Raw genomic sequence first — 72,089 nt, 5'->3', positions numbered from 1 at the left:
TGTGAAAGTAATGCATTTAAATAGGTCATATATTTCATATATATATGAAATATAAATTAAATTAATAAATTAAAAATTTTGTATTGTTCGATACATATGTGTACCGAACCGAAAGCACTGTATCGAACGGTTCAATATCGATACGAGTATCGTTGCACCCCTAATATATACAGTGCTTTCGGTTCGGTACGCATATGTATCGAACAATACAAAATGTTTTATTTATTTTATCAACTTTTCTTCTGACGATGCTGTCTGTGTTGAGCGCTCAGTGGATCTGTGTTTGACTACTCCGCCTAGGCTGCACTGTCGAGCGCAGATCCACTGAGCGCAGCGCAAGCTAGCAAGACAGAAGCTAAGCTCGTTGTGACATGGCAACTGCCTCAACGCTACCCGAAATTGAACCTCCCCCACCCTCATGCAAGATCTGGCGTTTGGAACTATTTTGGTTTTCATGTGAAGTATGACCCTGATGGTAAGCGCGTCATGGACTAAAGTAAAACAGTATGTCGGATGTTCCACGCAATGCTCAATTGGTGGGAACTAGTGCGTTAGCGCTGTTACCTTGTTAACGTGTTGACGCTGTCCAGCCCCACGCACCGAGCGATCCGCGGTAACTCATTAATGGAGATTTGCCGCGTTATGGCATTAATGTCATTTTAACGAGTGACAGCACTAGTGGGAACAAAATGAATATGACTGCACATTTACGCCGACATCATCCTAGTGCAAAGACAAGTGGAAGCAGACAAAAACAACAAGCATGCTTGATACAAACTTTACCTGAGTCATTTAGACAGCCGTTAGCACCTGATTCTCCTTATGGGGACCTGATATGTTTAATATGCTGCTGAGAAAATAGTCCAGAAGAAGCGTATAGTATAGCTTTTATTTTGGAAAGAGCCATTTTTTCTGTAATAAACTGAGCATTGCGTGGGTCATACGTCACATGAAAACCAAAATAGTTCCAAACGGCAGATCTGAATGAGGGTGAGGGAGGTTCAATTTGCCATGTTGCAAGGAGAGCTTAACTTCTGTCTCGCTAGCTTGCCCTGCGCTCAGTGAATCTGCGTTCGACTACTCCGCCTAGGCTGCACTGTTGAGCGCAGATCCACTGAGCGCTCAACACAGACAGCATCGTCAGAAGGAAAGTTGATAAAATAAATTAAAAATTTTGTATTGTTCGATACATATACGTACCGAACAGAAAGCACTGTATCGAACGGTTCAGTTTAAACACCAAACCAGGTTAGCTCACTGCCCATTTTCTCTGCATATATATATATATATATATATATATATATATATATATATATATATACATATATACATACATATATATGCAGAGAAAATGGGCAGTGAGCTAACCTGGTTTGGTGTTTAAACTTCAAACAAATGATGTGCAAAAAACTGAGACATGCATGAGTTTAGCTCTGTGGCATGAGGCGACTCGCTCCTCCGCCTCCTCTCCACTGATAAAAAGTCATGTTCAGGGGCAAAATAATAACAAAGTAAAGATTTGTGTTCAGCAACAGGAATCAGTGGATTAAAAGTCATGACTCATGATTCTCTGAGCTTGTTCCTATAAATTCTCCATCACAACTTTCCTTCCTCATGATGTTTTACATCCAGGTGCGGGAAATGCTTTTTTTGGAAAACCAAAACCAAAATCTTTACAACCAAGATCTTAAATCTATAAGAGACTGCACATAAGCCATAATCAGCGTCATTCTGTTTTATTCAGGTGCATTTGCCAATCAATAAATTAATAATAAATAATCAACAATCAACAACTTAAATACAAAATAAATAAAGAAAACTACAATATGTCAGTAAAAATAAAAACAAAACATCCTGAAGGTTTTAGTACTTCAACTACAAAGAAATTTAATACTACTTTAATACTACAGTACTGAACCTGACTGTTCAGAGGATTAGTAGTACACTGAAGTACTTTGTACTGTAAACATCATCACCATCAGCTCTCATTGGCACTGCAGTGGAGAAGCTAGGTCAGGGTTCCCATTGAGACAAAAAAAATCAACTTATAGAATACAATTATGTGAAAACTTCGTTAAATTTGTCACATAAACGGGATTTCACACATTTACTTTGCATAAATGTAATTCCTCAACAAAATGTGATAAATCTGGAAAACTACCTATCAGTAATTATCAGTGGAACCGCCCATTTCTCCACCACAGTCCAATCTCAGTGCAACAAGAGGGAGTTTCACTCAGAAAGAATTCAGGGTTTTTTAACTTAAAACAAAATACAAGAAAGAAATAACCTAAATTTACAAAATATTCAGTAAAAAATAAACTTTAACCACAATTAAACATATCTTTGTTTTGTGGGTTTTTAATAATATGAAGTTTTTAAAGCCGAGAAAAAACAACAACATTAAATCAAGTATTTCCACTGGGTGAAACTCCATGTTGAAAACAATTAGGTATAATCTCTGGATCCTTCAGTGAAAATATTCCACAGGATCAAACTTTTATGCTGGTTTCAAGTATCACACACCAAACATTATATAAAAATATTTTTCCGAGACTACGATCTTATAAGGCTTAGGCTGCTGGTTCACTGTTAATTTAAATATAAATATAGATGAAAATAGAATACAAAATTCTAACAACTAGACACACTGGTTTCAGTCTGAGAATCTTTTGGTTTTGTATAATTTAAACATCCTGCATCCTTGTTTTACTGTTATTTCTCTTTATGCCCTTTAGGTCGCCTTTTAGGCTCTGGTGCGATCTTTAGCCTTTGTTTGCCTCCGCCGTCTGCGTCTCCTCTGGATCTTGATTTCGGGGAGCGAGCTCGCCTCTTCGTACAGCTGTGGCAGCTGCCAAAGTGCTTTGCTCTGGATGATGCGGTCGTTCATCTACAGGAGAGAGAGAGACAAAGGCAAGTTTGACATTAATGATGACGATCACACGGTTACAGAGAGGACCTTTGTTAAGATTCAGCACAATGACATCAACATTTAAAACCCTTAAATAATGTAAGACCTTTGTGAGCTTTTAGAATAACTAAGGCACATCGTCCCCTGGTGTAAGCATCACAAATTTAAGACCTGCAAAAAACACATTATTTTAAGCCCTAAATAAAACCTTATTTCTAGTCTCACCTAGGCCCCAAACTTTCTCTCTGCCTTTTCTTTTCCTAGTTTCTATTTAAATCCTTTGTGGATGCGTTATTAAACCTCGTAATATCCTGCAGGTCACTGATGACTAATCTAAGGTTAGGGCATGAGTTCTCTCTTTTTGTCTGTTTTAAACCAAATGCAAAAGTCTTTAACACAAAAACTGTATTGCCAAAATGAATGAGACATGATCTGAAATCCTCAAAATCTGCCTGTTTTTCACTAAAACAAAATCCCAGATGGGCAGCCAGGGACTTGCTCTGGATGTTCAGAGGGTAAGCTGAACATCCATTTGTAGGACCAAAGCATTTGTCCTTAAGTATGAATTTAGGACTTATATAAGCCCTCAATAAGGTTGGTCAAATCTTTTCAAGTCTAACTTTTCAGGCTTTACATAAGCCATTCATATGGGCTGCTCAACCCATCCTGAGGCTTATTGTGAGCTCCTCTTAATCACTGTACAATCCTCAACATAGACTTCACAAAAACCTCACTGTTGGGTTTACGTAAGTCCTAAGTCAAGTTAAGGCTTTCACAGCCAAGAAGCAATCAGAATGCTCTCTACCTTGATATCTCTGAGGGTCTGCAATCCCTGCAGAAGCTTCTCCTGTTCATGGTAGCGGCGTTTCTTTAGCTCCTGGACCTTCTTCAGGATGTAATTCAGCTCTGATCTGACATCTCTGCCTGCTACCAAGCCTGCGTTGTTGGGGCTGCTGGACGCAGGGGTGATGGCCGAGCCAGGTTGCGCGTTGCTCACGGCGATCTGGGGACTCGGAGTGGGCAGTTGTTTCAACATGTGGCCAAGCAACTTTTCGTACGACTCCAAAACACCACCCATGAAGATCAACTTGGTCTGAGAACGAGAAACAGAGAGGTAATGACATGAAAGTACAAATGGCTTATATTTGTTTAATATGAATATATCTGGTTGTGCAAATATGGCTTTGAAAATGCCCAAAATGCTGAATTTCGCAGCATTCCTCAGCATTTTGGACTCGGGTACCAAAAGCCAAAAAACTGAAACAACGCAGAATACATTTGTAGTAAATAAACCTGAAGAAAAACTGAGATGTGAGGAAAAGGTTGCTTCACAAACATTGCAACCTTAGGTGCTAAAAACTTTTCGCACAATGGAAAAAACTCTGTGGTTTCCCACACAACAGTTAAGCTAACATAGAAGGCCTTAAAGGGGAATACCACTCACTGACTGCTGTTAAACCTGAATGTCATATCCATACACTGCTAACAGGACCGAAACTACTAGTTTGGATGTAAGAAATGAGAGTTTGTGGCTCAATGTTTGACCCAGTGTTTGTTTTCAATTTGGTCGATTCACTTACACTTGTTGAATAATCTGTGGTAATTTCTGGTGACAACCAAAAACCTTTCATGTCAGAAGCAACAAAAGCTGTGGGATCCCTGACAAAACACTTTCAGTGGCACCATCAAGAGTGTTTTTAAAGAGCTTTAAAACCTGACAGAGGCAACAGCACGATGAACTGACCGGACAGAAGCAGGCTAAAAGATGTAAGATGTTTCCTTCGAATGAGAGGGGGCAAATGGTGTTAAAGCTCAGATGAGTCATTAGATATCTCTAAAATATATGAAATGCAGCACTGGGGTAGGTGTGGTGGTAAAGAAACCTCTAAATAGGAAAACCTGGTGGGTTGCAATAAAGTTCATGCAAAATACCACCCTCCATACAACAGCCTTCCCCCTGCATACCACCATGTGTTAAGCTATAATAGAAACTCATCTTGACTTTAAATTTCCAACTGTTATGACTAACCTGTCAAAATGTTTCTGAGTGCTGGAAGATATTGCTGGCTATAGGAGGTGGTGACCACAGAAAATCTACTTGAACATTCAGTTTTAGAAAGGCGCTGATACTTTTCTTCTTTTACTAGCAATATCTTTAACTGTTCCTCAAGAGGCAGTGCAACAAAATTTCCATTGTTTTGCTTCAAATTTTCTCCATTTTTTCCTTTTTCTTGTTGCTGTTGACTGCTTTAATTACAGTTTTAGTACAGTTACTTTACAATAATATCAGTTAGACTTTTAATAATTAGTTAGAAGATATACATCCTCAAAAAATGTTCCTTTTTATTCCAAATTTGCAGAAGCTTTAACCTGAACCTCATAGCCATCTAACCACACAGAACTTCAAACAGAGTGACATAAAAAACTGCCGACCAGAGCTCCTCAGTCTGTGCTCTCTTGGCTTGATGTCAGTACTTGAAACCAACCATGAAACGGCCTTGTAAGTGATGTTGGTGAAAAGTGAAAGTTTGATCGGGAGACTGAGAATAGCTGCAGAAAGGTGGCATCCTGCAGAGCCAGCAAAGTGAAGGAAAACCCCACAAAAACCTCAACTCAATGTAAAAGACAAAACCTGGAAATACCAGCTGGCTGCTGACTCAGGCAGTGCCTGTTAGCCAAAGATGGAGGAGCTCAACAGGAGGTTTGCCTCCATCGAGTATCCTGACTCTTTCCAGAGTTCAGAAATATACCTGCTAACAACTTTAAAGATGCCTGATTACTAATCAGTGTCTTCACTCTTTCATAAACATGCAAAAGTCAAAGTGGTGGTTTTATTATCTTTACACCATCTGGAAATCCACTTTAGTGACGATGATGCTGAAGACACTGGGTGGATGGATAGAAATAGTTCCTCATTTCTTTGTGTAGGGATGGAATACAGCATGGTTTCCAGTATTAATACTGAGCTTTAGGCTAAGCTACCTTGATGCTTACCACGTGGACCTTAAGCCACAAGTGTGTTTCCTAAATTCTGCCTGTCCATTTGAGGCTATAGTAAGGCCATAGTTAGAGCAAAACTCTCATTTGCCACAAGAAACCTTTTCTTTGGATTGCATGGACATTTTACATTTTGTGGACAAACTACGCGCTCCCATTAATCACATGAATCTTACCTCAATTTTTTTGTTCTGGTCACTAGGAAATACGGGTTTCCCATCATATTTTTCCCGGCTTGAAATTTTCTGCAAAAGACAAAAAAAAAAGAAGATATTTTCAGATCATGTTTGACATTAATAATGAATAATCGGTATCGGTATTGGGTTTTATCCCAGCTCACAAACATTGTCAAACATGATTTGAACTGGAGCAGAAAATAAGGTGCAAGGAATCACTAACTTATAAAAGGTTTTCAGTTTTAGTTTTTTAAAGAAACCAATGATTCAGCCGAGCTGTTGTTAAAAAAAAAAAAACCCCGATTGGCTGACTGGAGAGGGCAACTGCTCATTTACTTTGCTTCATATATAAATAAACAGCATTTTAAAACAGATTCTGAATTTCACTGGAAGCCACTGAAGGGAAGCCTGCTAGCCGGTTGCTAGCAGGTTAGCTGCTCTATTCAGGACCGACTAAAGACCAATAAGAGAAGTGTAGGAAAAGGTGAAATATAATAATTGTTGGACTAAAAGATCCAGGATTAAATTGGAATTTGATCTGAAACTGATAACTGAAGATTAAAATTTTAGAAAGTGGTACGAATGGTGCGTTTAAAGCCTGTTGGCCACACTGTGTCTGATATCAAATATGGAGACTGTAAAGAAATTGAGAAATTTGTCCGAAAAAGACAAAAACAGTTTAAAAGTGTTTTTTTTTTCTTACAGCGATAAACATGAGAAGGCCAATAATCCAACAGCAGTTATAAAAGACAGCGTGAGTTCAGCTGTTTCTGTGTTTAGAGCTTTCTATCATTACTGGTGCCTTCAAGGACTGTCTGTCATGAAGTTTAAAGGATGGTTAAGAACGTCTGCCAACTAGCAATGAAAAACCAAACAAATTACAAAAACAAGCTGCTAATAGGGGAAATGATAATTGGGGGGGGGGGGGGGGGGTGTCAATGAGCACGTACTTTGCAGAAAAATTTGATGGTGCATTCAAGGACACTCCCACATCTGTGATGTGACTCTGTCTCATCCTTGAATCCACCATTCCAGGAAGTGTCCCTGCTCGCCTCTGCATCACCACATGAAACATGATATCATTCACATAAAGTTTCGTATGTGAGATGCTCCAGGCCGGGTGTGTAGTATTTAGCGTCTCGTGGGTTAAAATGGTCCTTTAACCACACACTTAAGTGGAAATTTAAAAAGACATCTTTGCGCATGTGTGTATGTGTTTGTGGTAAGAGCATCACTGTGACAAACAGGAGGAAACAGAAAGTCTGTAGAGCTGCACAGTCTAGTATTACTCAAGTACTAAGTAGCAGTTGAAGTGCAGTGAATACTTACATAGTGCTGCAAGAGGCTCTGGATGGTCCTGTTCATCTCTGCTGGGATGTGGGATCCTCTGACCTGACAGGCAAAAAGCCAGAGGCACAGACAGACTGCTGCCCTCACTGTGGTAGCCATCCTGTCTCTGTTTGTATTACCCCTGAGTGTAGTTGAGTCTTCGGTTTGATTCCCAATCCGGGCCGAGTGTTTTCAATTTGAGAACGGATTCTGGCTGAGCAGTGTCCTCCCTGACTGAGTGACTGATGATCTGACTGACAGTGTCTCTCTTACCCTGAAGTTGGTGTGAACTGTTTGACTTGTCATGAAAGCTTTTATTTATAACTCTGCGAGAGAGAGAGAGGCAAAGTGGCAGAGTGACATAGACATGCACTCAGACAGAGAGAGAGAGAGTGATGCGATGATCTAGGTGTGAAATTGTGGTTTTGAGTTTCCTTTAAATCAACAACTTCATAGAAGAGGGTGAGGGGTCGGCTTCCCACTCATGCATATCATACCCAAATCATCTGCTCACTGCAGAATTTTGCGTCTCCCAGCTGTTTTATTAAAATTTGTGCTTTTGCTGGTCAGACTTGAAGTTGCAAAGGGGTCTAATAGTTTGCATGAGACCTCTCATAATTGCATTAATCTCTCAAAGCGTGCACTGAGGTTCGAGGAGCAATGACTGGAAAGCACGCTGCGTGAAAGAGTGAGGTGGCACCCTGCGTCAGAAACCATTAGATCCAGCGATTCCGTCACGGAAATCATTACACCTCCATTGAATCCACTGCATCTGGGATTTCACAGCCACCTCTGACGGTTTCTGATCGTGGGCCATACATGTGCCACGTCGTGCTGATAAACCTATCTATCGATCTATTAGTGTTGGGTACAGATTCATAGTTTGATCTAATAAAAGCACTGTGAGGTCATCACATTTGAGGAGTCAGACTTTTTTTTAAAACTTTTCTTCAAATCTTGGCAGTCAGGGCCCAAAGAAAGTAATCGTTCTAAGTGGTTTATATTTAGGACAAGGGTTGTTCTTCCGTAATATTCATCTGACCTGATAAACTGTTTGGAGCTAACACTCTTAACTTATTTTGTATATGCTCACTAGCCCAGTTAAATGTAAGGTCAAAAGCTGAATGAGTCCTGATCTGCAAGGAAACATATGCTGGGATGCTCAGAGTGTGGCTGAGATAATACCGACCCCTCATCCTCCATGGTAGGGTTGGGTTAGGCAGCTGGTGACTGGGTAGATTTTACAAGATTAAAATATCTCCACACAAAAAAAAATCAGACAGGAGGAAATAGCATGCTTGCTGTGGATTTCATTTGCACATTGCCCCATTTGGAGTTCCACTGAACATTCCTTGTTTTAATAATCACTTCAAATGGCTTCCAGCCCCATGAGGTCCACGTCATCATTGGTTACAAATTCCTCCCAAATCGGAGTGTTTTCTTTTACTTGATTTTTCTTTTTTAAATTACTTTTTTTTTTTTAACTCATAACAGTCAGAGTTAATTTATTTTCTCACTTTGTACTAAGTTCCCAGATTATTAACCCTCTCCAGGCAGGCGTTGCAGATTTGCAACAGTTAAAAACTAACAACCTGATTACCCCACATACATATTTTATGAGGGTTTTTTTTACTCAGAAGTACCACTGCAGGACTTGGTTGTGCATTAGCAACAAAAAGTTTACTTTGAGCCTGAGAGGGTTAGAGCAGGGGAAGCTCCAACTACTGGGTGGATGATTTCAGTGTTTCAAAGTTAAGACACTGGCTAGCTCGTGTCATCATGCAGTTATCTTCTCTTAGCCTTTATTTTATTCTGTTTTATGGTCTCTTTTTATTTTAACATGTTTAATCAAATTTTAGGGTCTATTATACTTCTAATTTATTCTCCTCCATCTAAAGTTCTGGGTTAAAGTTACTAATGAAAGTGAGAGGATAGACTGTGGGATCAGAGTCAGGGTTAGGGTCGTCATCAGTGATGGCACTGACAGAAACAACAGTCCTGGTAATGCATGTGTTGGGATTCACAACAGTTGAAAGTTGATCCATTGCGTGCATGGCCTTTGTATTATGGTGGAATATATGTGCCTGTTGTTGCTGACTGGGTAACACCTCTGTGACACATCTGCCGAACACGCACCTCAAAGCCCGTTTCCCGTTTTTGCACATCGTTTCAATGAAACTGGTTCTTCAGGACAGAAACCAAAGCGACGCATTGCACAGATTGAAGTTGCTTCTGGATTGGTTGTATCTCGGGTTTTATTGGAAACTCTAAAACTTTTGAGGGTGTGTATTGCTACGGAGGCCTGCTGAGGCACAAATAAAGCCTGCATGAACTCAAATATCATCATCCTGCAATAAGTTGTAAAAACTTGGATCCCTCTATCATTTAAACAGCACTCATTGTTTTTCATAGCAAATATTTTCTATTTAGTTTCTTTTTAACTTTTAATTGTGGATGTGCATGACATTTACTGTGGTGCTACTGAAAGATGTCCAAGCATACATGGAAATACAGAACATAAGGCAAAAAATGAGTGGAATTCTAATGTGATTCAAAGTCAGTATTTAGTATTAAACCTTTATTCTTCACCCTGAACTATTCCACTGACTTTCAGTCCACTGCTTAGTCTAATTTGCCATTCCTAGGCCTTTTTCCCTGTTTCCTTTCTTTACAAATGGCTTCTTGACAGCGCCCCTTTCGCCAAGACCATTATGATGAGATTTCAGTGAACATTAAATGAATTAACTAAAGGGTCAGTCTTAAGGACATGACTTGCAGATAGTGTTCACCTGCTGTAGCTAGCTTAGTAAGCCTACGACCACTTCCTTTGTCTGTTCCTTTGTCCCGTTCAACATGTAAATGAATCAAAACGATAGCAATATTGAAATGTATTGACTTGTGTAGTATTTTTTTCTCTCTTATTTTCTAAATGTGCCTGCATATTGTTTACATGTTTGAAATAAATAAATTAACAAAATAACAAATTTCTGTTACAGTAGCAGAAATTACACCAAATTCAATACTTTTTCTCCACATTTGCACCTGAGACCTTGTAACACTAACAAGTCAGATGACACCAGAATGGAAAATGGCTAATTGGGCACAATTTAGACATTATCAATTTGTACTCACTTTTGTTGCCTGCAGTTTAGGCTTTAATGGCTGAGTGTTGAGTTATTTTGAGGTGACAGCAAATTTACACTGTTATTCAAGCTGTACACTGACTACTTTACATTGTATCAAAGCGTCATATCTTCATTGTTGTCCCATGAAAAGATATATTAAAATATTTACAAAAATTTGAGGGGTGTACTCACTTTTCTGAGATATACTGCATGTTAAGACACAATACTGGTTCTTTCAGAGTTAGGAATCTTTTTTAGGCTCGAATGATTCATGGGTCAGTGTGAAGTGGCTTAACAAACAAGAAATTTCCTCTGACAAAAGTCAGCTATAAGGACAGCCAATATCAAAGACAAATGTTAAAAGATCTTCTTGACAGTTCTCAAACTATTGCTCAAGACCAAAACTACAATAAAGCTGGCCTCTTTGAAGCTAAATGTAAAGACGTAATGAGTGGCTTAAGCCTTTTGCACAGTACTTTAAGAGTGTATTTTTTCTGGAAATTAAGTTAAAAAGTGCTGGGATTTTTATTTATTTTTTTGATGGGATAGGAAATGTTCAGAATATCAGGAAATCTTTTCAATCTATGAACTGAAAATGAAAATTGCAGGATTCAGGGAGGATTCAGGGTCACCTGATCCAGCCCTAACTATATGCTTTAGCAAAAAGGAAAGTTTTAAGCCTAATCTTAAAAGTAGAGATAGTTTCTGTCTCCTGAATCCAAACTGGAAGTTGGTTCCACAGAAGAGGGGCCTGAAAACTGAAGACTTTGGGTCCCATTCTACTTTTAAATACTCTAGGAACAACAAGTAGGCCTGCAGTGCGAGAGCAAAGTGCTCTAATAGGGTGATATTGTGCTACAAGGTCATTAAGATAAGCTGGGGCCTGATTATTTAAGACCTTGTATTTGAGGAGCACGATTTTGAATTCAATTCTGGATTTAACAGGAAGCCAATGAAGTGAAGCCAAAACAGAAGAAATATACTGTCTCTTTCTAGTCCCTGTCAGCACTCTTGCTGCAGCATTTTGGATTAACTGAAGGCTTTTGGGGGAGTTTTAGGACATCCTGATAACAATGAATTACAGTAGTTTGGCCTAGAAGTAATAAATACATGAACTAGTTTTTCAATGTCACTCTAAGTCAGGATATTTCTAATTTTAGAAATATCCTGAAAATGGAAAAAAGCAGTCCTATTTGTTTAATATGTGCATTGAAGGACATAACCTGGTCAAAAATTACTCCAAGGTTCCTCACAGTGTTACTGGAGGCCAAATTAGATCTTAGATGTCCTTACTGCAGAAGCGAGGATATCTGTCAAACAACCATTATAGTTTCATTAATGATATTTGATCTATTTTCTGGGTGATGTTGTATTCAGACTAATATGCTAGTTTATTTATGGTTAAGGACCATATAACATGAATATTCTGTATAAGGGGGGCTTTTAATTTTTTTAATTATTTTTTGTAGCTTTATTTGAGAAACTATTTATAGATGTTACTTACTTATTTTTGTTCCTTTTATTGGATTTGTTGACAAAAACAAGTGTAAAGTGTAGAAGTAGACTTATATGCCATTTGATGCACACAGAGGTGTTTATGAGGGGTATAGAGCTAGTTATGTACCCATTTGTTGGTTACATGTTTTGATATTTACATGTTTAAACATCTGAATGTTTACACATGCACTTTCAAAGCAGTAATAAGTATGCATTGAATCTGCCTAGTTGGATTCCCTACATTTTTATAGGATTAGTATAGGATTTCCTGTGGCCAGTGAACTATCATAAGGTGAGAGATTCCAAACCACAAAGCAAACCCTCATGTACACAAGATATAAAATATCACCTGACTTGTATTTTGAAACATCTGCATGCTGTTAAGACCCAGAGTAGCCTACGTTCTGTCAGATGCAGCAGTTTATACCAGTTAAAATTACACGATAAGGAAGATAATTAACCACTCAATAGCATTGCACATGTGAATAGTAGACTAAATGAAAATACACAGCTACCTGAGTCACATGACACTATGTATTGCAGCTCTGAGTGTGTGAAAATCAGTTGGCAAGCAAACGAAATAGAAATATTAGCTAAACATAATGGGTAAACAGTAACAGTAAATAAAGAGTAGAAGAAAAAGAACTTGGCAACTGGGACACTCAAGCAACTAAGAGAGACTGTTAAATCACACTGCAAATTTTAATTTCACTTAATTTTTCCCAAATATACAAAACTGCAATTCAAAGTAAAAACTATCCTGGGCAAGCCCCCAATTACACTGCAACCCAGCTCATAGACGACAAAGAGATTACAGACATGATAATTTATGGTATAACTGCAGTTTAAGTCATTCTCCATGATGACCACAACCCTAATGTGGATGAGAATATGTAAGGTTACAAAAATAGTTCTTACAGAAATGCATCAAAAACTCTCTGTGTTTTTCCAATAAAGTTGTTTTGGGCTACACAGCTCTGATAATGACTCAGTCTTCACAGGGTTAAAGGTTTTACTCAAAAATTATAGACAGACAATTATGATTAATAGGATTTCAAATATAAGTGAAATGCAATAGAATTGGCAACCATGTGAGCATGCTGATCTCCCAAAAGCAAAAGATTGTTCACTACTCAAACCTCCATTTTTAATTTTAAGACAATGAAGCCTTGGAATTTCCTAAAGACTTCCAAGAATTCACCGTTTGTTTGCAAAGAAAAAGCAGATAAAGACTTAGAAAGCTGAAAATAATGTAAGTATTAAAATCTCAATTTGAAATAAATAAATTCATTATTCCAAGCTGGACCCTTCCTGGTTACATCCGAAAGGAGAATTAGCTCGTAGATATCATGAAAGCTGTGGGATTTTTTTTAAAAAATTTTTAGGAATAATCAGGAATAATCACCTCTGTTAAGATAAGTTTGAGTCTGAAGATTCATTGAAAAACTTAGAAAGGCTACTATTGTTGAAAATGTCTGTACAAGCTAATGTGATGCTATGTTTTCATATTGCAGCTGCATATCAGGCCTTGATTGCTTATAAACTCAAAAATCTGTAAAAAGCTGAAGCATTGTATTTTATTATACAGAGCAATGGACAGTAAAGAGAATGTCAGGTAAGATGATGACAGGAAACTATGCCATTCTAGGTGTGAAGGCCTCGATTGAGTAATCAGAATAGCGAGCAGTTCCCCATTCAGTTTAAAGGAAACAGACGTGATGTAAGGGTTTTCTTGTTAGCTCCACGCCCGTTCATGCAAATATATTTATTCTTTGGTAGTAGCAACACTGAAAATATTAGTGCAGCATGCAGTGTGTGGAAAAAACCCTGTTGAAATTTATATCAAGTGAAACCAACAAAAATAACGTGTGACCACAGAAGGGTCTGACCTTTAGGGAAAAAGATTTACTGTAAGTGAGGAAAGAGGTCTTCGTAGAAAAAATGCATTCTGCTGTTCCATTAGTTAAAAAAGACTGCTCAGTTTGCAAAATTATGTTTATTCTTGTTATTATGATGATCTCTCTATAGCTCAGCATCTAAAATTCCTTAATGTCTGTATTGCACCAACTAGTATAACACTCATGCAAAGACAAAAACAACAAAAAATAGAGTTTTATTGTACTCCCCAGTGTTGCTATGACAGCAAACCCTTTTCCGATGTTTCTTTAGCCCAGTTTAACCTGCAGGACTTTCCCTAGGCACCTGTAATGTGTTTGGCTGCCATGGAAGAAAAATGCAACCTAAAGCAGAGGTTTCAGCAGAAATGGCCACAGATGATGAGTTAGAAAAAAAAAAGATGATATGGAAATGATTTCAAAGATGATTATTCTGCATTCTTACCTGTGATAAGACAGATACACAGAGGTGGGTTTTACTCATAGCCTGGATTTAAAATCACTCACTGGTTTCTGAAGCTGTCATTTGAAGCCTTACAATCAATGTTGGGAAGGTTACTTTTAAAATGTATTCCACTACAGATTACAGAATACATGCCCCAAAATGTATTTTGTAACGTATTCCGTTACATTACTCAATGAGAGTAGCGTATTCTGAATACTCTGGATTACTTAATATATTATCATGCTTTTTTACAACTACATGAATGTACTATTGCTGTGTGATTTATTACTAGTATTACTTGGATTCAGGAGACAGACACTATTTCTACTTTCAAGATTAGGCTTAAAACTTTCCTTTTTGCTAAAGCATATAGTTAGGGCTGGACCAGGTGACCCTGAATCCTCCCTTAGTTATGCTGCAATAGACATAGGCTGCCGGGGGATTCCCATGATGCATTGATTTTTCCTTTCCAGTCACCTTTCTCGCTCACTATGTATTAACAGACCTCTCTGCATTGAATCATATCTGTTATTAACCTCTGTCTCTCTTCCACAGCATGTCTTTTATCCTGTCTTCCTTCTCTCACCCCAACCGGTCGCAGCAGATGGCCGCCCCTCCCTGAGCCTGGATCTGCCGGAGGTTTCCTCCTGTTAAAAGGGAGTTTTTCCTTCCCACTGTTGCCAAAGTGCTTGCTCATAGGGGGTCATATGATTGTTGGGTTTTTCTCTGTATCTATGAAGCGCCTTGAGGCGACTTATGTTGTGATTTGGCGCTATATAAATAAAATTGAATTGAATTGAATTGAATTGAATTGAATTGAATTGAACTAGTACTGAAGGATACTCGCCATACCAAGAGCAACTAGATTTTTAAACGTTAATATAAAATGAGTAACAGTAGGGTGGACATTGGGTAAGGCTGCACTTTTTGCAGCGATCTCATATAGAAAACTATTCCGTGCGTATATAAAACAGGGTCGCGGCTCCGAACCGTAGTAAAGGGACCTCTGGCTAATACGTCGGGTTCATGTTGGGCTCGTAGCTGAAAACTTGCTTTACTTGTTGTCTGGGTCAACTTTGCTAGTGAGAGACAGAGAGAGGCGTTGACAGGCTGCTCCAACGGAGCTTATTGTTTCAGAGGAAAACACGAACACAGTTTAGTCGAGTCTTAACGGTTTACTTACAACTGGGCTCGTCAGGCACTCTTTTTGACTGCAGTGGTTATTATTATATTTACATGCTTCCAGCTCCCGCTTCTGGTCGGTGACAACTCGTACTTTTCCACTACCCTTTTTCTCCCTCCTCTCCCTCACAGACACATAACGGGTATAGCAGTCCACTCTCCCTGCAGCACGGACTACACTGCCTATGAGGCTACATTCTTTAGGTCTATGCCTGTAACACTCTACCTATTCCCTTCATATTAAATCATTTTAAAAAATATTTCTTCACTTTATTATGAGACGCGAGATTTAGACACAGGCATTACAGCCTCTTAATGTGTGTTTTGTTTGGGTTTCCAAAAATAGAGAGGGCATAGCCTAACATATGAATCAGGAAAAGACCGCCGTGTAATCCCTTTATTTCAACAAAGTAACTGTATTCTGAATACCACCTTTTATCATCTATTCTACTTATAGGAAAAAAATACAACTTACAACAAGACCTTTTTTGCAATCCAGTTTAATGTAATCTCAGAGCAGTTTTCCCAACAGGAAATTCTGTGTAAATTATACAGCACAGAATTTATAGCTAAACATGGTGCATGAAATACAACCAATGCAAGTGGTGAAGGTCCTGAAAGTCTGCAAATTTCTGCAACTTCTGCCACCTTTGTTAACACAGGAAGAGCTAAAGCGAGTAAGAAGCAACCTTTGTCCTGATCTAAAGCGACTGCCATAAGTGAGGCTGAGTTCAGATGAGGCCCCGAGGTCTGCAGGAGGGAGACAAAGAAATGCAGGAAACAGGAAAGACAAACAGGAAAGCAGACAGGTACGCTTTAGTGATTGCATTCAGGTGTGATATGATGTGGGTATCCCCTAGCCTCGTGCGTAGACAAGAACAAGGTCTGGGGTTTCACAGTTAGAAGTTTGTCTCAGTTTTAAAGAAGTCATGACAGATTCTTATCAAGCATCAGTCTGCATTTAAATGATTGTCAATGGTGAATTTCTATTGAAATTCAACTGAATTTTCCAGGAAATGTCTTACATTTTGAAAGCTTTGGGCTTTAAAGTTAAAACTTATTGTAAAGTTTTAGGTTTTTCTGATCCAGTAAAACATTTTCAATAAAAAGCCATAAAACTTGTGTTATTGACCCCAATATTGTAATTATTTATCATAAAACTTGAAAATGTCACATCCAGCTTTGTATAGTTAATATTTTAAATAAATATAAAATCTGTGCATATAGTCCTTAGTACTCCCAGTGGTTTAGTAGCTTGCAAAATAATTTTTAGCAGCAATACACCAAAGTGATGATTTCCTGTGTGATTTAATCAGTTTCTTACATTGATGTGTTGGCCCACTCTTCTTTACAGCATAGATTCAGTTCACTGGGTTTTGTGGTTATTTGTTTGGAGTTTTCTTCCTATTAAAATGGAGTTTTTCCTTCCTCATATGGGGTAATATGAGTGTTGGGGTTTTCTCTGTTTTCTTTGTGTTACTATAGGGTCTTACTTTATAACAGGGGCGATTTTAGCCCATTTTTGGGGGTGCTGAAGCACCCCCAAAATGAATCAAAGCACCCCCAAAGATTTCTTACTCATTTTTGACAATATATGTTGTTTGTGTGACACACTACTAAAAATATAAAAAGCATACAGTACTTGGTTGAGACGTAACATTTTGACAACAAAAGTATACATTTTCTTCTCAATATTTTGTACATTTGTACATTTCAAGTACTCTATTTTTGGAGTCTATTTTCATATATCTGTATCGTATTATACATACACATTAAAAGTGAATCCCTGTCCAAAAAATGCACTCAGTTTACTTCTTACTCACTATGATCATCATTCATCATTTCCCCCCAGTAAAGTAGTTAAAGTTAGGATATGTTTTTTGATGAATTTAAGAATCTTATGATTTAATAAAGAAATTTGCAGACTTGCATAGAGATGGTAAAATTATGATGACATAACGGAGATGAAGACAACAGACGATGAGGACAGGGAGGAACAGGGGTTTAAATGCACCAAGGAGACAGTCAGAGAGAACTTGGGACAACTGGAGACATTTAAGGATGCAGGGACTGACAGAGCCAGGGAAGAAGTCTCGTCGTGACGAGTAAAGTTTATCTTGCCTGGCTGAGCAGCTCTCTGGGTGCTCAGCACCCCCAAAGCTCTGATCCTAGAATCTCCCCTGCTTTATAATATAAAGCGCCTTGAGCCTATTGAAACTTTACAAAAACAAAGCCTTCCAAACTGCTGATGTAATTTGGCGCTATATAAATAGAGTTGAATTGAAAGTTCAATTCCATTTTAACATGGAAATCTGTGGAAATAGAGTCACTTTTGTAGCCAGTCTTAAGTGGACATTAAAGGAACTGCAGTGTCATTGACCCCCATGTCAAAATAACCAACTTAAGCACTCAAACTATAAGACATATTTTTGATCTCTAAATCTAATAATTGTTTTATTAAAAGTTATGCAAGGAGATATTTATTTTAAAACTCAGCATTTACAAAATGTATGACGCCTTTTGTATGGCCTGCTTTAACAACGTGCTAACCTTATTTACAATCAATATTGTATGGATGTAATAATGGTGCTAAAGATACAGAGGGCTGTTAAAAAATAAAAAGAAAGTTTATCCAGTGTATTTTTAGGGATTATGACACTTTGAGTGGATGCTGCTGTGTTTTGCTCAAAGTTTAGTTTTACTTAAAGATGTTCTAAAGAAGCGACGTTTCAGTTAATTAAATTTAGTTTTCTGCTGTTTTCAGCTCCTCATTTATTAACAAAGCAAATTAAAAATAAATCTTATTAATCAAATGGCCTGCATTTGTATAGCGCTTTTCTAGTCCATAGGACCCCAAAGCGCTTTACACTACATTCAGTCATCTACCCATTCACACACACACGCGCACTGACAGAGGCTGCTAGACACAGGCGCCACTGGGCCCTCTGACCACCACCAGTAGGCAAACACGGGGTTAGTATCTTGCCCAAGGATATTTGGCATGCAGCCAGGGTGCAGCCTGGGATCGAACCACCGACCTTCTGATTAGTGGCTGACCTGCTCTGCCACCTGAGCTACAGCCACCCACATAATCAAGCTGGCTAGCTAAATGCAGCATTAGCTGCATGTGCATGGGCGACACTCTCTTCCAAATATGGTCACGTGTGTCTTCATAAGAAAAGAAAAAAGACAGGACATGGATGAAATGCAAACCCAAAGAGTCAAAACAGTAGTCCACAAAACTGTGTGGTTTTAATGATTGTGATTGCGACATCCATCTTTCATATACAGTTTGTGATTTTCCCCTAAATAAAGAAGCTTTTTTTCAGGCTAGTATGAGTGGTCAGGACCACGTGTGAATCTTACTTTTACTTCATGGAGAAAGCGTTTTTTTTTTTTATATTTGTGTGTGAAAGGTTATGTGCAGGGTGGTCTGCAGCTCAGGACAGGACTGCCCACTGACTCAAAAGGTGCGAACACAGGCTGAATCTTCCAAGCCTGTCTCTGTCCACATTCATCTGACACACGATGATTCAGAGTTTCTAAACTCTGGAGAAACCTGGACCTTTTTTTCTTCAGTCATCATCACATTTTCTCTTGTAAGAAAAGTCCCATCTCTTAGGTTGGGTTTAGGGGTAACCCCTTCACGCATCACACAGGACACGACAATGCCAAAACTGGTGGCACCTCAGTCCAGAAGGAAGAGCGAGTGTACTGTGAATATATATTCCTTTTGTGGGTTTAGGCCCACAGATGCTGTTTTCACACCTTCAGTCATTTATTTGAAATATCGTGTGGACACCCAAAAGTTTCTACGTATTTCATTAATGTGGGGTTAAATTTGGGGTGGAGTGGGGGGAATGCCGTGGGTTACACACTATTACTTCATGCAATAACCCACACAATCATAAACCACAGGGCTGGCAAAAGATGAATGAAAGTTCCTTACTGGTGTTATGCTTAAATTTTTCAACTTCATATAGAAAACAGAAGTAAAGTCTTTTTTTTATTTCACACAAACATGTAGTTGCAAGTGCTGACTGCACTGAGATCAGCTAATGAGAACGAAAGTGTCATTATGACTTCATGTTGAAGCTGTGGCTGTCTGAATTGAATAGATGCTTGCTTCGTCTTCTTTTTATCATTTATTTTTGTTAGTGTCCTAACTTTCTTCTGCTTTATATCCAGTGTTTTTATTTGCAGTTAAGAACAAACTCAATAAAATTATAAGAATGTTAAGTAAGCAACTTGCTAGCAACCAAAGGAATCGGATCAGTTCAATTCAATTTCATTTATATAGCACCAAATCACAACAACTGTCACCTCAAGGTGTTTTATATTGTCATATAAAGACCCTACAGTATTAGAAAGAAACCCCAACAAGTATATGACCCCACATCAGTGTTGCCCCACACTTGGCAACACTGGGAAGGAAAAACTCTTTTTTTAACAGACAGGAAGAACCAGGCTCAGGGAGGGGCGGATATGAACATTTATGGGTGAGGGTGGGACAAGACAAAGAAAATTTGTGGAAGAGAGCTAGAAATTAATAATGACTAATGATTCAGTGCAGAGAGGTGTATAAACACACAGTGGCAAGGCAAGGCAAATTTATTTGTATAGCACAATTCAACAACAAGGTGATTCAAAGTGTTTTACAGAGACATTAGAAACAAAAACAAATAAAAAGTATGATTTAAAATTGATTAAAACAAGCAAACAAACTAACTAACTAAACACACACATTTCACACCTGTTCGCGCGATCTGAACCCTTATCGTAAGGGGAGCTACCAGTCCTTCTGTGGACGAGCTTTCAGTGAGTGAAAAAGGGTGAGTGAAGAAGAAACACTCAATGACTCACCTGATCCAGCTGTAACTATATGCAAAAAAGAAAGTTTTAAGCCTAATCTTAAAAGTAGAGAGAGTGTCTGTCTCCCAAATCCAAACTGGAAACTGGTTCCACAGAAGAGGGGCCTGAAAACTGAAGGCTCTGCCTGTCATTCTACTTTTAAATACTCCAGGAACAACAAGTAGGCCTGCAGTCTTACAAGGTCTTAAATCTGATTCCGGATTTAACAGGGAGCTAGTGAAGGAAGCCAATATAGGAGAAATATGCTCTCTTTTTCTGGTCCCTGTCAGTACTCTTGCTGCAATATTTTGGATTAACTGAAGGCTTTTCGGGGAGTTTTTAGGACATCCTGATAATAGAGAATTACAGTAGTCAGCCTAGAAATGATAAATGCATGAACTGGTTTGTCAGTGTCCCTCTGAGACAAGATGCAAATTGAAGAAAGCAGTCCTACATATTTGTTTAATATGTGGTCAGAAATGACTCCAAGGTTCCTTACAGTGTTACTGGAGGCCAAGGTGATGCCATTCAGGGTAAGCATTTGGTCAGATACCCCATTTCTAAGACTTTTAGGATGAGTACAATAACCTCACTTTTATCTGAGTTTAAAAACAAAAAGTTAGAGGTCAATTCCATTCTAGTGCCTTGTGATTGTCAGGGTACCTATCAGTCTCTTAATTAAGTCAACAGGAAGTACATTTCATAACTGAAGTATATAATTTGTCATCAACCTGGCAACCAAAAAGAAGTTTAAAAAATAGCAACAGTTGTATTTTAGCTCTTTTGAGCCATGACTTTTTTAAATCTAAACCTAGAGTAACAAGGTTTAGATAAAAAAAATAAAAATAAAGAAAAACATTCTGAATTCCAGTGATGAAATATTTTCCAACTAACATCTCTTGTGTGAAATGTGAAATTACATGGAAATGACGTCACTGCCCGTCCCTTCAGTCTCAACATGTGAAACCGTCTGAAAGTGGAAAATATAAATTTTTCATACATGGACACAAGTCAGTAAATGTGAGATCACGCTGAGGTAAAGAAAAAAAATGGGGAACTTTGTGTTCAGGAACATGAATGTCTTTGAACGAAAGACCTTTCACACCTTCTGATGTAAGTTGTGAAACAAGCCAAGGTGATATGAGGTGTGTGTTATTGTATTATTATGAAATATCTGTCTGTAAAGTCATGACCTTTGTGTTGTGGTTGTGTTTGCGTGACAGTTCTCACAAAGACAGTAATATAACAAAGCTGGTAACATGACTTGGGCTTGCATAGTTGGTCACTTTCAGTCTTTAATTAATGAATGTTTTAATTAACCTGTGAACTAACTCTCATTTACTTTGACTCCGCAGATTTTCCTCCTTGTAGGTGTGAAAATCTGTGACCGAGTAAGCTGAGGTTTGTAAAATATGTATTTGTTATTAGTGTGCAGGTAGGAAGGTGTGAATGACTATGCTCAGAGTTTAACTGCTGATCCTTCCTGCGATTCTTCGTGACATCATCAGGTGGGGGGAAATTCCCTGTGTGATTGGTTCAGAGATGGAGAATACACCGTGATGTCTCAGGAAACACATAAATGTATTTCCATTTAGAAAATGTCTTTGTCCTCTTCCAATATCTCGAGTACCACTTGCTTCTTCGTCTTATCCGTTATTTCCTTTTTTATTATTCTGTTTCTTTCTTGACAAAATGTGTTTGTTTTTTAATGTTTTTTAATGTGACACTGCAAAAACAGAAGTACATGTAACATTCCACGTTTATTTCTGGACAACCAAAAGTTTGTAGACACCCCAATGTAAATACATATTTTGGTGTGTTTTCCAGTCTTTTAGCTCCAGTAAAGAGAACAATTGATGCTACAGTTATACCTGTGAATCTAAATAAATAGTATAAATTAGAGATTGTATAGCATGTAATTGTGGGCAGTTATGTCCTGTACACTCCCACATCATTTAGATGTGTCACTAGTGAAACCTCCTATTCAGATAAGTCTCACACATATTACATAATCTTTTCACTTTTACACATTTTGTTCTCAAGTTAAATAACTGAATCAGGCTTAAGAGCTCCGGCCCCAGTGTAACAAACTGAGATGATCTTTCACGGGGAAACTTATTACCGCGATCGTGCAGAGTTTGGGGTTTCCTTCATTGAATACGTTCCGCTTGTTTCACTACCACCTCAGAAATAGTGACTGAATTTAGATGCATCTTTTGAGTTTATTGAAAGATTTTCCATCCAAGGGCACTTTCCTTCACGTATGGACCACTTTAAGTGCGGATGGTATTTTTAGGTCATGGACTAATTAAACTCACTCTGCATTTTCTGCAAAATTCAACAAAGTGACACTTCTGTTCTGCTCTAGCCTCAGTAGTGGGCTAACATCTTTAGATCACTAACGTCATCAAACACAATGAAGCACCAACAAAAAAAATAACCAAGATTGTTTGGACATGTGCACGGGAGCGACAGTGGATATACTGGACAAAAGATGTTGAACATGGAGCTGCCAAGCAGAAGGAAAAAAGAAAGACCACAGAGGAGGATAATGGATGCAGTAAAGACCCACTTTAGGATTTTAAAGTTGCCCTGTCCACACACTTTCTCCAAGATGACTTTTAAAGAAACTGTCATACAATATATGTAATATATATAAGCAGTGTTGGTCAAGTTACTTGAAAAAAGTAATCAGTAACTAATTACTGATTACTTCCCCAAAAAAGTAATCCCGTTACTTTACTGATTACTTATTTTCAAAAGTAATTAATTACTTAGTTACTTGGTTACTTTTTAAAAACACGATTTACAACCTGAAGAGGTGATAAAGCGATAGATGTTTCAGCCCAATTCTACTTTTTCTACATAATCCATCATACAAAATGTAATCAAATGGAAAGGTCTCTTTTTAAAACTTGTTTTATTAGTTTTAATCTTTTAACTTTATGCATCAAGCAAAAAATGTAATTATATGTAACATTCTCTGACTGGAAGAAATTAGTTTAATATTTAAACCTATTTTCTGCACATTCCAGCACATAATTATTTTTTTTTGTGTTTACACTCAGTCTTTCAAATAGATGCAAGTAAAACACAGCAGAAAATAAATAAAGTCAAAGACTAGCGGTCCTTTTGCTCTATTTTCACCTTTAAAGCAGGAGTTGGGTAGGCGGAGGTTTACCCTGGTGCCGGTGTGCCGCGGCGGTCAGTGGAAGAATCCCCGAGTTTCTCTGTGAGTTTCCCATTACGTCGTTGCGCACTCGGTGCTTGCTCGGAAGTTTATGGGTTTTTTTCGCTGTAAAAAGAAGTTTTCTTCCCACACAGTGAACAACGGACACTAATGTTTTTGTCACTTTTTATGGAATCAAACTTAAAGTAAGGTCAGTACTTCCACGCTTTAAACGCTGCACGCTCATACTCTCTCCCGCACTCGATATATTATCCACTGTTGATCTGCACACAGCTGTTGTCACGAACGTCGCACTCGCTTACGTCACTGTCATGAGACATTCTCGCAAAAAAATCATGGTTTTAGTAACGCAGTAACGCAGCGTTCCTACGGGAAGTAACGGTAATCTAATTACCGTTTTTGCAATAGTAATCCCTTACTTTACTCGTTACTTTAAAAAGTAATCGGATTACAGTAACGCGTTACTGCCCATCTCTGTATATAAGTTTAAGACTTTACCTCTAATCTTTTTTTCCCTGTCCAGCAGTGTAGCAATTAGAATTGTTGTCAGAAGGCCAAAAGGTCATTCACTTTCACAAGTTGAGCATTACAGCATTTGCTATAATGGTCCACTTTATAGTCATATTTTATTAGGATTTTTTTTATTTTGAGTAATTACAACAACAGCGGACAAGACCAGGGGACAGAGTAGAAGAAGAGGAAATAAAATAAAGTTGGGGAGAAAGCTAACAGGAAGAAAAAGAGAGAAAAAACCACTGAAAATCTACTTCACAACTTGATGAGAGGGAAAAGAACAGCAGAAAGACCACAGCAACAACCAACATATAAATAAATAAAAATGACAATGTTAATGAACAGCACACAATACTAATAATACAACATATTTTTTGAGGCCGCAGATGCCCAAGGTAGTGTGTGTCTGTGAGTACCTGTTTTTACACCTGTGTGCATTTAAAACAGGGGCGGGGCATGGCGCAGACAGCCTTCTGGCAGATAACAGCTAGTCTCAGCTGAGCCCCTCCCATGAACCCTTAACATGCAATTTAAAATTAAGAAGTGGGCACCGGCACCAGATGTGAGGCTGAATGAACACTGTTCAGTGTGCCCAGCCCCTAGGCCCTGCATGTGGGATGGGGATGAATGAACCTTGGTCCGTTCATCCCCATCCCTAATTGCCTCCTTCCTCCTGCTCTATCGCTCTATAACTTTGTTCTGCATCACTTCAGCAGCATCAGGTAATGTTCACATCTTGATTCATGGTTTTCTTCAGTTTTTGATCTACTGCAGAATATTTTTAAGGCGGAGCTCAGTTGCGCTTCCGCCCCTGGCCTACGCACCTGTTGTAGTCACCCACCTGCTGTGAATCTGCATGATTACCTGACTGCCTGAGCTGCTAATTGAGAGTAACTCTCATTCCTGAACCCGTCCCTGGTTCCTGACCCATTCCCCTGAGTCTGCCAGTGAGGTGTGGAGAGAACTTGAGCGTGAGTGCCGAAGAAGAGTGTGAAAGTGGAGAGTTAGGAGTGGCCGTGTGGAGTGTGTTTTGGACCCGTTTCCCCTCCATCCCCTGGAAATCCCTGCCCCGTGCACTGTATATACAGTGGCTTGCAAAAGTATTCGGCCCCCTTGAACTTTTCCACATTTTGTCACATTACAGCCACAAACAAGAATCAATTTTATTGGAATTCCACGTGAAAGACCAACACAAAGTGGTGCACACGTGAGAAGTGGAACAAAAATCATACATGAGTCCAAACATTTTTTACAAATAAATAACTGAAAAGTGGGGTGTGCGTAATTATTCAGCCCCCTGAGTCAATACTTTGTAGAACCACCTTTTGCTGCAATTACAGCTGCCAGTCTTTTAGGGTATGTCTCTACCAGCTTTGCACATGTAGAGACTGAAATCTTTGCCCATTATTCTTTGTAAAACAGCTCCAGCTCAGTCAGATTAGATGGACAGTGTTTGTGAACAGCAGTTTTCAGATCTTGCCACAGATTCTCGATTGGATTTAGATCTGGACTTTGACTGGGCCATTCTAACACATGGATATGTTTTGTTTTAAACCACTCCATTGTTGCCCTGGCTTTATGTTTAGGGTCGTTGTCCTGCTGGACGGGGAACCTCCGCCCCAGTCTCAAGTCTTTCGCAGACTCCAAAAGGTTTTCTCCCAAGATTGCCCTGTATTTGGCTCCATCCATCTTCCCATCAACTCTGACCAGCTTCCCTGTCCCTGCTAAAGAGAAGCACCCCCAGAACCTGATGCTGCCACCACCATATTTGACAGTGGGGATGGTGTGTTCAGAGTGATGTGCAGTGTTAGTTTTCCGCCACACACAGCGTTTTGCATTTTGGTCTCATCTGACCAGAGCACCATCTTCCACATGTTTGCTGTGTCCCCCACATGGCTTGTGGCAAATTGCAAACGGGACTTCTGGTTTTCTGTTAACAATGGCTTTCTTCTTGCCACTCTTCCATAAAGGCCAACTTTGTACAGTGCACGACTAATAGTTGTCTTATGGACAGATTCCCCCACCTGAGCTGTAGATCTCTGCAGCTCGTCCAGAGTCACCATGGGCCTCTTGGCTGCATTTCTAATCAGCGCTCTCCTTGTTCGGCCTGTGAGTTTAGGTGGACGGCCTTGTCTTGGTAGGTTTACAGTTGTGCCATACTCCTTCCATTTCTGAATGATGGCTTGAACAGTGCTCCGTGGGATGTTCAAGGCTTGGGAAATCTTTTTGTAGCCTAAGCCTGCTTTAAATTTCTCAATAACTTTATCCCTGACCTGTCTGGTGTGTTCTTTGGACTTCATGGTGTTGTCGCTCCCAATATTCTCTTAGACAACCTCTGAGGCCATCACAGAGCAGCTGTACTTGTACTGACATTAGATTACACACAGGTGCACTGTTTAGTCATTAGCACTCATCAGGCAATGTCTATGGGCAACTGACTGCACTCAGACCAAAGGGGGCTGAATAATTACGCACACCCCACTTTTCTGTTATTTGTTTGTAAAAAATATTTGGAATCCTGTATGATTTTCGTTCCACTTCTCACATGTACACCGCTTTGTGTTGGTCTTTCACGTGGAATTCCAATAAAATTTATTCATGTTTGTGGCTGTAATGTGACAAAATGTGGAAAAGTTCAAGGTGGCAGAATACTTTTGCAAGCCACTGTAGCCTGGTGCGATTGTAAATAAACTTGTGACTTCCATTCTAAATTCAGCTTGTCTGCAACTGAGTCCATTCCACCTGTGTGACACAAAGGCATCTGCTGTCATGCTTGCACCTCTGATGAAGTCTCACAAGTGTCAATACTGATAAATGATCAGAATTATGATCTTTCTGACTGTCTGAGTCAAAATTGGATTGAGTCGAACCTTATGAATCGGAAATGAATCAATTCTAATAATTAGTGAAGATACCCAGCCCTAGTATTAATTGTAGATTGGGGTTTCCAGTCATTTTAAAGGTTTTTAAATATATCTGAGCTTTTCCCCTAATCTAACCTAACTCTAACCGTAGAAGGGTCAGCAGTGATGCGGTGCATATTAAGCAGTAATAATTTGTCTGCAAGTTATGTGCATCACTGCTGCATCATTATCTGATGGAAAGACTGAAACAGTAAAGCAACTGTGGTGTTTCTGTTTTGCAGAATGTCGTCATCATTGCTATTATTCACAGTATTAGATTGCAATCAAAGTGAACAGCTTTCAGCGTCTGTGAAACCTGACAATGAATTCATATAACATGTGGTTGAGGAGATTGGACCGAGATATTTTTCTGTTAGAAAAAGAAAAAAAGCTCATCATGCAAACAGACTTTAAGCCTTGGGTCAGCAAAATTCTGATTTTATTTAAACAAACAAAATACAATTTTAAAATAACAGCAAAAAAAATAAATAAGATAAATAAATCATAAATAGCACACGTTAATTTACTACCAAAACAAATATAACTCAGTTAAGTGGAGCAGTGGATTGAGGCATGGTCTTAAATAAGAGAATAAATAATAAGTAACTGTAAAAGTGGAACTGAATGGTCAACCTGAGGCAGTTTAACCAAGTTATAAATATGAAGATAACAAATAAGAGCAAAAAAAAAAAAAAAAAAGATTTCTAAACCGAAAATTCAAGCTAATGATTTAAAGTCCAAATTGTTGGTCATTATTCAGATGAAGGGGTGTGGGATCAACAGCTGGCGTGGGCAATCACAGAAGCTGCCTGGAAGACCCCCAGGTACTCAGCCAGAGCTCTCTTCTGAGCCATCAGATCATCAACCTGCAAAAACAGACACGACTTCCAGTTAATGATCAGGGGAACACACTGACAAGTGTGGGTGGAGCCTCCTCCACAGAATCATTATCTAACCAACATCAGATACACTTCCAATAAATCATTAACCTCTTTCTACAATGCTCGCAGGTCTGTGGACGCTGGCTCCCAAAATAACAACACATATGAAAGGCTTTTAAAGTCTCAAAGTATGTGAAATTAATCATTTCAGGCTTTTTTTTTATCATGGCACAGGCTTCTTATAGTCTTCTTAAAGCTGTCGCCTGTGTGAGGTCTGTCTGACAATGACAATAAAACTCTGACTCTAGTATTTTGAGAGGGAAAGACAAGAGTGCTTTGAAATCTTTTGTTTTGCCCAAACAAATCATCTTCATGCATTTAATGTAAAAGGTCAAGGTCAAGGTAACTTTATTTATACCCAAAGACAAGGTAAATTTGCTTTACAGAAAAATGACAGCATTTGGCATCCCTTTAAAAGAAAAAAAAAAGGTTTTAATTACTAAATGAAATACTACATTCAAATGAACTCTGTTCCTTAGTACCTGCTCCAGTGCCAACAGCAATCCAGTGACATCATCTAGAAATGTTCAATTTCTGAACTACATCTGAAGTTCTTGCATCCATTAACCTTTAACTGAAAAGATCACATGACTTTAGAGTTTCTCTTCTGCAAAGTTTCTATATTAGTCAATTCTTTCTTTTATGGGCTTCTTTCTTTTTGTGGGCGTAATCTCTTCAACGATACACCAGTATCTCTTTATTTAGTTGCAGTTTAACATCTGTGGTGCAGACCCGTGTAACACTGTTTGTGGGCCAGTTTGATGGGAAACAAAATGATCTTACCTGAAAGAAGCCGAAACCTACAGTCTGCCAGCTTGAAATCTACTATTTCTCTCTGATGTAAAGTTTAAAAAGAGTTAAAACTGCTGCAGGAAGTCTGACTTATTAATCAGCAGGAAATGGTGCTTTTCCCAGAGACCATTTTTAGTGGCAGAACAAACCACTAGTTTATTTAAGTAGCATCAGTATTAAGGCAGAATACACTACTGAGTGTGTGAGTGTGTGCGTTTGTTGGTGGTGATTAAATAAAACCCTCATTGTTGCTTCATCCCTGCACTAGTTTTGTTTTTGCTCGAAACCCACAGTTAAAGCTCAAACTGTACTATTGCAGCAATACATGAACTCCAGCAGCACCAGCCGGTGGCTTTGACCCAGATTTAGTTTCATTTTTAATAACTCTTTTGGGTAGTCAAAGGTAACACACAGATACTTTAAAAACACAACCAGCTAAAGTTTGATCTCACAATCTCACAATGCAGAATGCAAACAAAAATTGTGCATACTGCAATTTCACTTATGTGGAGGAGTGAAATTGTAAATATTGAAAAAAAGATAATAAATAAATACAGGATTTAGTTTATTAATTATGGGCATAAATTAAATTAAATTAATGTGGCAATACGTTAAATTAGATATCATGTTTGCTTCCATGTTTATTTTTCTTGTGTGATAAATATTTTCACTTTATTTATTTATTTGCAAATTTTTTGTGTCTATTTATTTAATTTTTACTTATAACATATTTATTTAATAGATTGTTTCTTTAATTTCAGTTTTAGTCCTTCATCTGATGCTGGTCCTGGCACATGGCCGGCCTCATCGCGTCTATTGATTTCTTCCTTTTAAAATAAAGGTCTTTGCCTCTAATGTCACCACGCAGTTGCTCATAAACCTTTGTTGGATGGTTGGAGTGTTTCTCTCATGAGATAAAGTACCTTGAATGGACTATTGTTGTGATTTAGCCAAAAATAAAAGCATGAATGATAATAAAGATTAACAAAAACACCAATGTACCGACCTCCCTTCTTCTGAGTTCTGTGTTGCACTCTGGTGGGACTGACCCAGAAAACTGCCCAAACACTGAGTGTTTCATGAATGAGACTAAAAATCAGTAGCCTGTTACCTTTATTTGATTCAGCCTGTAGAGTATTTCCTCTTTGTTGTGGTTCACGTGAGTCAGGCGGTTCTTCAGCTCCTCCATCTTATCCTGGAGATTCTTAAGTGCCGACTCAACCTCAGACCTCTTGGAATCGGAGACCTGATCCAGCAGACCCATGGAGGCCGTGGACTCTCCTTGGGTGTGGTGGTTGCTATGTGCCAGGATGCTGGAGAAAATGCGTTTGTAGACATCCAAACTAGTATGTATCAGCTCTATGACGTCGTTTCTCTGTGGAGCAAAGAAAGGCTTTTTAGACCAGCATTTAGTTTGTTCACAGATTTAATTGCAACAACAAGAAACAGATTACAGATTAACAGTGTGGCAAACAGTGACCAGGACCTTAGCTGACAAGCAATACCAAAAAAGTTTATCCTCCGATACAGAGACGTCATCACCTTAAATATCATCTGCAACATTTTTTAAGTGTCTTTAAGCTTTTCCCGTCATTATCTTCTTTTACTAGCAAAAAACTTTCTCCTGAAGTAAAAACAGCATAAGCAGTTAGGCTCTTTTACTCAGGTGGCCAATTTATTCATGATCATTGTACCAATAACTAGTCCTGACCAAGGTCACAGATGATTCTGGGTTAGGGTTAGTTTTAGCATTTGGACTCGGTTGGTGGAGCAATGAGTGTTAAAACAAAACACGGGCACTATCAAACCTAATCACCTCACAGAAAACGTGTTTTGAATAAAACAATGAATATTTCAAAAGAATGTGTAAAAAAAGATGGAAAAATGAGCAAGTTGGATATAATATTTTCTAGAAAAAGTCCTGTCTAATGAAAGGAGGTTGTGCTAAAGATATTCAGTCTTCTCTGCTATATAGTAAGGATGAATTTACCTATAAATGTAAAAACATTTTGCTCTAAACACAAATTTCTCCCAATATAGGCTACAGTTGACTTAAAAGATCTAGCTCATAAAATCTGATTGCGCTGTTATTACTCGGAAGTAAGAAAACTGGAGAAATAAGACATCAGGTGTGAATGAACTGTTTGAGCCTACCTGGCAGGAGGTGTTAATACTGTTGACAAAACTGAAGAGTTCAATGTTGCCAACCTCTGGCTGCGTCAGCCCCTAAAATATACACAAATATACAATCAAAAAATATTTAGAAAGATCTACAGACCTACAACAAAAACAAACACAAAGAAATGGGCAAAATAAATAAATGTTACAGTCAAATACATGTATATACACATTGTCCTCTTCAGGCCAACATGATATCAGTGTTGTCAATATCATAATGTCAGTGTTGTTTATATGTGCCTGCAGACATTTAGCCTTGGTCTCAATGAGTATCTTACAGGGATATTATAGTTTGGTTACATTTGCAGAAAATGAAAGTTTTTTTTTCTTTTGGTGATCAAAGTTGTTTTTTTGTTTTTAAAAAAAGCACGTTTACACATATCCTCTTTCTCTTTGAAACATGGTGGTAATCAGAACAAACCACAAGCACATGAACTGGTTTCAGTTCATCTCCTTGTGAAGTTTGAGAAGTGTGTCAGATTTCGTTATAGTCACCATTAAGTCATGCGATAGATTTCTTGTAATAATAAATCAATAAGTCCAAGTAATTTATGCAATTCATCAACTCTGCCTTAGAAGTAATGTAAAAAACATTCTATGTAAGTCTACACTAAAAATCAATCTAATGTAAATCTGAAATCTAGAGGCATCCTTGTCATACACGAAAAACCGTACAACACCTTACGACATTTTCATGTTTGGTCACACACCTGAAAATACTCACAGATTATTTCTCTCATCTAATTTTAAAGAAGCAAACTTCTAAATTAAAATCTCAAATTAGCGCTTTATCTTAAAGGGCAACGCAAAGTTTGACCGAAAACACGTAAGGATCTAAAATCGAGCCTTGCGGGACTCCACAGGTAAACTTACCAGTTCGTGCGCTATGAGCGCCTGCTTCTGTGTCATTCTCTCCGAGACATGCTGAGAAACTGACACACAAGGAGCCCTACGATGGCGAGGAAACCCAGAAGCTGCCAGCACAGCTCCCAGTAAGACCAGTAGACACGCTAAAGTACTGTATGGCGACATCTTCTATCAGGAACTTTAAATCAAACTGCTATAAAAGAGCAAAAAGTGTCTTCTCACAAGGAGGCTGATAAAGTGCAACAGTGTGTTGTCTAGTTACTGATACTCTCCGTTGACCTGAGGTTCTATATATACAGCTATCTATTCTTGTGGTCTGTGGGCTGTGGGTTCTGCAGCAGAACCAGAAACAGCAGCATCAACATGACTTTTCCTCTAAAACAACTCTGCTGCTGCTAAACGTGCACACACAGGAGACTCCCTGGTCAGGTTTCAGTTCACTTCCATTCTCTGAATGCATACGCATGCACGGGGTGAGGGGACCCCCTGGTCAGAGAAAGACCTGCTCACTCTAATTTAAGTGGAAAATGTTTGTTTGATGTGCATGAATGGTTCCAGGGTTGCAACAAACCTCATGTAAGATTTATGAAACTATACAGATTTTTTGTGTCTCTGCGCAACCTTGTGTGCATGTAAATGTTTGCAAATTTAGGTTATCTGCACATCTTTCAGTGGCCTACAAAATGTCTGAAAACTAAACAGATAACAGGCCAAACTATCATGAACGATTGTTCCTACAATAAAACACTTTACGTGACCTTTATTTCATTTCAGTTTGCTTTTATAGAGAAACATAAGTGAGTTTATTGTGTTACGTTTCGAAAAAAGGCATTATGTGATTACAGCTTACAGCTTCTAGAGAAGCCGCTCGCCTCTGTTTTGAGTCTAACATGCTAAAACGTCCAGTCTGCTGCAAGAAACAATTTATGGCTGAGGATTGTTTCCCTTTACAAACACTGTATTCACCTTTTTGAATTTTATTACGGTTTGAAGTTGGGGCACGGCTTATTTGACACACACAGGCAGCTGCTGCTAGTGTTGCCTCACTGCTGTTTTTATGTTGCTGGTACTTTGTTTTACTTTGACATCACAGTGGCAAAGTCCATCATGTGTAATGATAACAACGATTTCATTTGTATAGCACATTTTAAACCACACCGTTGCACAGTGCTTCACAGTCTTGATAAAATCCGTAATTTAAATATGCATATGCAAATATACAGTACAGATACATAGAAGTAAAGGTTACTTTTTATGTGCAAGTGTTGGTGTGAACCAGCCAACCTGATGGGCTGAGGAAGGCTGATACAAAGTTACTACCTGGAAAGTGTGGTTGCCTCTGGATTTAAAATAATCACGATAGAATCTTCAGATCTGATGTTTGCAAGACCAACCACTGGGTAAACACATCTGAGCAGTTCTGCTGAATGACGTTATATGAGGCATGTGATAAATATATTAAAAGCAGACGGCGTAGGTTTTATTTTTGCGTGTTTTTGTCTTTCGTTGTTGACAGAAACAAAGAGTGGATGAACTCAGAAATGTGAGATTTAAAGTTCAACTGAAGGGCAAACCTAAGACTTTTAGCAGATTATTTGACTGCTAAGTGAAACTCTCTGTGCCGATCCAAAGTGAAACATTCACTGAGGTTGGTGAGACCTTTGAGGTTGTTAGTCTTAACAGCAGTGCATCTTAGTATCGTTAGCAATGTAGTGGTTACAGAAACTAGTGCGAAAATTATATATATACATATATATATATATATATATATATATATATATATATACACACACACACACACACACTCACCGGGTACTCTACTGGATTAAGATCTGGTGACTGTGGAGGCTGTTTGAGTACAGCAAAGTCATTGTCATGTTCAAGAAACCAGTTTGATGGGTTCACTGTGGTTAGAAAGGGATGGACATGGTCAGCAACAATACTCATGTAAGCTGTGGTGTTTAAGTGATGCTCCCAACACTTGAGCTCTCAGCAAAGGCGGTCGCACTTTCTCCTCTCCTCCTCACCCTTATCTTCCCTGCTTCGCCTCTATGTCCTTGTCTTGTCTTGTGTGAATTTACTTTCCCTGGAACAGTCTCTCACTGTCATTCTCTAAACCTAAAAGAGAATTATGGATTTGATCAACTGGTCTCTGAGTGCTATTGACACCCTTTTCTCAACGAGAAGTCGGGGCTCGGGAGAGCCTGAGTGCCCTGGAGGGACTTTCCCTGCCGGTTACACGATGGACGGGTGGCAGAACTGGAGGACCGTGTGCCTGGCGGGACTGTCGATCGAGGACGCTGAAGATATCTACCTATTCGGAACCATGATAACAGGGTTCATGCTGATCGGCGTTGGCTTAGCCCTGGTTTATCAGAGAAATAAGAAAGCGGAACCGGCTGTTCAAACCCCCACAAGGCTGCCCGCTGGATTCGAAGCGACGGGACGAGGTGCGACCTCTCACAACGAACGTAATATGGTCAACACCTTGGAGACGCTTACAGCTGCTGTGAAGGCTCAAAACAACACCATTGAGCGTATGAGGGGAAACATCAGAGAGAGGCCTGCTCAAAATGAGACCCTTGAGCGACAGTTGGAAAACATCGCGGAACGGATCACTGCAGTTGTGAGGTCTCAGAATCAAAAGACTGACAACACCACGGAACAGAAGTTTGATACCATCATGGGGAGGCTCGCAGCTCTTCAACGGGAGATCGAGAGACCAGCCTCGGAGTGCTAGAATTCGAGCTGCTCACAAAGGAGAAATCAACAATATTCAACATTTGGACACCACGGCTCCAGCTGCAGGCCCAAGGCTGGAGCCCACCAAAACAACTCCCTGATAACGACTGTGTGATGACTATTCTTCCCGCCCCATGAAGGACACCTGGATTGGCTGGAGGACTGTTTACTTAGCCTGATAGGCCGAAGGACACTGTCTCAGCTAAACTATGGACACGCACACACACACACTTACACTGATAAGCACTCACTCATCCCCCTCCCTTTCCAACGCCTTCGATGCTTGTGCCCTACCGGGGATGATAGCAGTCAACTGGACCAGCACAGATGCTGCAGGACCGGATGCGCTGTCTACACCGGCTCTCTCTTACCCTTTACCCGCCCTGTTGCTTGTCTCGTGTTTCTATGGTGTATTGATAGTCATGTGCTTTTGTGCTGAGGTGTTTTTTCTTTTATCAAACTGTTCTCCCACTAGGAGCTCAGTCTGAGTGGAGTTTTTTTTCTCCTCCTCTTACCTCATGTAGTGTATTTTCGTTGTTTTTTTCCTATCAGCCTACCTTCTGACATGTCTGCCCAATGTGATGTTTGTGTAAAGTTGGTCAGAAGGTTCCTTTGTGAGTGCGCATGCGCCATTAGCGTGCTGCCTGCTGTAACCCCTAATTTCCCTCGGGATGAATAAAGTATTCTGATTCTGATTCTGATTCTGATTCTCAGTTGGTGCTCAGGGGCCCAAAGTGTGCCAAGAAAGTATCCCTCACACCATTTCATCACCATCATCCTGAACCACTGAGTCAAGCCAGGATGGATCCACACCATTGTGTTGTAACCCTACCATGTGAACGTTGCTTCAGAAATCAAATCTCGCTCACATTTTGCCAATCCTCTGCTGTCCAGCTTTTGATAATGATTCTGTATGAATTGTAGCCTCAGTTTAAACCCTGGAGATGTTTGAGCTGGATAATCACAGCAGATAAGCAGTTTATGAAATATTCAGACCAGCAACCACACATGTTGACTTCAATCACCTTTGTTTGCCTTCAAGGAGGGTTTAAACTTCAGCAGGTCATCTTGACCATGTCTTGTCATTGGTTGCTTAGATATTTGCATTGACAAGAAGTTGAACATGTGTAATAAAGTGTCAGGTTAGTGTGCAAAATGTATGCAGTATACATATGTTAAACTCCCAACCACTGGGAGTTTATAAACATATTACTGCTGTAGCAGATAAAATGTTTTATAAGTTGGACGAGAGCAATACGATTAATTTTAGGAAAAGAAAAAAACATTTTGGGTGTAGGTTGTAGTTTGACTAAACCATCTGTGTGTGTGTGACTGCTGGTTTGTGTCTGCAGTCATGCACACAGATGCAACTCTGCTCACTGAGTAACTTCCAGTCAGAGTTTATCTTCAAATCAAGGTTAGGTAACCTTGATCTCAGGATAAAGATCAGGTGAGGGTGCATCGACTGTATAGTGTCTGAGGACATTCATCTGCTCATTCATCAGCTCGTGGCTTTCTAAGGTCATGTGACCCATGCCTGCTGGTTCTGTCCCATACGAGGCACAAGGACAGAGCCTTCTCAATAGTAGCACTGCAGAAGCATCTGGGACTCATCTTTTTACAGATGCTTGTAATTAACCGTTTCAGTGTATTGATGTCTAATGTTTTTTGTTTTCTTTTGTTCAGCATTTTGTGATCAATATCTTGAATAACTAAAGTTTTTACTTTTTACTTTGCTTTAGCGTTGCGGTTTTATGCGTGACTGACGCACCGACTGACCCACTGAGCGGCAAACGCAGTCGACAGTAACGGTCTGAATGGATGGGATGCTATCACTGCTAAAAGCAGCTGCCCTCATTCAGCCTTTCTGTGTGCTATTTTGAGAGCGGCGACATGCTGCGACACATCTGACGACATCAAATAGTCATCTCTGTACATCGTACGCTCAGGCTGCTGGATGCTGTAAACAGGTTGGTGAGGTTGTTGTTAACTTTCACTCTGAAGATACGTGGACTTTGAAAGCTCTTTATAAGTTAGTGAAGTAGAGATTAGTAAAGTGAGGAGAAAGTCCATTTGTGTTTTCACTACAATATAGTTAAAAAGCACTCATTGTGAAAGATTTGAAGCCTGTACTTCCTTTGTTATCTTTCCTCTGCAGCTCATATCAGTCACACCATCTATCTCTAATCTTGATTTGTTTATTTATAGTGCTAAATGAGTCTTTTACTCCAGTTTATCCTCTTAACATCCAGCAGGTTGGCAGTTTGCATTTTAGCCAAGCGCTGAATGAATAGCTTCAGAAACTAGAAGATGATAGATCATGAAACCTGTTCTCTTACAGTTCTTCTTCTAAAAGAATGTCAAACAGGTGAAAATTCCATATTTGGGGATAGAAAAAAACCCTAACTCACATCTGACGAGAGATGATCAAGGTCACCAAGAAAGTAGTGAATGATGGGAGGTTAAACAGTTAAACAGTTTGTTGGTAAATCTACATAATATATAAATTAAAGACATTCCTATTTAGATGTGCATGAACCCGCCTTTCAGTACTGTTTTAGACTCCAAAGAGGCTAAAGAGATGACTCCAAAGGCTCTGAAGGTCCTGGATTGGTGCTACAGAGGTTTGGTGCCCCATGTTGGCATGCTGTAGCTCTCTTCTGCCACTTGGGAGCAGTATCAAAAATATATGGAACAACAGTGCAAGTGATGTAGGTAGTGTTTGCTTTGTTCCCATCTTGGTATACACAGAAGCCAGCCTCTCCATGACCACTGCAAACAAGACAGAGCTCAGAGCAGATCCCTGATGTAATCCCACCCCCACCTTCAAGCCATCTGTCACTCCTGCCGCACACCTCTCCATTGTCCTGCTGTTCTCAGACATGTCCCGCTACACCCTGACCCTTCATACAGCACCACAGTTGCTCTCTTTCACCCTACCGTTATAGTGGTGTGAAAAACTGATGATCTGTGACAGACACACAAAAACTAGGAAATAGGTAGGGGGCAAACAAACGTAACTGTGGTGCATCACATCTTTGGATATCTGAGTTCAGTTTCTCTACCCACACCCAGATGGCCTGATTACTGCCACACCTGCCAAACTGTCTGAAGTTATTTTTGATTCAACGAGCCCAGGTTTGCTGTAGAACTATTATTCACTTCAGGTGGAACTATAAAAATAGTCCAGAGTTTAAGGGGGCAATGGAGTAACACCTTTGGTTTTGAAATATGTAAATCAATCATACATTGGGTGTAATATTCATACGTCCACATTAGCTGGGAGTGAAACTGTGGCGGGAAGAAATGCAATCATCATCGTGGGTTGGAGCGCCATTGCACCGGTGGAAATATCACCACTGGAGGTTAAGGTATTACCGCCAAGAGTAGAAATGCCATTGCAGCAGGAAGATGCACTGTCCCTGCATCATCTCTTCTGGTGGAAACGCTACCACAGGGCGTGCAGTGACATCTGAATCATCAGTGCAGAGAGAAAACGCCGTTGCACTGCATACGAAAATAATTTCTAGGTATTCCCCGTTAAATTTATCTTAATTGAGTTAGAGTAACTAAAAGTATTTAAACATTATCCTTACGAACGGACAGAGCTGCAGATTTCAAAGTTCACCTTTATTGAAACAGAGATTGTAAATTTCACTTTCCTGCTATCTTTTTTACCCAACTTATTGTGTTAATGAGTGATCATGGCAACAGTATGAACAATACCAAGAATTAAGTGGACAAGCTCATCACTGTTTCTCTGAATTACATGACACATCTTTACTAGAATAACGAGTAATGAATTTGGAAAAGTAGGCCTTAAAGTGCAGATCCTGTTTCTGCTACAACTCTAATTGTTGTGCAAAGTAAAATGAGCACGGTGTAGCAGCTAGCAGCATGCCTGCTTATTGCTAGTCTGTGTACAGATTGAAACCGAGCTTAAAAATGAAACCTTCACCAACTTTCTCTGTTGCAGCTTGTGGATTCATTTCTATGAGAAGGTTGAAAAACCAGCAGACACGATGTTTGTGGTCTACTAGAGCACAACAGTAATTGAAAACACAATCCAAAAAACTGACATTGATGAATAAAAAAATCATTGATATTAAAAAACAAGGTTACCTAGGTCTATGTTAGGTAACTGGCAGTTTATTCGCACAAAAATTAGATGACTTCTAATTTTACTGCTTCTAAATTCAGATAAAACTGCAGCTATTGTACTTGGCCCTAAACATTCTCACAAATATGGCATCTAACCAGGTGCTTACTGTTGATGGCGTGACCTTTGCCTCCAGTCATTTTTGACCAGGATATGTCCTTCAATGTACAAATGCACAAATATGTGTCAGGAGTGTCGTGTGCAGAGGCGAGGAAGTGACCCAAACGCAGGACTCGTGGATAGTGAAGAACTGAAGATGGTTTATTATGAATAGTGGATGAACAGGGCAGGAACGCAGGGCGGGCGGGCTTGAACATACATACAGAGAGATGACATTAACATCAATGATACGACAGCAAACGAGTAGAAACAGAGGGCTTAAATACACAGACTGATGAGAATGATAATGAGAGACCGGTGAGTACACAGCTGAACATAATCTGGCTAATGACACGAGACAAGCTGACACAGGAAAAGCAGGAAGTGAGAACATGGAAGTGGCAAAATAAACTGAACATGAACAAAACTGAAAGCACTGGGTCAACGACCCAGGAACCCTGACAATATGTAGGACTTTAGCCTACACATTGCCTCCTCTTCATTGTTTCCCTGTTAATTCCAGAATCCAATCTTTACAATCCTGTTTTTCAAATACAAGTTCCTGAATAATCCGGCTCCATCTTATCTTAATGACCATATCACCACATAAGAGCACTTCACTTTCGCAGGCTTATTGTTTCTAGAGTATTTAAAAGTAGAATGGGAGGCAGAGTCTTCAGTTTATAGGCCCCTCTTCTGTGCAATCAGCTCCCAGTTTGGATTTGGGAGACAGACATTCTGCTTTTAAGCTTAGGCTTAAAACTTTTTTTTGCCAAGCATACATTTAGAGCTGGATCAGGTGACCCTGAATTCTCCTCAGTTATGCTACAAAAAGTCTAGGCTGCTGGGGGATGTGATGTAGCATAAGTTAAGCAGCAAGGAAGGTGATAAGTAAATAGCATTAGCAGACAATTGAAGTTCTTTTTAAGCATACTTTATTGCTAGCATCTCCCTTTTACCATAAAACAATCAATCAGGCATGCAAAAATCCCACTGGCTTTATACAAGACTTTGCCCACACCTGACCTCGTTAGTCCCTACCATTGAACAAAATAGGTCAAACCAAATAATACAATTCTAAACAAAGAACAGGAATAAAGTCATGCATGAAACTGACAAACTCATTTACTCAACTAAATAGTTTGTAAAGTAAAACACTGCATACAATATAACTCAAAAGGCTACTTTAAAGAAAACAAACAATACTATACAAAATGAAAAACCCTCCATTTGGTTACACCCAGTGATCCAATCATTGACCTCATGACCCTATATAAACAGGAAGTAGTGGGCGGCCCTTCCCATACACCTGTCTCACATATAGGACCTGCAAGCACAACATGGACACCATGGTAAGTATAACCAAAGCAACATAAAGAAACATAATTTACTAGACATGTGCCTGTAAACAGAAGAGAATTCAGATAATCTGATGGTTAGTAGTGTTTGCTTTAAAACACATGCATGGATGTAAAGAATGTAACTACTGCTACCACAAACAAAACCCGGGATATTGTGTGTTAAGAGAAGTTACACCAGCAATGTCTAAATTAAAGCATTATGGCTGACTGTAAAATAACAGAACACAGAATAACAATATACACAAGTAACAAATGGCAAATGAATTCTGTCCTAGCCACTTTGTCACAGGGGATTCCTATGATGCACTGTTTCTTCTTTAGAGGAATATTTCACGCACCTTGTTGACCTTTAGTCCAACCCAGTACTGTCAAGCTATACCTAATAAAGTGCCAGGTGACTGTGTCTTTCACGTGTATCTTTGGCATGTTTTTAGTTACAGGCCTTCTTATATTCGGGTATACAGCACGTGCTCTGGTGGCTCAGTTGCTGTACTGCATACATGGTAAAGCACATAGAACTGATTTTGCCGATGCTTGCTTGCACACAGAGTAAGGCATGATCCCAAACTGCAAAACAAACTTAATACATATATATTTAGTGTGGAAAAAAGCTGAAAGGAAGTATAGAAGTGTGTGTCGTCAGCATAGATTCAATTTGATGAAACAAATACTTTTAGCTTTAATATTTAAAAATAAAATCATGCACATGTCTTTGAGGATGTAGGGCTGAAAGTGTTTCTTGCCACCCCCTAAAACACACATGCAAGCTTTCAAGCTAAATGTTAATTCAATGGAATTAGCTGGTTGTGTGTGGGTTTTTTTTTTGTTTTGTTTTTTTTAAACCACTCTGTATGCCTGTGTTTCCTAGAAGTCTTAGCTTGGGTGTTGTTTTTTTGTTGATTTTTTTTTTTTTTTTTTTTTTTTTTGTGCCTCTGGGCCAACCGTCAGTAACACAAATACAAACACATACCACATCCTCTTGTGGTGGAGGGTTGGATTTCCCACCTACACAGACTTGGAAAGCATCAATCACACTGACTAATGATCATTAACAGCTGTACAGCTGGTCTGTTGCATAAATGAAACTTTAAGGGCTTGAAGCTTTTATTGTATTGGTCCGGTGGGTGGCCTACCATTTAAGAAAGTTAGCTTTGCACAACTACAACCCTGTTTCCAAGGAAGCACAGTCGTCAAAGTGTCTCTGCAGAAGCCCAAATATGACTCCTCCACCACTGGGCTGAAGGTTTGGTATGAGGTTTTTGTGCTCATATGCTGTGGTGGTGCATTATGGACCAAGATCTCCACTTTGGTCTTATCTGTCCAATCATCTCTTGTTATTGTGCTTTGTTCAGATGTAACTTTGCAAACCTGAGCTGTGCTGAGCGTAGGCTTTCTTCTGACAGCCTTTCCAAATAAGCCACACTTCTTCAGTCCTTTTCTGCATCTACTGTCATGAACTTTAATATTTAAAGTTACAGTGTTTCAGTGTAAATTGCATATTCCAGTTAACTGAGTTGTTTTCTTATCCCTTCAAATTCAAGAGCATAATCTTAGCTACACTGGCCTATGAAAAACAAGCATGTTATAATCAGCCTGGTAAGATCAAATACGAATACGTCTGATACGAGTCTTTGAGTCATGACTGATGACAGCCATACTGAGATGAGTTTTGAGGATATATTGAACTTTTCTGTCCATAAGATTACTGTTAGATCCTGATAGCAGCTAACAGCTGAATAAAGCCACTTACTAAATAATCTTGCATATGATGTGAGAAGGCAACCAAACTGTTTTTCAGAGGGAAAGTGATTTGAGCTTAATGTTAGCTTATATTAAGCTGTTGTTGCTTTGCCAGCTCTTGTTAGCTGTCTGGAGATGGGGAGTTTGCATGTGTGATCTGCTGACCAAAGGTAACTGTGACAATATCACGAATGAATGAGCATGTTTATGCAAGTTGTAGTGTGTCAGAGCCATAACTTCAGCTCAGAAGATGAGGCTTGATGTGAGGAGGGAGGGGATGTGATTTAGCCACTTCACATTAAAATTTTTTGGTGAAGGGGACTCCTTCTTCCACAATCCTTCATATACTGAGTCTGAAGGAGCCGACAGGAATTGAAATTTCCCTCTGTGACATCCGAAACCATATGGCTTCTGGCCAGTCTTTAGCCACATATGTAAAATGTGAATAGCTGGAAGGGAGATGTCCTTCCTGGCTACTGTACTCCAATATGGTGGACACGGCAGGTTTCACATCTGCAAATGCGCTCCTATGTATTTTTGATAAATTAATTTTAAGTTTAGAATGCATCAATTTTTTTGGAAGACATATTTACAAACTAAGGTTTATATATTTATGAGTACTCTACAATTATTTTTTTTTCTGTTGAATAACCTCAAAATCTCACTGACTTTACTTTTAACATGCTAACTGAGGTCTGTAGTCTCTTTCACATGAGTAGCTCTTGGGTCAGCCAAAATTATGCCAGCTCATAGTTTAAAAGTATTTGTCATGGCATGGGGGACATCAGTGCAGCTCTGTGAAGGCACTATTAATGCTGTAGGATATAGACAGACATGCAAAAAGTAAATAATCATGAGGTGTACTTTCTTTTTCACATGACTGTGACTCGCAGGCCTCGCCTTATTTAATGAGATGCTCCAGTTTCAGCTGTTTTCCAAACACTGTTAAACAAAACAAAAGAAAAAGCCTTCAAGGCCTTAAACTGTTTCTCTTAAACAGAGTGGAACACAAGGGTCGTCTTACAGCCACCGATGTGTAGTAGATGTTGAGCTAATGACCTTTAGTCGCTCACACAGAGGTTTCTAGTTATTTAAACTCAGACATTAAAACTTCAGCAGTGATATTCAAATCATGAAATTCTATATGTCAGGAAACCCGCTCGATAATGTCAAAGCAGCAATTTCCTGTAATTGACAGTCAAACTACTACAGAAAAAATGGCTGAGACAAAAGGCTATAAAACCATTGAGATGGCTACTTATTTTTTTTCTTTACTTATTGTATATGTTTGATGTGAGAGTGTCGTGTTAATGCGCCAAAGTTTGAAGATGCAACCAGCTTAAAGGGATGTAACTGTGAAATGATTTCTTGTCTTGGTTTAATTCTGAACATGAGTAAGGTAGCCGCTGCAGAGGGGCTGACTCAGCAGTTGACAATGACAACGTTTTGAGTTCAGTATTGTGTCACTGTGGGGGTGGAAATCTCACTGTGGCTTCTGCTGATGGTCCAGATGTCTTTGTGGGAGTTTCCACTGACAGGTGAGGGGAGGGATCGTGACTCAGAGCTGCTTTCAGGTCGTTTTTTTCTTTAATCCTTCCATTAATTCAAATGAAATTCCAGCCTCGAAATCCAAATCCTGTTTTAACGTATTTCCCTTTAATTTCATTTATTTTTATGTATTCTTCTTGTATTTGGTTTATAAAGTTACCGATGGACCATAAAACAGGGATTATAAACTGTCAAACCTCATGTTTCTAGACAGGTTAGAAGGTGTTAGCTGGAACATAATAGTAGCTAAACTGGTCTACAGCTGTTATGCCGCCGAATAAGTGTGGTCAAATGTCACTAACTTTGGGTCTGAAAAGAAGTCATTAAAACATGTTTCAATTCCTGAATCTTGGCACCAAACAAAAGTGCCAAATGTGGGAAGCTGCTAACTCTCAGATCTTTCCAAAAGTATTGACTATGTGCACGAGAAAATGCTAACTTCCTGGTTTGAGACCGGATGTGGGGTTGTGCATTTCCGGTAGCTTTACTTTGCGGTCAATCACTACTGCGAAGATATACTCCAAAATCATGTCCAAAACTCAAAAACGGAAAGATCGCGTTAAGTTACAAAGAGCAGAAGGTGGGAACACTCGCCACTATTGTGTCATAAAAAATCTAATGATCAATTTTGACGTTTAAAGCGTTTAGATCGATCAGTTGTTTACATCACTCAACACAAGCAGAACTGCATCACTGCAGCAGAAGACACATCGTCCACATTCAGAAGCACATCTCTGTATAGTGACTGGTCTCATGATCTAAACAGGCAAATGTTCAGTATTCAAACTACAGGTGAAGAATAGTCAAACCAGATGTTTCCCCGTTACGTCTCTATCAGCTAGTGAAGTACACACCTACACAGCATGTTAACAAACCGTGAAAAAAGCCTCACAAAAAACGAATGATTGCTGGTAACGGTTTCTATACATTAGTATTTACGAAGGGTATGTTGTGACTTACCTTCAAAATTACAGCGGCCCCTAGCTATAACGCGGTTCACCTTTCACTTCGCTGTTTCGCGGACTTTTTAGTGCAAGTTTGCACGTTTTTTTTTACGTCACATTGTGTCCTGCGTCCTGATCGCTGCAGACGATCTCCTCCGTGACGTCTCTCCTGTACAGTACAGAATTGCTGCATCGATTGCTAGCAGTGTGACTCTGAAGTGCAGTACTGTATGGCCACGATGTCCACCAAACGTTTTGCACCTTCAAAAAATAAATTTGGCTACTTGATTTCACCTATCGCTGGTTATTTTTAGAACATAACACCCGCGATAAACGAGGGACAGCTGAGAAATATAACATTTGAATCCCTTTTCTCTTTTGCTCTGAGGCGCGGGGGAAAAATATCGGTCGATGAACATCATTTACAGATATATTGGGTAAATACCCAAGACATCTATAGAAATGTAAATCGCCGCTTGATTCATTCATTTGCTTAACTTGTTTTGGACCGTAAACCAGGCGCGAATAGGACACCGGAAACAAAGCTCCCAACAGGAGTTTCCGGACCGGAAGTAGCATATGCTAATGTGCACATAGTCAATTGACCCAGTTTTGTTGAAGCTGGACTAAATTAGCTGGGAAGGTATCGAATATGAATGCGAAGCTTGTGATAGTATCTCTTTTTGACCAGCTGACCTTCCTTGTAGCAGTAAAACTGCAGTAGGTGGCAGTAGCTCAGGAGGTCGAGCAGATCAGCTACTAATTGAAAGGTTGGTGGTTCGACCTGGCTGCTTCTGTCTGGATGCCAAGGTATCCTTAAGCATTGAATGTGACATGTTGTGAAAAGCACTGCATGCTTTAACATGTTTGTGTAGGTCCTCAGTCATTCACGCCATGGTGGTCTTAAGAGATTGAAAAAAAGCAACTGGAAGATATTCACCTCTAATTCAACCCTCTTCAGTTCTAAAACCAACTGCTGGAGAGCCCCAGGTGTTTAAACCCTGGTGGCCGTTGTGCTTTGAGAGGGTCGTTGATCCACTATTTATCATGTAACTCGTCACATGACTTTGTAAAACAAGGTGTGGGTCATTACCTCCAGAGGTTTCAAGTGAAACCACCATGAGACCTCGCCCAACCCTATCATGTAACCTACTGAGGTCACCTGACACGAGATGTGAGCAGGAGTGGAGGTGCCTGGGCAGGGATCTCAAAACTGCATTGTAGGTGGCTGAGTGTTGGTGTCATAAGCCAGCTCCTTTGTTCAGCAGCCAACCAGGCCGTACTCTTCCTCAACGAGGATTTGGATTTTGTCATTCCTGACACGACCCTCACATTTATCTAGGCTAGGCACTGACACTGAGTTTGTCTCCTCGCAGTCTCAAATGGGGTCTTTGGTGTGTTGGGTGAACATGCTAACCACCACCCACAACAGCCAATCAGCACGATCACTCCAAGTAGAATCTCTAACTCTGTCTTCAGGGGGAAATTTTCTGGACTCGCAGACATTATAGACGAAGTCACAGGGGACAGGGTCTGTTTCCTGTCCACAGACCCACAATGTCTGGGTCAGTCATCATCAGACTGCACACAGGTGAGTGATCACTGAACTCTGAAACACACACAGAGGAGAGAGAGGCAGGTCAGCACAGGAGGATAAGGAGATCCTGACAGCTTTGGATTCTTTTTTGTTCTCTGAAGCAGAGAAAGATCCATCATGCTGCTAAGCGCCTTCTTCCTGAAACCTTCCCAGTCCTCCTGTTCAAACCCACTCGCTGCAGACACTTGATTAACGGCAGCTGCCCTCTAACAGTCCTCACATGCTGGATGTTTGAATGTCGCTGTTAACAGAGTGTTAATCAGTTATTTGTTGAGTTTTGGTAAATGGACTGTTTCTTATATGGCACTTTTCTACATTCACACCAGTGTTGGTCAAGTTACTTGAAAAAAGTAATCAGTAACTAATTACTGATTACTTCCCCAAAAAAGTAATCCCGTTACTTTACTGATTACTTATTTTCAAAAGTAATTATTTACTTAGTTACTTAGTTACTTTTTAAAAACACGATTTACAACCTGAAGAGGTGATAAAGTGATAGATCTTTCAGCCCAATTCTACTTTTTCTGCATAATCTATCATATAAAATGTAATCAAATGGAAAAGTATCTTTTTTTAACTTGTTTTATCAGTTTTAATCTTTTAACTTTATGCATCAAGCAAAAATAAAATTATATGCACCATTCTCTGACTTGAATAAATTCGTTTAACATTTAAACCTATTTTCTGCACATTCCAGCACATAAAATAACATATTTTTTGTGTTTACACTCACTCTTTCAAATAGATGCAAGTAAAACACAGCAGAAAAAAAATAAAATCAAAAACTAGAGGTCCTGTTGCTCTATTTTCACCTGTAAAGCAGGACTCGGGTAGGCGGAGGTTTACCCTGGTGCAGGTGTGCTGCGGTCAGTTGAAGAATCCACGAGTTTCTCTGTGAATTTCCCATTACGTCATTGCGCACTCGGTACTTGTTTAGGGGTTTTTTTCGCTGTAAAAAGAAGTTTTCTTCCCACGCACAGCGGACACTAATGTTTTTGTCACTTTTTATGGAATCAAACTCAAAGGTCAGTACTTCCACGCTTTAAACGCTGCACGCTCATACTCTCTCCCGCACTCGATATGTTATCCATTGTTGATCTGCACACAGCTGTTGTCACGAACATCGCACTCGCTTATGTCACTGTCATGAGACATTCTCGCAAAAAAATCACGGTTTTAGTAACGCAGTAACGCAGTGTTCCTACGGGGAAAGTAACGGTAATCTAATTACCGTTTTTGCAATAGTAATCCCTTACTTTACTAGTTACTTGAAAAAAGTAATCAGATTACAGTAACGCGTTACAAGTAACGCCTTACTGCCCATCTCTGATTCACACACATTCATACTCCCATGAACGCATCGGAGAGCAACTTGGGCGTAGTATCTTGCCCAAGGATATTTGGCATGCAGACTGGGGGAGCCAGGGATCGAACCACCAACCTTCCGATCAGCAGATCCTGAGCTACAGCCAGCCACTGATCTCCCAGTGAGTGGACTTTGAGTTTGTTTAAACTCTTTAAAATAATCATTTGAGAGATATTTGTGCCAGCTTTGTGCTTACAGGAGAGGGTGTAAAAACATTAGTGGGGCAGTTAACCTTTCTAATTAACCCTCTTCTTTCCTTCCATGTTTTCTTGTCTTCCTCCAGGTGTTTGATTGGTTCCCCTCCTTTATGATTGGCTCGCCCTCATTATTTTCACCTGTGTCTGTGCACAGTCGATTCGCCTCCCGTCTGGTTATTGCTGTGACATCCACTTCCTCTGGACTTTGTTACCTTCCTGATTTCTCTCAGTTGGAGAATCATGATGTGCGTTCAGTGATTTTAGGGGTTTGAGTTCGGGGTTGAAGTTCGTGTAGTTGCTTCCTCCTTGGTGGTGCAGCTCTGAGGTGTCCTGCTTTAGTGTTAGCTAAACGCTGACAACAAACACAGGCCGTTGATTCAGGATACGTCTTCTGTGCACCAATTTTTGCAGCAAACCGAAGACACTGAGCGAGAAGCTGAGCAGTAGCACTCTGTGCATTGTGGTACAGTTGTAGCCACAGCTGCCCTGATCGTGCCATCGACCCCTCTGGCCATCACCAATAGGCGGTAGGTGAAGTTCTTGCCCAAGGACACAACGGCCAAGATAGACAGAGCTGGGGATCGAACCGGCAACCTTGAGGTTACAAGATGAGCTTCCCAACACCCTGAACCACGGTCGCCCCAGTATAAGCTCATCTCTCAGATAATTCATAATGTTTTTCTCGAATTTTAGGCTGAAATCATTCATAAGGAGCAATTTTTCTATGAATGTCAACAAAGGAGAACAGTCTTCACTCCCAGGCTCTGCAGACTGTTGTTGTTTCAAATCCAGGCCAGCAGAGGGAGATAAAGCTCTGTGAACTCTCAGGAACTCTGAGAAACAGACTAGTCACCAGTGATTAAGATAAAAACTAGTTTATTTCTCTAAAAATATAACAAATTCATATACATAAAGTTAAAATATAAAAATATCCTATTTTATTCTTCTGTCAGGTTGATATAATAAAGCTTCAAGTATTTTTAATCCTTCAGATTCTTCAGTAGGTCCTCAAATACAATAAATTATCCAAAATAACTTATATTGTACATAATGTTTCATCACACATGTAAAATATTCTCAATACTTTAAATTATTCACAATCTTTTAAGAGGCTCCCAGCAACACAGCTTATATTTTTACTAGTTTTACCTCATTTTCCTTGTTTTAAAAATCAAAATTTTCAAACATTTGTAAAGCAAATTTGAGGTTCTGCTGGACGTTCTTCTGTTAAAGAAGATCCACTTACACAAACCTTAGTCCATCACTTCAGTCCATCAGTGCGTCGGGTCAAAAAGAAAACTCAGAGCCGAGTTGCTGGTTCTTCTCAGTCGTACTTGTATTTGATTTTCTGGCGCGCTTGTGCCAGAAAATCAAATACATCCAAAACTTCAGTTTAAAAGAATAAATAAAAACATTAATAACAAGCTCTTTGCTACATAAAGTGATCCTCAAAAAATAATCCTCAGTGATGATGCTGATGATGGTGGTGGTGGAGGTTGGGGTGGTTGTAATAATACAAATACTGATGACGACGATGATGATGAAGCAGCTCTACGGCATGTGGTGGTGTGTCAGCTCATTGATCCACCTGAGGATGTAGGTGAACTCTCTGATGGCCTTCAGTGCTCCATCGTCTCCCTCATCTCCTTCGCCATTCCTCCTCTGCAGACAATCGGGCACATCCGGTTCAGTTAGAGTGAATATCTCAAGTGATATAAATACATTTATGAGTATGCTGCTGCTAGTTGCAGCAGAAGCAGCACAATACTTCAAAGCAAGGTTACTATGAAGGATTAGAAAAGACAGTAGTTGTAGTGGTAACAGCAGTAGTACTGGTGGGGCTGTAGGGTGTGTACATTTTTACCTTGTTAATTCTTTTCTCCAGCTTCTTCATGATCTTGGAATATTTTGAAGATTCAGAGGAGGAAACCTGAACAAGAAGCACACAGAATAAAGTGGTCATTTTTTGTGTGTTACAGGACCACATTGCGCTTGTATGTGTGTTACTGTTGTGTACTCACGCAGTGCCGCAGTGTGTGCTGCAGTCCGTACATCAGGTCGTTGTAATGTGGGTGGAGGAGCTTCTGGATCACCTCGCTGCTGAACACGCTCCTCTGGTAGATATTGATCAGCTCTCTGATCTCCAGCCAGCCAATCGCGTGCTGAGGAGACAAGAGCAGCACAATGACACACTGCGCATCATCAGGTACCAAACCATCGTCATACACCCGTGACAGAGGTGAAGACGTTACAGGATGACTGAAACTTTTACATTTGTACACATTCAGCTGCACTCGAAGATCTCATCTTCTGCTTCACTGAAGCTGTAACCCAGTTTTTATTTCACATAAACACTGAATTTTCACTTCATGTGATTTTTCAGAGTTTCAGCAACATCACGGCCTTTCTGTCCACCTCACAAAATTCCATATAACCACATGCTGCACCGTGACTTTCCCCCACATCTGTATGTGGAAGCTCACTCATGAAACTCTGTGGGGTAAGAATACGTCACTAATTCTGTCGAAGAAAATGCTCAACTGAACAGGAATGTCACCTGCGAGGTGTGTGTGTGTGTGTGAGTGTGTGAGAGAGAGAGACAGAGCAGGTGGAGCGCAGACGTTATTGTTTCTGTGTGAACATAACAAGCAACACTCAGCTCAGGACTGGTGAAGTATTACAGAGGGGAGTGGAGGCTGTGGTTGAGGTAAACCAGGCGGACACCATGATGCCTGAAAGGTGAAACCTCAGAAAAAAACCGCTACCAGGTCTACAGCACCAAACTCCATTCAGAAAACATCACATTCTCAGCTGTAGACGAGTTGAAACTACTGACCTCCTGACATTTGACACAGAAGTTGGGCAGAAGTCTGAACCTCCGGGAGAAATGGTTTTCTGTCTGTAAGTGAAAGTGTGAAATTCATTATTACATAACAAAAGGTTTTGGTAGTTTATTTTTAATTTACATGACACATTTTCTTCTTTCAAAATAAAGCATAAAAGCTTTAAACACGCAAAACCAAAACACCCAAGCTTGTTTCAAGTATGTGTTATAAGTTATTAAAAGCCTTGTCAGTGAGTCAAAGTAGTGCCTTAAACATTTAAAGCATTATCAGTGCGAGCTCCCGTTTCTTTCAGATGTGATTTCATGTCTTTGATCTGGTTTAAAAACGGCAGCTTTTCAGACTTTCACTTTGTGGAAACAAGGAGCTTCGTTTTTACTCATACGATTGACGACTCATACTACTCCTACTCATATCAGTGCTCACAGTCCTCTGTGAATAAGATCAGATTTATTTTTTTTAACAAAGCATATCACTCAGTGACAGACTTTTACTTTGAAAACTCACCCCCATTGTTGGTCCCCATGTTTGGTTGATAGCACAAAACCTCACAAAATGCCAAAATTTAGAAGTTATTGATGATGCATGCATGTTAAATGAATGTTTGCTAATCAATAATTTGCATTTATGATTTGATTGAATAGAAATCGTGATTATAAATTGTAAATTTTAGAATGTTATTGACCCCTCAAAGTGTTTATACTCCCCTTACCCCAGTCATTATATTTATTCTTATTCCGACTCTTAACTATATTTATTGTTGTTCTTTTGCACTGAATGGAACTGGAGCCTCGTTGTCTCATCTCTGCTATATACTGTAATGTATATAGCAGAGATGACAATAAAGTTTACTTTGACTTTAAAAAGTGTAACGTTATGACTGAGAGACTAATCAATATATTGCAATTCTGACGTTAATAAAAGCCAATTAGTATGAAACAGACAATCAATATTTTAAAATAAGTAATTTTAAAAGAATTATGGTAAATGGACTGGTTCTTATATAGCGCTTTTCTACTCTTCTGAGCACTCAAAGCGCTTTACACAACTTGTACATTCACCCATTCACACAAGCACATTGTTCTAAGTGCTTTCTAAGTAACATTCACACACATTCATACTCTGATGGATGCATCGGAGAGCATTTTGGGGTTAATATCTTGCCCAAGGATATTTGGCATGCAGACTAGGGGAAGCCAGGAATCAAACCACCAACCTTCCGATCAGTAGATGACCTGCTCTACCGCCTGAGCTACAGCTACCCCAGTACTGATTACTGATCATTAATTCAGCTAAACTGATTTGCTGGGCAAATTCATGCTGCAGTCTTTATTGATAATAAATTCACATATTGATCGATAGAACATCGATCCTGTTACTGAAATGAAATTAAGTACTAATCAATAACTGTAATTAACCATAAATAATCTTAACTAATGTCTTGATGTTAAAAATGTATCAAGATTGGCTTCATCTGCAGACTCATCAGTAAATGAAAATTGATATTGATCAGCAAACAAATCAGTAAAAGTGTTACAAACTGAAATACTGAGTAGCTGTAGCTGATCAGACTGATGATGCACTGAATGACTGGTGGGAGCTTAACTCTAAAGCAGTATTAAGCAGTTATTGAACTTACCGGCAGCCTATTGATCAGCAGCCTGGTGTGCTTCCACAGGTCCCTCATCAGCCCCGTGTGGATGTCCTGGGGGCAGGTGAGGCGCTGCTGGGCGGAGACGAGGCTGACGAGGAGCACGACAGCAGAGAGTCTGATGAGCAGAAGAGGCATCTTTGACTGTGGCGGGTTCACTCGCCCCTGCTGTATTTATATCTCCTCCCCATCATCTTCCTACCCCCTCGCTCTCGTCACCTCCCTCAATTTCAAAACATCACTGAGTCACACTGCAAATTTCCAAGGAGTCTCCCAGCCAATGGCTCCTCCCCTTTTCTCCTCGCTACTGCATTCTTTTCTTTCTCCCCCTTTCCCCCTTTACTCCACTGTCTCCTCACCATCACACTCTGCCCCCCCCCCCCCCCCTTACTTTTTTCCTTTTTAGGTTTTCCAGCCTAGTTTTTTTTCCAATAACTCCACCTTTTTCCTCTTAACTTTTATTTCTCCTCATTTTAAAAACATTTTTGTTTACTTCACTCTCCTCCAAACCTTCCTTCCTTTTCATCATCGTGGGCTTTCCTATTTCTCCTTTTCTCCTCAATTTCCACCTATATCCTTCCCTCCTCTGTGCTCCCCTTATCCTCCTCTCTGTCTCTTTTTTCCTGCTGAGTCAGCTGATCCCACAGTGGTAATGATGATGATGTCACTTCCTTCCTGAGAAGATGGGCACTTTCATGGGGTAAAACCTGGGTTTTGATGTTCAGATGTGCGGTCAGATAAAACTAGGTTGTGCCCTTGATCGAGGCAGCCAAAGAACCCTTGACTAGATGGGTTTCATAAATCGACCCAGTTTATCAAAAATGTCAGCGCGCCGGCACTGCAGGAGAAGAGTAGAAGAAAAGGAAAAAAAGCAGAAGACAAAGCTGAGTAGCTTCTGTGTCAGGAGAAAACACTGAGTTGTTCCTGGAAGTCAGAGCAGTAACCAGGTCAGGCTGCCACAAAGACAGCGAGGCTCAGTAAATCCACCTACTGTGGCGGTTTGAAGGTGCACGGCGGATTGAGAGCTTATGTCAAGTCATGATTCACACACACTTTGATATTTGATATGAATTATAATCATATGACTCATCGAAATTAACCAGAGCCTCCCCATAAGTAAATCAATGTTTGATTTGGTTTTGGCTTTAAAGTTGTTTGGGAAGGAATATGTGGGCGATTCATCATCGAGGAAGGATTTTCAGGATTTTCCTAGATTATTAAAAGTTTCAGTCATGACTAAAGTCTCTGCCCACGAGGCTGCAAACTAATGCTGAATGTTGGTGCTTTTAGGTTCCTCTCCTCAAGCCCAGAACTCAGAAACAGCCCTGAAAGTCATCAGAGAGCATGGACGTCTCTGCATCCAACAATAAAAGTTCAAATTCCAATTAAAGACCCGATCCAGAAAGACTCCCGGTGTCTCTGGAGCTCATTTAAGAAGGTTCAAGGTCGAGTGGAAGGACGAGTCTGTCCATGTGCACAAACAGGTCTGTGCACATAAGGAAGAACTGTGGCCACAATGAGACCTCCAGCATCAGCATCTGTAGTCTACGGTTCAGTTTTCGCTACTGAGCCATGCCGGTTTCTATCATATTCAATGGATATATATAGCGAGGTTTGGTGGGACATGAAGTTCGGCTTATTTCAGCAAAATAATGCCAAACAAATAGGATGTAAAGTAGTAAAACTAAAAATGCAACCCAAACTGCTAAGCAGCTTAAATCTTGAGTTAGGGTGTTAAACAAAATGTATCCCTGTCACAGTTTTTTTTGTTTTCCTGAAGGCTCTGCCTCCCATTCTCCAAGTGTCTTTGGAACCACAAGAAAGCCCTCAGTCTATTGGAGGGAAAAGTGATCATTGTGTTCCTTTGCATTTTCCGCAATGTTCTGGGGTTGCACACAGCACACCTGCTTACAGTTTTCCACTGCACCTGGTATTTGGATGAACCTTGAGGGCTCCATAATTTCTCACAAAAAGCTAAATAGAATAGACTAGCTTTTGGTGTGCAACAGATACTGGTAATAAAATACCACAAACAAAAATTAATCTGCAGTTATATGCAGCGTTTAAAAAAAAAAAAATGAAAAAATAGGTCATAAATCACAACTTCTCTCATCAGCACAAAGGTTTGTATTTATCTGCTGATCAAATCACCTGGATACAAGGAGGGCTTGGCATACCTGCAGATTAACAGCTTATTTTTTTCTATTAGCTGAACATTTCTTTAATTTTAGCCATGCAGAAGATCCCATTTGCAGATATTGACTGATACCGTTGTGCAGAATTATCCAGTGTTGATGTTCTGGGTAATAACTGAGAGGAATCAACATCAGGAACTCTGAGCTTTTTCTTCATCTCCTTTACATCAAACTTCAATTATTGCGTTATCGCTGACATACTTTAGTGCATGTTACATCTTTTAGTCAGCAGATTATAATGTATAGATGCATGGAATAAAAGTAGGTTGTGGCTTTGTTGAGTTAGCAGGGAAACCGTGACTGAGCATTTTGTTTTTCCAAGTAGCAGTTTACAGAAATGGCACACTGCTTTTTGACTCAAATAGCAAACACTTTTGGGGTCAGTGGTCTGTTTTCTTTTGTATTACTGAACGTTTTCCATGCCAGCTCAGAATTTAAGTTAGTAATGCTGTCAGGGCCCCTCAGCAGGTTTCCTCAGAACGAAGGCCCTGATTCTTGGAGTTAGGGTCTGGACATTCCTGAGGGGAGTTTGTGGGTTATCTGTCTGTGTACATGGACTTTTCTCCAAGTGCTCAAGTTTCCTCAAACAGGTTAATCAGTGACTGTAAAATACCTGCTGCCTTGAATGTGAGTTGATAACCAGGTGTTTGCAGAAAGGTATGTCACTGAACAGGAGCTCAGAAGAAAGTGAAAGTAAAAGTTGGAAATTTTCCACCTTTTAAAGATCATTTGTTCTCACACTAACCCGCAACACAGGCTCCACACAAATGCATATACAGGGAGTGCAGAATTATTAGGCAAATGAGTATTTTGTCCACATCATCCTCTTCATGCATGTTGTCTTACTCCAAGCTGTATAGGCTTGAAAGCCTACTACCAATTAAGCATATTAGGTGATGTGCATCTCTGTAATGAGAAGGGGTGTGGTCTAATGACATCAACACCCTATATCAGGTGTGCATAATTATTAGGCAACGTCCTTTCCTTTGGCAAAATCAAATCAAATCAAATCAAAATTTATTTATATAGCACATATTAAAACAACAGTGTTGACCATAGTGCTTTACAGTCAATAAAAACATGAGACAGTTAAAACAAACAATAAAAGAGGACAACAAACAATAGGTAACAACGCAACAAGCTAAAACAGCCAACTAGACAGAATCAAAAGCCAAAGTAAAAAAATACGTTTTAAGATGTAATTTAAAAGACTGGATAGACTCAGTAGTGCGAATATGAACGGGGAGGTTATTCCAGAGTCTGGGTGCCACGGATGCAAAGGCCCGGTCGCCTCTTGATTTCATTCGAGTCCTAGGTTGTGCTAGGAGCCTGTGGTTGGACGATCTAAGTGCTCTGTTGGGATTGTATGAATGGAGTAAATCAGAAAGATAGCTGGGCGCTAAATTATTCAAAATATTAAAAGTGAACAAAAGAATTTTAAAATCTATACGATATTTAACAGGGAGCCAATAAAATTTGGCTAAAATTGGAGTTATGTGTTCATGAATTCTCGTACCTGTTAAAAGACGCGCAGCTGCATTTTGAATTAACTGGAGCCGGCAAAGAGAGGAGTGTTGGAGGCCCGAGTAGAGGGAGTTACAGTAGTCCAATCTGGATGTAATAAATGCATGGATAAGCTTTTCAAGGTCCTTTAAAGGAAGGAACGGCTTTGCTTTGGAAATCTGACGCAACTGGTAAAAGCTGTTTTTTACCACAGTGGACACCTGTTTTTCAAGTTTAAAAGAGCCATCAAGGAACACTCCGAGGTTTCTTACAGTGGACGAAAGATGGCTAGCAAGAGGGCCTAAGGCATCAGCTAACTGGTCTAGCGGAGTGTGACTACCAAAGACTATGATTTCGGTCTTATTCTCGTTCAATGTAAGAAAATTATGTGATAACCAAATTTTAACTTCATGCAAACAGTTGAACAGAGGTTGCAAAGAAGCAGTCACATCGGATTTCAAAGGTAAATAAATCTGGATATCATCGGCATAGCAGTGAAAGGAGATGTTGTATTTACTAAAAATTAATCCCAAGGGCAACATGTACAAAGAGAAAAGAGCAGGACCGAGCACGGACCCTTGAGGCACACCACAATAAATAGGGGCAGAAGCCGAGGAGTGTTGCCCCATAGCAACAAAGAACGACCTCTCTGAGAGATAGGATTTAAACCAAGATAAAACCGTACCTTTGAGACCAACAACATGTTCCAGTCTTGATAGAAGAATGTTGTGGTTAACCGTGTCAAAAGCAGCAGACAAGTCAAGTAAAACTAAGACCACAGAATATCCAGAATCTACAGTTAAAAGAAGATCATTAAAAACTCTAAGTAAGGCTGTCTCTGTGCTGTGGCAAGGTTTAAAACCAGACTGAAACTTTTCATTAATACCATTTGCATCTAAAAAGGCCTGTAGTTGTTTTAGAACTACCTTTTCCAATATTTTGGAAATAAAAGGGAGTTTGGAGATCGGCCTGTAGTTGGTGAGACCAATTAGGTCAAGATTTTTCTTTTTCATAATAGGTTGCACAACAGCATGCTTAAAGATAGACGGTACACAACCTGATGACAATGATGCATTCAGCAGAGATAAGATACAAGGACCAATAATATGTAAAGCTTCCTTAAAGAAACGAGAAGGAAGAATATCATGCAGGGAACCAGAGATTTTGAGATGATCAATTATATCTTTTAAAGCAGAATAAGACACTGGTTCAAACTGTTGAAAGACAGTCAAGCATTCAGAAGCTGGAACTGGGTCTAAAACTGATGATGGATGAGATGGATGAGAAGCCCTTAGAGCTGAGATTTTATCAGAGAAATACTTTAAGAATTTATCACAAAGAGCAGGGGAAGCATCCCTATAAGTGGTAGTGCAAGGGTTTATCACAGAATTAAAAGTATTAAAAAGTGCTCGGGGGTTGTGGCTATTAGTCATAATAATGCTAGACAAAAAGGCAGATTTGGCAGCTTTAACAGACTTTTGATACTTAGATAGACAATTATGGAGGATGTCCAGAGAGACGTGGAGTTTGTCTTTCCTCCATTTTCTTTCAGCACGACGACATTCACGCCTAAGGGTGCGAGTAGTATCATTTAGCCAGGGTTGTGAGGATTTGGCACGTTTAATCCTCAGAGGTGCCACAGAGTTAAGGATGTCAGCGCATGTAGTATAAAAGAGGTTAGCAAGCTCATCCGCTGATAAAACCCCATTACAGTTAGCATCAGAGAGGGGAGAGTCAAGGAAAGCATCAATGAAGTGGGCGATTGACTATTAAACAAAACCGGGAAGTGATCTGAAATCCCAGAGTCCTCTATGTCCGTGAGGCAAAATGGGTCAAAAGAAGGACTTGACAGGCTCAGAAAAGTCAAAAATAGTGAGATATCTTGCAGAGGGATGCAGCAGTCTCAAAATTGCAAAGCTTCTGAAGCGTGATCATCGAACAATCAAGCGTTTCATTCAAAATAGTCAACAGGGTCGCAAGAAGCGTGTGGAAAAACCAAGGCGCAAAATAACTGCCCATGAACTGAGAAAAGTCAAGCGTGCAGCTGCCAAGATGCCACTTGCCACCAGTTTGGCCATATTTCAGAGCTGCAACATCACTGGAGTGCCCAAAAGCACAAGGTGTGCAATACTCAGAGACATGGCCAAGGTAAGAAAGGCTGAAAGACGACCACCACTGAACAAGACACACAAGCTGAAACGTCAAGACTGGGCCAAGAAATATCTCAAGACTGGTTTTTCTAAGGTTTTATGGACTGATGAAATGAGAGTGAGTCTTGATGGGCCAGATGGATGGGCCCGTGGCTGGATTGGTAAAGGGCAGAGAGCTCCAGTCCGACTCAGACGCCAGCAAGGTGGAGGTGGAGTACTGGTTTGGGCTGGTATCATCAAAGATGAGCTTGTGGGGCCTTTTCGGGTTGAGGATGGAGTCAAGCTCAACTCCCAGTCCTACTGCCAGTTTCTGGAAGACACCTTCTTCAAGCAGTGGTACAGGAAGAAGTCTGCATCCTTCAAGAAAAACATGATTTTCATGCAGGACAATGCTCCATCACACGCGTCCAAGTACTCCACAGCGTGGCTGGCAAGAAAGGGTATAAAAGAAGAAAAACTAATGACATGGCCTCCTTGTTCACCTGATCTGAACCCCATTGAGAACCTGTGGTCCATCATCAAATGTGAGATTTACAAGGAGGGAAAACAGTACACCTCTCTGAACAGTGTCTGGGAGGCTGTGGTTGCTGCTGCACGCAATGTTGATGGTGAACAGATCAAAACACTGACAGAATCCATGGATGGCAGGCTTTTGAGTGTCCTTGCAAAGAAAGGTGGCTATATTGGTCGCTGGTTTGTTTTTGTTTTGTTTTTGAATGTCAGAAATGTATATTTGTGAATGTGGAGATGTTATATTGGTTTCACTGGTAAAAATAAATGATTGAAATGGGTATATATTTGTTTTTTGTTAAGTTGCCTAATAATTATGCACAGTAATAGTCACCTGCACACACAGATATCCCCCTAAAATAGCTAAAACTAAAAACAAACTAAAAACTACTTCCAAAAACATTCAGCTTTGATATTAATGACTTTTTTGGGTTCATTGAGAACATGGTTGTTGTTCAATAATAAAATTATTCCTCAAAAATGCAACTTGCCTAATAATTCTGACTCCCTGTAAAGACAAACACAGAAGCTCATCTGGCTTTTTGCTACATTATGAAGGAAGGTTAGTCTGCTAGCTGCTACCTTTATATTAGCATCTAAGTTAATGCTAGCTAACTTTAGCCTGAGGAGAGTGAGTTTCCTCTAAGCCAACAAAAACCAGGAAAAAATTTATAATTTAATAGTCGCGATACTGTGAGCTCAACATCATGTTGGAAACAACCCATCCAATCTGCACATACAAAGAAAACAAACCATAAATGTCCAGAAATTTAGTGTAATAATGAGAAATGACACACTTACTGAAATTTATTGTATACTCATGGAAATGTCTTTGTTGGTGATGACAGCTTCAAGACGCCTCTTGTATGGTCACATGCATTGCTCAGGTGTAGATTTGAGAGTTTCATGGCTTTCTTTTAGAATCTTTGTCCTGCTGAAACGTCCACCCTCACTTCCTCTTCATCACCCTGGTATATGGCAGCAGATTTTTATCATGAACATCTTGGTATATTTTTCTGTTAATACTTCCTTCAGTTATATGAAGCGCACCTGTGCCATATGCTGAAAAAAACAGCTCCACAGCACGATGTTCCCACCTCAAGACTTTACTATTTGTGTTTTTGGGCAACATGAAGTGCCTCCTGACCTCCAAACATCCCAAAGAGTTCAGTTGTGGTCTCATCTGACCAGACTATATTTTCCCAGTATTTTACAGGCTTGTCTAAACGTGCTGGAGCATGTTTTTTCTTCAGCAATTGGGACTTGCATGGTGAATGTGCATACAGGTCATGGCAGCTGCACAACCGCAATGCTCTATATTGTTACCTGCCAACTTGTTGTAATGTTGTTTTTGCTGCTGCTCCATACACAATAGAGCTATGATGCACTGATGACCTCATAACAGATACCAGATAGATACCAGTGATTGATTGTTTTACATAAACATTTCTCCTTAAAAAACTATTTATCCAGATAAAACTATTTATCGGACAGGTTTTTGACGGGGCGCCAACACAAACACAAAGCAGGAGATGAAGCATTGCTGAATATGTTTCCAAACCAACTTCATTCTAAGCCAAAGACTAGAAAATATGGTGAAGCATATCTTCCCTTTGGTTTCACCTGCACAAGTGCCGAGGTAGGTCTCCCCTGCAGAATTGGCTTTCCCTTTGTCGGGAGCAGCGCTGGGCTCTTCAAATCACAGACAAACAGTATCCCACATTCTTGATTTTTAGTTCACAAACACTTCTTGTAATGACTAACTACTCCTGACATTTTGGAGATATTAGCTCTTTATACAGTAAAGTTACAGTGGGATACAAATAATATCAGGCTGATCCTGCCACGATTTGTTCCCCCGGTTCAAATCAGAGACAGACAGTATCCCACAGCTGTTTATGTTTTTAAACCCATTTTACACAGAGAGGCATTTTTTGAAAAATGTATTGATAGCAATGTTGAATATTATTACACAGGAAAAAAACTACTTGTAAAATAATTACACCGTGACGCCTCTGCCTTTCTAAATGGAGGGACAGTAACTGCATGTGTATGTAAGCGTGTAAACCTGCAGATAGAGACAAAATACTGTTAATCTGAATATCTATCATTCTGCAATTCATCTCATGTAAACAATAACGTGGCGCACAGTGTGACGTGAAAAAAGGCACATACCTTTGACGTTGCGTGACCAAGTCTGTATTCCTCGTCCACACGTAAACGCAAAAAAGGAATTTTTAAAAATCTCAGTGTAATGTTGGACCCAAGAAACACTAGCCGGAGCGACTTTGACGATAGCAGAACTTTTATTAAACACTGTGGGTTTGTACAGGGACACAGACACTCCCGCTCTCTCTCTCTGCTGTCACGTCCGTCCTCCCCCTCCGACTGTCACTGCCAACATATAAAGAGACACAATCACTGTCAGATCCCAGCACACCTGTTCACCCCGCCCCTGCGCCGCCCCGGGAGCTCACTGCGTCACCCCTCCTCTGCAGCTGGCGAGAGACCACACCCACGCCACACATCCCCACCGCCCGACTGAGGCCGGGGCTCATCCAGCCAAACCTACTCCCCCCCCCCCCCCCGCGAGCGGGAGAGGAAATCGGCCACGACCATCTGCGCGCCCGGCCTATGGATCACCTTGAACTTAAAGGGCTGCAGGGCCAGATACCACCGAGTGATCCGGGCGTTGGCATCCTTCATGCGGTGGAGCCACTGCAGCGGGGCATGGTCTGAGCAGAGGGTGAACGGGCGGCCCAGGAGGTAGTAGCGAAGGGACCTCCCTCCGTCCAACCGCACACTTCTTCGGGTTGGCCGTGAGCCTCGCCTGCCTCAGGGACTCCAGCACCTCGGCCACACGCCGCACATGCTCCGCCCATGGTCACTGTAAATGATGACGTCGTCTAGATAGGCGGCAGCATAGGCAGCATGGGGCCGCAGCACCCGGTCCATGAGGCGCTGAAAAGTGGCAGGGGCTCCGAACAAGCCGAACGGAAGTGTAACGAATTGGTACAACCCATACGGAGTGGAGAAGGCCATCTTTTCCCGGGACTCTGCAGACAAGGGAATCTGCCAGTAGCCCTTGGTTAAATCCAGTGTCGTGAAAAAGCGAGCGGTGCCCAACTGGTCCAGGAGCTCGTCGACCCGGGGCATGGGATAAGCATCAAAACGTGACACCTCATTCACTCTGCGATAATCGACACAGAACCGTATAGACCCATCCTTCTTCACCACAAGAACGATGGGGCTACACCAAGCACCTCAGCATTTCCTTCAATTCCCGGAAAACAATTTGCCTCGTATGTTCCGGCAGCCTGTAGGGCCGTGAACGCACCGTCACGCCAGGCTGCGTCTCAAAATGGTGCTCTATGAGAGAAGTACGGCCGGGCAAGGGGGAGAACACGTTGGCAAAGCGCTGTTGCAATGCAGCAACATCCGCCCTCTGGGCCTGTGTGAGATGGTCACTACAATGGAGGGAGGCGGGGATGCTAGATTTTGGCGCCTCCGGCCCCAACTCATCTCTCCCTCTTACCAAGCTCACCAGAGAAGAGGTCTCCGCCTCCCTCCAGGCTTTGAGGAGGTTGAGGTGATAAATCTGCGTGGCTCCGCCCCTGTCCGACCGTACCACTTCATAATCAACGTCCCCCACTCGCCGTGTGACCACGAAGGGTCCTTGCCACTTGGCGAGTAATTTAGAGCTGGAAGAAGGAAGTAACACAAGCACTTTATCTCCCGGTGAAAATTGCCTAAGTTCCGCCCCTCTGTTGTACAGGCGTTGCTCCCGCTGCTGGGCCTGGAGCAAATTCTCCCGTGAGAGCCTCCCAGTGTGTGCAGCTTTGCTCATAGGTCCAGCACGTACTGAATTTCACTTTTCGCAGGGCTCGGACCTTCCTCCCAGTTTTCCTTAATCAGGTCGAGCACCCCCCCGTGGCTTCCTGCCGTATAACAGCTCGAAGGGAGAAAATCCCATGGAGGCCTGGGGCACCTCCCGCACTGCAAACAACAGAGGGTCTAACCAGCGATCCCAATTGCGTTCATCTTCGCGAATGAACTTACGAATCATGGATTTTAAAGTCTTATTCGGCCCCTCCACCAGCCCATCAGTCTGAGGGTGGTAGACGCTGGTCCGAATAGATTTAATACCCAGTAATTCGTACAGTTCCCGCAATGTGCGTGACATGAATGACGTGCCCTGGTCAGTCAGTATTTCTTTCGGAATACCGACTCGGGAGATGACCTGAAACAGTGCCTGCGCCACGCTCTTCGCTGAAATGGTGCGCAGCGGCACTGCTTCTGGGTACCGCGTTGCATAGTCCACCAGGACCAGCACAAAGCGATAGCCGTGTGCACTCCGGTGCAATGGCCCGATGAGATTCATGCCAATACGCTCAAACGGGATCTCCATCAGTGGTAATGGGCGCAACGGCGCCTTTGGCACGGCCGGCTGGTTAACCAGCTGGCATTCTGGGCACGACGCACACCAGCAGCGCACGTCGGCCCAAATGCCCGGCCAATAGAATCGGGCCATTATGCGCTCCAGAGTTTTCTCACCACCCAAATGCCCTGCCATGGGGTTCGAATGAGCCGCCTGGAAAATCGTTTCCCGACGGCTTTGCGGCACCAACAACTGTGTGCGGATCTCATTAGTGTGAGTGTCGCGACTCACTCGATAAAGCCAATCGTTCCGCAATTGGAAATGAGGGTATTTTCGCGCAGCGTCAGGGCGCACCAAGTGACCATCAATATCCATCACTTGGTCATAGGCTGAGCATAGGGTGTCGTCCCTAGACTGCTCTAGTGGAAAATCTTCCGTGGGGTGCACAACAGGTCGACCCCGCGTCACCGCTGAGCGCCGCGCAAACGTTACACAAATTTATAGACCGCGATCGCATCCCCGCGTACTGCCCCAGTAAGCTGTGGAACCCCACCAATTCGTACCCAAAATAAGGGGATGCGACAGGCGCGGGCTAACCGCCGCCTTCACTCTATGCGTTTTGCCCCTGAATTTCAGCAACAGTGACACTACCGGGTACTTGTGAATATCCCCGTGCACACATTTAACCTCCACCCAGTCAGCCTCCAACAATGCCCCGGGGCGAACCAAACTTTGGTGGACCAGAGTCTGCGTGCAGCCCGTGTCCATCAAAGCATGGCGAATATCCCCTTGACACCTTACCGGCACGCGGTACGTCCCTCCTGGACCGGGGGCGGCCGCTGGAGCACCGGCAACACGGAACACCTGCCCCACCTCCATGAGCGGACATTCTCGGCACAGGTTCCCCCGGCCGCCCACACTTCCAACAGTCCGGCCCCGGCGTCTGTGCGGCTCCCCGTGGCTCCGGGGCAACCTCGGCGGCCACCGGGGTTCCGGCGGGTAGCAGTGGCCGGAACGGGTTCCTGGGGTTCCACCCCGCTGCCTGCTCTGTTCCCACAGGGCCGCCGTCCCTCCGCTGTGACGCCGCCGCCGGTTGCCTGGGCGGCGGAACACGGGCGCTCCGCCACGGCTCCTTGGACCCAAGAAACACTAGCCGGAGCGACTTTGACAATAGCAGAACTTTTATTAAACACTGTGGGTTTGTACAGGGACACAGACACTCCCGCTCTCTCTCTCTGCTGTCACGTCCGTCCTCCCCCTCCGACTGTCACTGCCAACATATAAAGAGACACAATCACTGTCAGATCCCAACACACCTGTTCACCCCGCCCCTGCGCCGCCCCAGGAGCTCACTGCGTCACCCCTCCTCTGCAGCTGGCCAGAGACCACACCCACGCCACATTCAGTTTTTGGTGATTGAAACGCCGTTTACATGTGGACAAAAGGTCCAAACACATAGAAACAGCTGCGTTTTCAAAAATACCCGTGTAGGTATGGACATAGCGTAAAAGAGTTAGTAGTTTATTTTCTTACTACCTGTAATTTATTTCAGATTACTTGTATCTAGTTAATTGTTTACTAAATGTTTGAGGTGTGAAATAAACCAAAATATGGGTGTGTGTGGTTAAAGGATGTGCTTGCACGTGCATGTGCTTGCACATGCGGGGGGCGGCATTTTTCTTGTAAAAAAAAAAAGGGGGGCCTGGCAAAAAAAGTTTGGGAACCACTGCTTTACCTAATCACATGAGCCAAGGTGTGAAAACAGGTGTGGGTCACAATCAGCCAGGGTTTCGGGTGAGCTCATTGTGAAATCTTGCCCCACCCCACAATCATGACAGGGTGGGGCCAGGTTTCACAATGAGGCCTGTGATGTTCTCCTTTATCTTATAGTGGACAGAAATTATTTTTTGGAGTGGCACAAATAATTTCTGTGGCATCTTATTTGATGCAGACATCTGATTGTTCTGTAAATAGATTGAAATGGTTATATAAAAAAAATATAGCCTTGGCTGCATTTTAAGGTAAATAGCTACAAATAATTTGTTGTTTGCAAAACTTGTGCATAGGTTTTTAAAATGTACAAAATGTACAGTTTATACTATGGACATTTTGACCCCAAAGCGCTTTACACTACATGGGGGCGACCGTGGCTCAGGGGGTTTGAAAGCGCATCTGTAACTGGAAGGTCGCCGGTTCAATCACAACGACCTGGTCGTTGTGTCCTTGGGCAAGACACTTTACCCTACCACCTACTGGTGTTGGCCAGAGGGGCCAATGGTGCGATATGGCAGCCTTGCTTCTGTCAGTCTGCCCCAGGGCAGCTGTGGCTACAACCGTAGCTTGCCTCCACCAGTGTGTGAATGCGAGAGTGAATGAATAGTGGCATTGTAAAGCGCTTTGGGTGTCTTGAAAAGCGCTATATAAATCCAATCCATCATTATATTTGCATTTAAAAATGATTTTTTTAAACATGTTTGTGGTTGTTACAGTAAGCTCCTTAGACTATTTATCTTGCCTTGTTTGGTATCATGTTTTTCAGCACAACCTCACATGTCCGAATTTACAGTTAGTTTTTCGTGGGGGTGGCTGTAGCTCAGGTGGCAGAGCAGGTCAGCCACTAATCAGAAGGTCGGTGGTTCGATCACAGGCTGCCTCCTGGCTGCATGCCAAATATCCTTGGGCAAGATACTAACCCCATGTTTGCCTACTGGTGGTGGTCAGAGGGCCCGGTGGCGCCAGTGTCCGGCAGCCTCGCCTCTGTCAGTGTGCCCCAGGGTAGCTGTGGCTACAATGTAGCTTGCTATCGCCAGTGTGTGAATGACTGAATGTAGTGTAAAGCGCTTTGGGGTCCTTAAGGACTAGAAAAGTGCTATACAAATGCAGGCAATTTACCAGTTTTTCATTTTGGCATATTTTATTAACACAATTGATCTAAAATGAGACAAAAAACATAAAATCAGAGTAGGAAACAGTTATTTTTACTGTAACAAGTTTACAAAATCATTTTTGAAATGCAAATATAAATTGTACATTTTAAAAACCTGTGCACAAGTTTTGCAAACAACAAATTATTTGTAGCTATTTACCTAAAAATGCAACCAAGGCTATTTTTTTTATATAACCATTTCAATCTACAGGGTGGGCCATTTATATGGATACACCGTAATAACATGGGAATGGTTGGTGATATTAAAGTCCTGTTTATGGCACATTAGTATATGTGAGGGGGCAAACTCCTCAAGATGGGTGGTGACCATGGTGGCCATTTAGAAGTCGGCCATCTTGGATACAACTTTTGTTTTTTCAATAGGAATAGGGCCATGTGACACATCACACTTATTGGTAATGTCACAAGAAAAACAATGGTGTGCTTGGTTTCAACGTAACTTTATTCTTTCATGAGTTATTTACAAGTTTCTGACCACTTATAACATGTGTTCAATGTGCTGCCCATTGTGTTGGATTGGGGCAAAAAAGTATTTAGTCAGCCACCGATTGTGCAAGTTCCCCCACCTAAAATGATGACAGAGGTCAGTAATTTGCACCAGAGGTACACTTCAACTGTGAGAGACACAATGTGAAAAAAAAAATCCATGAATCCACATGGTAGGATTTGTAAAGAATTTATTCGTAAATCAGGGTGGAAAATAAGTATTTGGTCAATAACAAAAATACAACTCAATACTTTGTAACATAACCTTTGTTGGCAATAACAGAGGTCAAACGTTTACTATAGGTCTTTACCAGGTTTGCACACACAGTAGCTGGTATTTTGGCCCATTCCTCCATGCAGATCTTCTCGAGAGCAGTGATGTTTTGGGGCTGTCGCCGAGCAACACGGACTTTCAACTCCCGCCACAGATTTTCTATGGGGTTGAGGTCTGGAGACTGGCTAGGCCACTCCAGGACTTTCAAATGCTTCTTACGGAGCCACTCCTTTGTTGCCCGGGCGGTGTGTTTTGGATTATTGTCATGTTGGAAGACCCAGCCTTGTTTCATCTTCAAAGTTCTCACTGATGGAAGGAGGTTTTGGCTCAAAATCTCACGATACATGGCCCCATTCATTCTGTCCTTAACACGGATCAGTCGTCCTGTCCCCTTGGCAGAAAAACAGCCCCATAGCATGATGTTTCCACCCCCATGCTTCACAGTAGGTATGGTGTTCTTGGGATGCAACTCAGTATTGTTCTTCCTCCAATCACGACGAGTTGAGTTTATACCAAAAAGTTCTACTTTGGTTTCATCTGACCACATGACATTCTCCCAATCCTCTGCTGTATCATCCATGTGCTCTCTGGCAAACTTCAGACGGGCCTGGACACTGGCTTCAGCAGCGGAACACGTCTGGCACTGCGAGATTTGATTCCCTGCCGTTGTAGTGTGTTACTGATGGTGACCTTTGTTACTTTGGTCCCAGCTCTCTGCAGGTCATTCACCAGGTCCCCCCGTGTGGTTCTGGGATCTTTGCTCACCGTTCTCATGATCATTTTGACCCCACGGGATGAGATCTTGCGTGGAGCCCCAGATCGAGGGAGATTATCAGTGGTCTTGTATGTCTTCCATTTTCTGATGATTGCTCCCACAGTTGATTTTTTCACACCAAGCTGCTTGCCTATTGTAGATTCACTCTTCCCAGTCTGGTGCAGGTCTACAATACTTTTCCTGGTGTCCTTCGAAAGCTCTTTGGTCTTGGCCATGGCGGCGTTTGGAGTCTGACTGTTTGAGGCTGTGGACAGGTGTCTTTTATACAGATGATGAGTTCAAACAGGTGCCATTCATACAGGTAACGAGTGGGGGACAGAAAAGCTTCTTACAGAAGACGTTACAGGTCTGTGAGAGCCAGAGATTTTCCTTGTTTGAGGTGACCAAATACTTATTTTCCACCCTAATTTACGAATAAATTCTTTACAAATCCTACCATGTGAATTCATGGATTTTTTTTTTCATATTCTGTCTCTCACAGTTGAAGTGTACCTCTGGTGCAAATTACTGACCTCTGTCATCATTTTAAGTGGGGGAACTTGTACAATCGGTGGCTGACTAAATACTTTTTTGCTCCACTGTAAATGGCCCACCCTGTATTTACAGAACAATCAGATGTCTGCATCAAATAAGATGCCACAGAAATTATTTGTGCCACTCCAAAAAATAATTTCTGTCCACTATAAGATAAAGGAGAACATCACAGGCCTCATAGGCTACATCCACATTAGCCCGGATAGATTTGAAAACTGCGTTTTCGTCTGAAAACGCTCCGCGTCCACACTAGCATTTTTAGTCGTTTTCACAGAGTTGTGCATCCACATTGAAAAGGCCGAAAACGCTTACGTTCCAGTACTGTGCATGCGTGAAACGCAAGAAAATTCGACCTGCCTCATTTCTGTCTGCTGCTTATTTACTTTCCGTCTCTTTGAAACGTCGTGGCAAAATATCGAGGAAAAGCACCGAGTTTTTTAAATGGACTAAAAATGAGGTGGAGTTGTTGTTGCAAGTAACACAAAAGTACAAAGTTGCAAAAGCGAATGAGAATTAAAGAATTTGAAGAAAAGCTATCTGGAGCATGTACTGACTGATATTAATCTTTAATTGATTAATTTTAATCTTTAATTAATCTTTAAAATTGAGAGCAAACAAAACAACTGCTGTATAATGCCCTCCGCTATCTTAGTTTAATTGGTCACTTGACTGCATCACATGACTAAAATGTGTCAACGTTTTCAAAAAGTCTTCGTTTTCGCTGTCCACACTGCGACGCGAAAGCACCGTTTTCAAATGTATCCATTTTGGAGACCGTTTTCAAAACGCTGCGTTTTCCATGAGTGAAAACGCCGTCTTAGTGTGGACAGGAGGCCAAAATGGAGAGAAAAGAATGCGTTTTCAAACGAAAACCCTTAGTGTGGAGGTAGCCATACCTGCAGGCCTCACAGCAGGAGGTGTATCACTCCTCCTGTTTCCAACCTGGAGACAGCCAATCTGTGAGCTGGTTTGCCCCCCAGCTCCCAGTAAGCTGAAGACACCTTCAACTTCCTGTGTGTTGACAAATAGTAACGCATCCGCATCGCATTTTCTTGGTAGTAACGGTAACTGAATTGTAACAATAGAAATAATAATTAGTTAGATTACTAATTACTGAAAAAAGTAGTACCGTTGGTAACATCGTTACTTTTAACGCAGTTATTCCCATCACTGCTAACCACTGACCAACATATTTACATTAAGTCACTTCAACCATTGGTTGAGCATATAGTTGCAATTTTAGAGCATCGATTTTGTGCTTTTCTGTGATAATTATATAACAGGAATTAAATCCCCAGTCATGTGGCCACTCCTCCACTTTTTCTATTGCTTTTTGCAAATGTTTGCCTATGTGTTGAACAGTCCTTCCCCTCATTCAAATTGCAGCAACTTATGCATATAATGAAGAATGTATACCTCTAGATTTGAAAATATGTCATTATGTAGTTCCTGTTGGTATACTAAGTACTGCAGCAGGATATGTCCTGTAATCTATATTTTCACCAAATGTGCTGTTTGCATACAAAGTCTTCTGAAGTCTTCTAGATTTCTCCTAGCCCCCCTTTTCAAAGCACCATGAATGAATGAACTTCCTTCTTGTTAAAACACATTAATATTAACGTTAGTGATTATGAGGAAATGATCACTTCCTTTGGTGGAAACCCTCCTAAATTACCATTCTGAAGAAATAATAAACTGCTAGATACTAGAGTAAGATCTAAACATCTTGTTCCTTCACCATTATTAAGGCATACAGTGATCTGTCATCAATCAGCTCTTCTACTACATCACCATTACTGTCTGTGTGACCGCTTCCCCATAAGCTGTTGTGACTATTCAGATTTTCTTTTTTTTTATTTATACCATATCAAGATTTTATTTTTGCACAGATTATAGTTCAGTAAGGAGAGAGAATTAGAAAGAATGAACATGATTTATTGATAAACAGAATATAGATAGAAGTGTTTGGTGGTTAGACTCCAATGTCCCATCTTGGCAGAACAGAACTCGAGCTTTGAAAGGGATTAGAGAAGGAGACCCCGGTGCTTAGATGGTGGTGGTGGAGATCAAGGTGACTTGAATGGAATTTGTAAATTTTTGTCGTAAACTGTAAATTGTAAATATTGTAAAACTTTTCTTCTGTCATTTAATGGTCGGGCATTGTACAGCTACAAGCATTTCACCCCCATGTCATACTGTGTATGGTTGTGTGTGTGTGACAAATAAAATTTGAATTTGAATTTGAATTTGAATTTGAATTATTGAGTGAAGAGAGGTGGAGAAGGAGAGGGGGAGGTGGAGAAGGGTGTCTGCAAAGGAGAATGGCAGGTTCACAGTGACCATTAAAGTACGCGACATGAATGCTGATTGGCCCGGAGAATGCTGGGAGAGGATGATTCGACTAGACCAGTGATAACACAAACAGCTTGACAGCGTGGGGAAGTGGGAGTGATAAAGTTTAGATTTAGCCAGCAGCACCTGGGAGCAGATAGATCTGAGGCCACAGACCTTCCTTATTGAACTTACACATAAGCTTCATAAATTAACCAACTTCATATTTTCTTCTTTATTTGTATCACACATTTCTAAGTTAACACATTTGACATCCTGGGGTGATGGAACCTCAGCAAGATAACTAATTTTTAACACATCCTCCACCACTTTGATAGTTTTCTCTGTCACAGCTCATGGAATCAAATCCTGGAATACTAAAATCTAGCTGAGGATGCAGCCAATTGTCTTAAATGAATATAATGTGCTGAAGTATTTCTAATTCATGAACATCTTTTTTGAATTCTTGACCATCAGCAATGAGACTATGAGCAGTATGATCAGTACCATGATTATAGGGTTAATCCTCAATATTTCTATTTTCCTTGACTTTACCTGCTGTTAGCAGCTGTATGAATCTCATCAGCTTTAGCATCTCTGAACTCTAGAAATCTTCCAGCCGCTGTTACAATGGTTTCATTTTGTCGCTTTTCTTTTTGAGCTGTGAAGAAACATTAACATTATGGCAGATGAACACCACCAGATTCGCTTTACTCACTTTACTCACAAATCAAAGTCAAAGTCAAAGTAAACTTTATTCTCATTTCTGCTATATACAGTACAGTATATAGAGAGATGAGACAATGAGAGTCCAGTTCTATTCAGTGCAAAAGAACAACAATAAATATAGGAAGAGTAAGAAATAAATATACACACTTTAAGAATAAGGTAAGGGGAATACACTTTGAGGTAAAAAGGGTTAATAACAGTCTTCAATTGAGATTTAAAGTGGCCTTGAATTGCTTTAACCCCCTGGGCTCCAGGGTATAATTGGCTGTTTTTGACTACTTTTGCTTTTACCTCTATATTTCACCTTTAAAAACTCTTCATCTTGCCTTGTTTGGTATCATTATTTTCAGCACAATCTCAAATATCTGAAATATTTTTTCATTTTGACATACTATATTAGCACAATTGATCTAAATTCAGACAATAAATTTAAAATCCAAGTTGAAACATTTTTTATTTTTCACTGTAAAGACCACAAACATGTTTAACGAATCATTTTCATAACTTGAAATGCAAATAGAAATTGAACATTTCTAAAAATTATGCACAAGTTTTGCAAACAACAAAGTTATGTGGTACTATTTACCTAAAAATGCAGCCAAGGCCTCAGGTGTTTTTTTATATAACCATGTAAAACTATTTACAGAACAATCAGGTGTGCTGCATCAAATAGGAAGGCACACAAATTATATATGCAACTCAAAAAATAATTTCTGTCCACTATAAGACAGAGGAGAACACCACAGGCCTAAACCCTGCAGGTCTGACAACAGGAGGTGCATCAGTCCTGTTTTCCATGTGGGGACAGTGTTTACACTGGAATCTGCCTTTGGTGGCTTTTTTTGGAGCAAATGTGACATTCAGCAGTATAACTGACACACAAAACAAAACAATGACTACACTACACACTAACTATAACCTCCAAACACACTAAAACATCACTAATGTCTCTCATGTGAAAACTCGCGATCTCTCTTTCTTTCGCTCACCCGCTTTCTCTCACTGGCGTCACTCCTAAAACTGCCCTCTCTTCCTAAACACTAAATGCCACATGTTGCCATATCATTTTTTTGATTGGTTGACATGGCACAATTTAACACCAATAGGGAAGGGGTATTTTTCTTTTTCTTTTTTCACTCGCAAGCAGAGAGTGTTTGCTAGCGCTGTCCTTAGAAAACGCCGTTTTTACCATTTCTTCTCGCTGTAAACACCACTGTTTTGTTCAGAAATAAAACGTC

General features: G+C 40.7%; 3 protein-coding genes and 1 long non-coding RNA gene across 4 annotated transcripts; 1 reads left to right on the top strand and 3 right to left on the bottom strand.

Annotated features, from left to right (window-relative positions):
- Positions 1 to 1,754: 1,754 nt before the first annotated feature.
- On the bottom strand, positions 1,755 to 7,690 carry LOC309691973 (interferon gamma-like). Its single transcript, XM_082510052.1, has 4 exons — positions 7,414 to 7,690; positions 6,085 to 6,153; positions 3,717 to 4,004; positions 1,755 to 2,890 (listed from the first exon to the last, which is right to left on the bottom strand). The coding sequence occupies exons 1-4, from the start codon at positions 7,531 to 7,533 to the stop codon at positions 2,747 to 2,749; spliced, it is 621 nt and encodes a 206-aa protein (XP_082366178.1). The 5' UTR covers positions 7,534 to 7,690; the 3' UTR covers positions 1,755 to 2,746.
- Positions 7,691 to 27,734: 20,044 nt separating this feature from the next.
- LOC309692955 (uncharacterized protein) lies at positions 27,735 to 32,033 on the bottom strand. Its single transcript, XM_082511877.1, has 4 exons — positions 31,799 to 32,033; positions 30,902 to 30,973; positions 29,859 to 30,122; positions 27,735 to 27,880 (listed from the first exon to the last, which is right to left on the bottom strand). The coding sequence occupies exons 1-4, from the start codon at positions 31,955 to 31,957 to the stop codon at positions 27,791 to 27,793; spliced, it is 585 nt and encodes a 194-aa protein (XP_082368003.1). The 5' UTR covers positions 31,958 to 32,033; the 3' UTR covers positions 27,735 to 27,790.
- Positions 32,034 to 39,675: 7,642 nt separating this feature from the next.
- Positions 39,676 to 49,997, top strand: LOC309692110. Its single transcript, XR_014272223.1, has 3 exons — positions 39,676 to 40,144; positions 49,525 to 49,751; positions 49,929 to 49,997. It is a non-coding gene; the product is annotated as an uncharacterized lncRNA (long non-coding RNA).
- On the bottom strand, positions 48,128 to 52,414 carry LOC309692108 (uncharacterized protein). Its single transcript, XM_082510325.1, has 5 exons — positions 52,028 to 52,414; positions 50,382 to 50,444; positions 49,567 to 49,707; positions 49,410 to 49,475; positions 48,128 to 49,207 (listed from the first exon to the last, which is right to left on the bottom strand). Exons 1-5 carry the CDS (start codon positions 52,175 to 52,177, stop codon positions 49,097 to 49,099), a joined length of 531 nt encoding a protein of 176 aa, XP_082366451.1. The 5' UTR covers positions 52,178 to 52,414; the 3' UTR covers positions 48,128 to 49,096.
- Between the last annotated feature and the right edge of the window lie 19,675 nt (positions 52,415 to 72,089).

The sequence above is a fragment of the Aulonocara stuartgranti genome, assembly GCF_965226115.1.
Source record: "Aulonocara stuartgranti genome assembly, chromosome: 17".
NCBI lineage: Eukaryota > Metazoa > Chordata > Actinopteri > Cichliformes > Cichlidae > Aulonocara > Aulonocara stuartgranti.
Note: the sequence above shows the minus strand (reverse complement) of the source record. Positions and strands in the feature narration are given on the sequence as shown.

Excerpts from the sequence above, each read along its gene's own strand:
- LOC309692955 (XM_082511877.1), bottom strand. The coding sequence starts at position 31,957 with ATGTCGCCATACAGTACTTTAGCGTGTCTACTGGTCTTACTGGGAGCT. Across the intron at positions 30,123-30,901 it reads GTATTAACACCTCCTGCCAG|AGAAACGACGTCATAGAGCT; the intron begins GTAGGCTCAAAC and ends TTTGCTCCACAG. Across the intron at positions 27,881-29,858 it reads ACAGGCTGAATCAAATAAAG|GTTGATGATCTGATGGCTCA; the intron begins GTAACAGGCTAC and ends CTGTTTTTGCAG.
- LOC309692108 (XM_082510325.1), bottom strand. The coding sequence starts at position 52,177 with ATGCCTCTTCTGCTCATCAGACTCTCTGCTGTCGTGCTCCTCGTCAGC. Across the intron at positions 49,708-50,381 it reads TCTGTGTCAAATGTCAGGAG|CACGCGATTGGCTGGCTGGA; the intron begins GTCAGTAGTTTC and ends TTGTCTCCTCAG. Across the intron at positions 49,208-49,409 it reads TGGAGAAAAGAATTAACAAG|AGGAGGAATGGCGAAGGAGA; the intron begins GTAAAAATGTAC and ends GATTGTCTGCAG.
- LOC309691973 (XM_082510052.1), bottom strand. The coding sequence starts at position 7,533 with ATGGCTACCACAGTGAGGGCAGCAGTCTGTCTGTGCCTCTGGCTTTTT. Across the intron at positions 4,005-6,084 it reads ACCAGAACAAAAAAATTGAG|ACCAAGTTGATCTTCATGGG; the intron begins GTAAGATTCATG and ends TCTCGTTCTCAG. Across the intron at positions 2,891-3,716 it reads AGACCCTCAGAGATATCAAG|ATGAACGACCGCATCATCCA; the intron begins GTAGAGAGCATT and ends TCTCTCCTGTAG.